Raw genomic sequence first — 60,822 nt, forward strand, 5'->3', positions numbered from 1 at the left:
TGTTTTGGAAAGATGCAGAAGTGCCCATGTCTGGTATAGTGGCAAATGCTGATTCAAGGAGACAGATGACTTCACATTCAGTATGCTTTCTGTCCTTCAGACTTGGCAGGCATCAGGAAGAAGACTGAAATAGAGTAGTCAGAATGAACCAACAATTCAATTTGTTATAGTGTCTAGTATGTGTGGCTTCCTGACATGATTTTGTCACACCTAAACACATTACTTAATTGTGACTGGGTGTTGACATGACCTGGTTCCATCTCTATTAGATGCAGCAGACTCCTTTTTCCCAAAGGGACACCAGAGGGACTAAATGGCTCTCTGGGGCATGAACCCGAAAGTAGGAGAAAAAAGGAAAAGAAAACAGGAAAGGGTTAAAATATATAGCATAGAAGTGGAAAAGAGGATGTGTTGAAAGAAAAAGCAGGAAGAAAAAAGTAGCATGTTGAGTGCGTAGAGGTTGCATCCTGGATTTTAGATCCCACTACTCTCAAATGCTGACAATTCTTAAGCAACACATACCTCCTGGTACCCTCCACTTCAGACAGTTGTATCCTTCAAGGCACAGGCCAGTTCACACAAAAATGTCATTAAGCCATGGATTCTTTCCAGTAAATCTCCAAAAAGCTCTGACACATCAGGATGTTAGTGCACACAAAATTCACATTACAGTCAGGCTGCAGCATCAAGGGCTTTGAAAGAGGCTGTCTGTTGGCACTGCAGGCAGCTGTCATGCTAGTTCCCCAGTCTGACCAGTGCCACATTTACGGTTTCACTTGGTCCTGGGTTCTTCCCATTCCTAGACCTTGGGTCTTAGCTCATCTCTAAGAGATGGCAAGTGAGCTGCCTCTTAGTATAAATTCGCAGCGGATATTTTATATTTGCATTTGGAGCCTTTCACTCCACTTTCCCTTCCTCTCCAGCCTAATTTCATTTTCAGACCTTCTCTGATCCCTCAGATTGGTTAGTGGCCCCCTCTGTGCTTCCACAGCATGCTGTGTATACCCATAGCCTGGAACCCATCACACTCTTTCCAGGCAGGCTCCCCCTATTCACATGGTACCTCCTTGAGGGCAGGCTACATAATGTGGAAAAAACAAATGAATGAATGCAACTCACCTTTAGAAACCACAGAATCCTATTACAGGTACCAGAGTAGCTAATGAGGCTCTCCATGTAACAAACTTTTGTATTAATGGAGGATGGAGAAATTCCCTCATGGCTTACCAAAATGAACTTTTCCTTAAACCAAGGCTTGGCTGTTTGGATGCACAAATATTATTTAATATAAAATATTAAATCATATTATTATTTTAAAAATTAAAATTATTATTTAATATAAAAATATTAAATCATATTTTATACAAATCTACCTCAGACTTACTGATCATTTTAAAACCATAGGTGTATTTTGCTCAACAATTGAGGCCCCGCCATCATATCTGCTGTTTAAAATTTACCACTTCGTCTTTGTAACATCTGGTTTTCCCCCGCTCCTTTCTTTTCATCAGGGTCAAGGAACATTTTATGCAAAAATGGCAAGTGTCTTAAGTTATGCCTCACTGCTCCTTCCCAACACTTGTCTTTTTTCTATCTCTTTCATGTGCGTAGCCAACTTGGGTTGGACCTTTTCTCCCATGTAAATTTCCATGAGGACAAGCTTCCAGCCCACCTTCTTTTGCAGTGATAAGTTCTAAAATTTTCAGATGGTTTTTTATGTCCATGAGGCACTGTTACTCTCTAGGACATAATGAACTTGTGCAGAGTATCATATTTTTCTCATGATATAAGCCTTCACTTTCCTTTCCTGAAAGAAGGAGCCTCTATTTTCTATCTAGCTACATTCTTGCAACAAATTCAAGGTTCATTAATTGAATTGAATCTGTTCCTAATTTTTAATTAAACCTGCATTTCTCCCAGAAACCCTTGGAAAGACATGGAAGCTGCATTACCATACAGGAGAGAACAGGAAACACAGAGCAAGGCAAACAAAAAAAGAGAAGCACAAAACCACAAGGCAGGTTTTCTTATAAATTTATTTTTGTAACAAAAATGAACATTCAAAGGCAATGTTTTGATTGTACAGTATAAAATAATTTCCATTAAATTGAAAACGGGATTCTTTCTTTTGTTTACTGAAAAGCCGCTGGGTAACTTTTCCACTTAAAAAAATTTACAATTGCAGCACATATAGAAAAAAACACACCTGTTCAATAATTATATAAACACTCTTAACAGATTTCAGTAGCCTATCATGTAACCTTTTTGGCAATGTCAGCTTTCTAAAGTCAATTCTCTTCTAAATTTAAAAGGCACCTGCCTGGTGGCCAATATCCTGCTTATTATTCAAGGCTTCCATTTTAATTTTTCTGCACAGACTTGACAAGTCTGAAAAATCTATTAAGTTAAAAAAGGATGAAGAAATATAATACATTTGATATCAGCAAACAACATTTTTTTCTCTTAGCTGCAAGTCTTCCACAGGGGATTTACAAAGTGCACCAGTTAAATATGTCTGTACATTTAAAACCTTAAATACGTCAACAGCGAGACATTTTAAATATTTGAATCAAATACTATAGCACAAATATAATTTACAATACTTTGCAAAGAAAACATTACATCTGAAATATAACTTTAGACATTATATAAAAATACATATATTTTCTCTCCTCATCAGAAAAGGTATTGGCAGGTTCCAGCGTGATGTAACAATTCAAAAGAATAAGCCCTTCAGATGATCAATCACCTGTAATTAGATGCCACTCTCTCTACTTCAGCTGTACAATGACCCATAACTAAGGGTTCGAGCTTGAGAATTAACCACTCTGGTAGCCCAAATGCAGATTTTCGTATCACTAACCATAATCATTCCAATCTGGCTTAATTCTGGAAGTTCATGACAAAATTTAAAAACCATTGTTTAAGAAAGCCTCTAGACTGTAACATACCTTGAGTCCAACATCTCCCGCTGGCTGTAACTACAGGGGTTCTCTCTAGGATCAAGAGCACGGACAGACGGTCTTCAGGCACCTTTGAGGGCAGTGCCTCCCACACCTATCCTTCATCTTTCTTGGCCTGTTTTTTAAAAAGTCTACATACACCCTAGGAAATACATGGTAACACGCCACAACGTGGGGCTCAATCTATATCACAAACTTTAAAAGCCCCGAAGTAAGTTGCATCTTGATCTGGGTCCAGCAGGGAAGGGTTGGATACCTCAATGCTTATTTCTTCACCCGATCGTAGTTTAAAAAATCCTCCAACATTTATGGAATAAAAATGGAATTCAGCATTTCCCAACCAGTATTTGGTGCTTCCTCCTTTCATCAGGGTTTGAGAACTCGGGATTGTGATGCTGGTTTTGATGACATACACCATTAGCTGAAGGTACTCGGTTGCGAGGTCTCCTGAAGTTTCATGATGTCGAAAGCAAATGTTGGCATACAGGTAATAAAAGCCATCTTGGTTAACCATTAGTTTTCCGTTACTGAAAGTCATGTTGGAGATCTTTGCCCAACCCCGGTCGTGGTACCAGGAGGAAAGGCTCACTTTGTGGGAACCTGAGGAGAGGAGAGTCACACCAGTTAGAGTCAGTCCCTTGTAGGAGAAGGAGATCCTCACGATTTTATGAGGTTGGAAAACCACAGATTACCAGTCAGTATTCCCATGGGAGAAAAGTTTCTCAGAATTTATCTTCTAAAAGAGGGAAAAGTCATGCAAATCTATTTAGTGCTTTCTCCAAGGTACTTTAGAGGGTAAAAAGATAAAAACTCATCCTTCCCTCAAGGAGCCTACACAATACTAGGAATAAGTGCGGGATGCATGCAGTCAAAAAGAAAGGCACATGCACTGGTTGATCCCTCTTGCTGGGAACAGCCTCTCACTTCTTTGAATTCCCAAAGAAATGATCTTATATCCTACTTATCCCTACCTATAATTATGTCTAAGAGTCACCCCCAGAGAATCTCTCACGTTGTTCAGATGTGGACTCTCTCTCTAAGCCAATCTGGCAGGTGAACTCACTGCTCTTCCTCCTACATGGGATATGACTTCCAGGGTATAAACTTCCTTGGCAACATGGGACAGGACTCCTGGCATGCGCCGGGATCCAGCATCATGAGATTGAGAAAGCCTTCTTGACCAAAAAGGAGAAGAGAGAAATGAGACACAATAAAGCTCCAGTGGCTGAGTGATTTCAAACAGAGTTGAAAGGTTCTCCTGGAGGTTATTCTTATGCATTATATAGAAATCCCTTTTTAGTTTATGGTGTATTGGAGTGGCTGGAGGGAAGTACCTGAAACTGTAGAGCTGTGTTCCAGTAGCCTTGATTCTTGAAGATGACTGTTTAATGATATAACTTTTATAATGTGACCGTGTGATTGTGAAAACCTTTTGTCTAATGTTCCTGTTATCCAGGGTATGGACAGATGAGTAAAAAAAATATGGATAAAAAATAAATAAATAATAAGGGGCATAAGGGATAAAATAAATTGGGTAGATGGAAATACTTGTGGTCACTGAGAAGGAGCGGTAAGGCATATGGGGATGTATACGCTTTTTCTCTTTTCTTTTACTTCTTTTTCTGAAGTGATGCAAATGTTCTAAAAATGATCATGATGATGAATACACCACTACGTAGTGATGCGATGAGCCACTGATGATTGTATACCATGTATGGACTGTATGTGTGTGAAGATTTTTCAAAAAAAATAAGAAAAAAAAGACATACATACTGATAGGAAAGGTACAGATCACTGCTTTGGGAATTCAAAGAACTGAGCAATTTTTTCCAGCAAGAAGAATCAATAATGTATTTAAGAGTAGCCACTGAGTCTGAAACCTTAAAGGAGGAATAGGCTTCAGCCCCACAGGTAGGAACGGAAGGGTCACTCCAGGTGAATGAACCAAAGGAAAGTAAGACACTAGTATAGGAAGAATTTCCACACTTCATGCATCTTTTTTTTTTTTTACATGGGCATGCACTGGGAATCGAACCTGGGTCTCCAGCATGGCAGGCGAGAACTCTGCCTGCTGAGCCACCATGGCCCACCCACTTCATGCATCTTGATCTCCACTTTTGATTCATAGAAAGGAGTAGACAGAAGGAGATGAAAATCTGGATCACAGAAACTTTAACCAAAAGATCAAAACTCCTAAACTATAGTCTCATCACTGTCTGTTTTTCTCACCTTCCAATAGCCCAAATACCTCTCCAACTCATAAAACTGAAGAACTATCCCCATCGAAGTTCAAAAAGAATATATTATTGGCATTGCACTTCCAAGCTTAACAATGCCACACAATCTTTTGTGACCAAAGTACAGTAAAATGTCTTTTGAATGGCCAGAATTATTCTTTAGCCTCTTCTCACACTTGAAGTGTGCTGACAACTGGCATTTAGGCTACAGTTCCTGCAGTAGTGAGAGTTTCTATAGAGCCTTCTAAATCTTCTAAATGGTTCTAATATTCAGGGTACTTTATCAGATCTTTAAACATGGGGAATATCCCTGCGATAAATCCAGTTCCTCCAAATTTGATTTATGTGGACACCCTATTATCCAACTGGAAATGCTGTTAACTAATGGTGGGGGTTGCTGTTACACTGAGGAAGTCCAAAACCACATTTTTCCTTCAGAAGATTTCATAAAACTTGCTAAATTAAGGTTGTCATCTGTTAAGATTTAACAAGGCAAACAGGACTGAGGGTCTCAGTCTGGGAATGGGATTCGTTTCTGTGGCCATAATTTAAGTCAGGTCCTGAGTTGCTGGGAGAGAGAAATTAGCCAACCAGACTTGAGTCAGATTTGATGTACATTCCACAGATCCATCAGAACAGACACTCTCCAATTAGAGTGGGCCCTTGTGAGATCCTTGGAGAACATGAAATCCACACTGATTCCTTCCCAGACTGACCTGAATTCCAGGTAACCTTGAATACCTGCTTCTTTCACTGGAGAACCAGACAGAAGCTGTTCTCACTGACTTTGCACAGGGGCACAAGGCAGCCTGGGGGATGATGTGGGGATCCCAATCCCAAGCTGTTCCAAGAATCAATCAGGCAGTAAGGCAAGTGGAAGAAAAATGGCATCGGGGGGAGCCATAGCAAGATGACCATCTCCAATCAGGCCTGTGAAGGTCAAGAATTCACCAGTCCCAAATCCTCTGTCCAGGGAGAAGGTATTTCTTGAACTGCACAACCTATCCACAAGAGGGCGCTCGAGTGAGCCTGAGACACCGTCACCGGCATGGCTGTCCCTAGGGCCCAACCACAGCCCACTTCCTTCTTTTTCAGTGGAGGTCCTACTTGAGGTCATCTCAGATTAAAGCATCCCAAATGTAAACATCATCCCACAGCCCCAAATGAGTCAAGATGAGACTACAAGACTCTATGCATCAGCTCCTCATAAACACCAGTAAAGTAATCCCTCTGTGCTGGTAAATAGCCACTTAATGCGTGATAACAAAATTCAAGATATCTCCCATCTCAAACTTTTCCACGTTGTCCTCCTCCTTATCCCATTCAGCCCTGTTATCTGCCTTATTTATCCCCATGATGGTTCTTTTAACAGAGAGGAGCAGAATGACTAAGCTCAAATTCAGACTCTCATTAGGATGGATCAGCTGACATTAGACCAAGAGTTTGGAGAAATGGCCTGAGCGGGCAAAGAAGGAATAGAAATAGAGGAGTGGCGGAGGGACACAGAGAACAGAACCCTAGACTGTGGGCCACTGCTTAAGTCAAACGGAAAGATTTATTTCCTGGTGAAGATACCTCTACTTTTATTCACTCATTTACCCATCTATTCACCAATTCATTGAGTTGGTCTGTCATTCAATAAATATCTGTGTGGTGCTTTCTATGCACATTAACTTGGCACATAATTAAGAACGGTATCAGTCTACTCTGAAGGAACTCACCACCAATCTTAGAGAAAAGAAGAAACGGGCATGTAAAATATAATATTTAGATTTTTTGCATATTTCATAACACATAACAGATGTTAAATTACAAGCAATTGCTGAATGAAAACGGCTCAGACATTCATGACAATGAAAAGAGTTCAGTGCAGTGAAGGGGGAAAGGAGCCACAGAACTGGGAGAATTTGGGTCAAATAAGGATAGTAATAAAAGGAGAGTATTGTTGGTGAGGAAAGCTATTTGAGAAGAGACTGGAGTAGACACGGCATGCTCAGCAGAGAGGAAAGATGTCAGTGTGAACCAATGGACTCATAAAATAAGGAGCAGGAAAACCAGTAAGAGAAGTATACTGCAGCATAAAGGGTCTCAGATGGGCAGCCCGGGATTCCATCACTGAAAAGGCACACTGTCGACCTCATACATGACCCCCTGAGCTCCCACTGCTTCTGCTGTTAGATATTGGAGAAGAGGCCTCTGCAAATGATCAGCCTGAGCACCCTCTAAAGGAACCCAAATACTTACATCGTGAAATACTGCCTAATGCATTTTACTCAAGAAGTGCAGAAAATGCACAAACTAACAGTCAATAGAAGGCAGATTCTAATTTCTTATGTGTAAATAAGTGTAAACAGAGCCTCAGAATGAATATGCAAACTTAAAGCCATCTTCCCCTGAAGTTTCCAGTACTGGCCAAACAGGGAGATAAATGGAATCAAGCAATTGTTGGCCCAGCCCATAGCAGCAAATTCTATTTTCTTAAATAGAAGTACACACTAACTCATTTCATCCGGTCACAAATTCAATAACCCTCAGAAAATAACCAGGAGTTTTTGCCTTGTTTTTTTGGCAATGATTTGATGCTAGGTTGCTTGCAGAGAAAGCTTTATAACTAAAACGTGCTCGCTGTTGCCAAACAGACTTTGGCACATGGTCTAATGCAATATTTATCATATGCCATTTAAAAGGAGCTAAAAAGATAAATGTAGAGTCCATTTACAGCACACACAACGGATGCATCAGTATTAATTTGATCGCTTTTGCTAACATGCAAAACAGTCTTCCACTCAGAGAAAATTACATAGTGCCATCAAAAGGCATGCACACACACACATACACACACACACTACAGAGAGAGAGAAAGGGAGAAAATTTGTTTATGAAGCAAGTATCTTGGGCAGGATAGGTAGTTTAGGAAAATCATCTAGAAGTCAAAGAGTTGGTTTCCCACGTTTTATGTCCCCAGTAAAGAAAATCCCCTCCATGACCCAGGCTAACATCTGGCTTCAAAATCGGTTATTAAAATTTAGATTTTTTTTTTTAAACTCCATGAAAGGTTTGCCTTAAGTCATTTTTGGAACAAAGTAGATTATGCATAAATTCCTTATTTAATTAAACTCAACTGGTAATAACCAGTCTTATTCGCTGAGTGCTTACTCTAGGTCAGTTTTCATCTGAGCAGTCAATCACATTGCCTCATTTAATCTGCCTCATTACCCCAGAGGCACCTGTGATCACATTTCCTATTTTACACATGATGAAGCTGAGACACAAAAGACTCCCATAATTTACACAAGCCCACAATGCTGGAAAGTAGTGCAGTGGGGCCTCAAACCTAGACACTGGGGTTTTGGAGCCCCTGCTGTTAAACATTACTCCTATCTACTTCTTCCAGGGAAAGAGGCACATAGTGCTTTGAATTTATTTCTTATTGATAAAGCCAACTGATCACAACGTACATTGTGGCTGTCTTATATTTTCACATGCCGTATAAAAAGCATGGACTTTGGAATCAACTGGAGTAGAATTCAACTAGTAACTCTGCCACCCCTGTAACCTAGAGGCAAACAACTTAATTTATATGAAACTCATCTTCCCTTGTCTGCAAAATCTGCGGAATAATCTCTAATTTGCAGGGCTGGAGTAAGGACCAGCGATAATGAACAGAGCAAAATGCCGGATATAACAGGTGTTTCATAAATTGCAAAACAAAAATAATATGCAATTATTATTCTATCATAATGTTCTTGTAATCTTTTTGAGACTTCCCTATCCCAAGGTGAAGTAACCACTGGGGGCATGTGATGAGATAACTAGTGCAGCAAGGAAAGAAATGTAGGCACGGAGCTCTGAGTTTCCTCATTTGCAAGATCATCAGACCTCCAGACCATGGAATTAAACCCTAACCAGAGAAAATGAGAAGCCCTGGATGTCACATTTTCAAGGGCTGCCACCTCTTCCGGATCATGCTGTTGAGCCCTCACCTGGAACTGGGCAGGACACGGCTGAGAATCTGACCACCTGGATAAATTCGCTCACCCCAGAGGTCAGCAGTAGGGATGTGTCAACTTCGAGTTGGATAAATCCAGATGAGCCTAACAAGGAACCGCCCTTTCTACCATGCACCCTCCGCAGCAGTCATTTAAAATAAACACAGGCACTGACTGTCTAAGAAGGGAAACACTAATGATGCCCATTCTGACACGAATGAGAATCCAGGATGTCCACTTAATTGTGAATCATCAACCCATGACTAAACAATCTTTCATTCCATCTAGAACTTAAGGGCTCTCAAATACTTTGTAACAGGCTTATAGGGTTGAAGATTCAAAGAAGCCGATAAATGTCACTTGAACTATTTGACAGGTTGGATGCAAATGGAACTTACCTGATGGGATGTTGGTGGCATTAATAGTGAGATGAGCAAAAGGCTGAGTTTCAGGCTTGCTCCTCCTGGTCAGACCTAACCATGCGCCTTCCACCATCGCTGTGAGGAGAGAAACTCAGTTAGTCCAGACAGCAGTGACCTTAGGGGATTTCAAATATTCACAAAGATCTGTACTTACCTTTCTCTGCTTTGAGGTGCTGCGACCCAACAATATGTTGCAATTCCTGAAAAAGAAAAGGAAAGCATCATTTTTATACACCGACTTTTTCTATAGAGTGGTAAGTGTTCAGAACTGTTGGGCATGAGATACATTAGCCTTCTTGTCCTTCAAAAGACGCCAGAAGCGGAAAGGCAGTGAAATTTGTTGCTGTTCCAGATGGGTGTTGAGGTAAGTTTACCCCAAAGACTTAGGCTGATTTTCTTAAAAACTAGATCACATATGCCATCTAACAAAATATTCTGGACTATAAGAGGAAATAAGAGAGTAAATGTAATTTCTAAAACATGGAATAATTGAACATAATTAAAAATATGTAGCAGGTACACCCATGAAGATGAAGCTAAGTAGGTAAATAACAATTACACAGAATATATGACCCTCTTAAATCTTCAGGGAGGCTCTTTTTACGTCTATTTCATTAGTGAATTCCTGTTCTAACTCTGAAGTTCAACCCACAGGAAAGGTAATGATGCCCAGATCCCAGCGGCCAATTTTTTATTGTGAAAACATTATACCATATTTAAAGTACTATACGGAAGTCTAAGAGTTTTTAAAGTACCGATAATTAACTGAAAATATTGCCATAAATAGAGGTTTAGAGTAAGAGCCGGAAAAAGAAAGAACACAAGCGCATAAAGAGTGTGGGTCACTGCATATCTCAATGTGAGCCCAGAAAATGAAAGCTCCAGAAGGAACCCCATGCCCATCTGAATGAAGACCTCAGCTAAGGGTAAATGTCACATCTTGGGACCCTGATAACAAGTCAGGCTTGACCTCAGTTCAAATCCCTACCCAGTCACCCACCTTCTCCTTCCACTGCAGATTCTAATAGCACCTCCATCAGACAGCGATTGTGACGATGGAATGAGATCAGGCCTGACGGCATTTAGCACGGCACTCGGGAAATTCAGATGTCTACATACTAGAAACACTTTGGAGACATCCCTTAACTCTATGCTTGGAAGGACCACTCATGCCCACCATCCTACCACCCATGAGAGTCAAAAGAAAGGTCATAAAGCTCAAGTTCTTAGCATGTCAGAAGAGGAGGGTTTGGGAAGTAACTGATTCATCAGTTTAATTAGTTAACAAAATACAAGCAGTTACAACATGGACTACTGCCAGGCTGAAAGGGTTCTAAGATAAGGTAACATTTATTGTACCCTCCCCATTCAGCATAGCCTTGTGCCGGTTTGAAAGGATTATGTGCCCTAGAAAAGCCGTGTTCTAATCCTGATCCATCTCGTAGAAGCAGCCATTTCTTTTAATCCCTATTCAAAACTGTAGATTGGCAACTTGATTAGATTAACCCGCAGAGATGTGACACCTCCAGTAGTGGGTATTAACATTTGATCAGAGGGAGATATGACTCCACCCATTCTAGATGAGCCTTGATTAGTTTACTGGAATTCTTTAAAAGAGGAAGATTTTGGAAAACAAGACAGCCAGACCACAAGAGCCATGAGAGCCCACACAGCCAGAGACCTCTGGAGATGAAGAAAGAAAGTGCCCCTGAGAGAGCTTCATGAAACAAGAAGCCCGGAGAGAAAGCTAGCAGATGTCACCATGTTCACCATGAGCCTTTTCAGTTGAGAGAGAAACCCTGAACATCATCGGCCTTCTTAAACCAAGGTATGTTTCCCTGGATGCCTTAGATTGGACATTTCTATAGGCTTGCTTTAATTTGGACATTTTCACATATAAATTGGCAACTTAATAAATTCCCCCTTTTAAAAGCCGTTCCATTTCTGGTATATTGCATTCCTGCAGCTAGCAAACTAGAACAACCTCCAAGAGAGATGAGAATCTATCCTATTTTTAAAGACTCTTCAAGGAGATAGCCACGGCTGTCTTCATTCCCTACTCCAAAATCATGAAGAAGTCTTGGTGTGGTTGACCTTCAGAAAGAAACCTCAGGGGTTCATCCAGGACCACCTTCTGCTCTTGCCTAGACGTGGAACCTCTGCACCAGCCTGGGAAGCACCAGTGGCAGTGAGTTGGGCAATGCAGTGGCCCTTTCTCAACCTCATTTTCCACCTGGCTCCATCCAAGATTTCCTTCTTCACCCTCCTGACCTCCAATCTCCCAACCTTCTTTTCATAACCATGGGATTCCCAAAGGTATCTTATTTCTGTAACTTCCTGGCTTTGCATCCACTGCATTTGCAGCAGAGAATTCTAGGCACACTATATATCTTAATAGTTTGTGTATACTTTAGCCGTCTATGGATACACAATGTATCTTTACTTAATTACTATCACTTAAAGACTGGAATAAGAACCTCTTTGACAGAGTAATTCAGAAATTTAAAGCTAGTCCTCATTTTCCCTCTAGTCCTGACCTGCCTCACCATCAGAGGTGAGAGGCAGGAGGGAAGAAGAAAGGAAAGCAAAGTGTGGCATATACCTACAGTACACTGTTTTATGATTTTCTATCCAAACACACTTATTACTAAAAGAAACCAAAAAATGAAGAGCTTTTGTGCTAATTTGGTAAGTATGTCACCAATGTCTGAAAGTCATGCCCTGGGAACCATCCTCTTCAAATTTTCTGATACAGTAGGTCTGAGGTAGAGCCAGAGAATTTCCATTTCTAACAGGTGGGTTGGTGCTACTGGCCAGTTTGAGAATGGCAATCCCATCCACTCCCAAAAGATGCACAGAAGGGCAAGTGTGAGGTTTTCTAGATGCTTGAGACACGAATTCAAAGAGCAGCAGACTCAAGCCACTCATTGAGTGGTCAGGGAAAATTTGTTCTCTCCCACCTGGGAATGAACTATTTCTGCCAGTTTAATCAGTGGCTTCTAAGTCAAAGTTGCCAAGTATCCATTTCGTGACAACACAACAACTCAATAAACAGCACCTCTCGAAAGCACTGCACTAAAAAAAATTAAGACCTAGGATGAATTAAAACTCTAGGTGAGACCCATGAGGTACTTTTGCTCTCATTGTTGGGGACCCAAGAATTGCAATTCCTCTCAAAATTCCAGTAGGGAAGTTTTAATGGGGAAAAATATATGTCTACACTCCCAGGCTAAAAAATACAACAACTGTATTCTCAACATTTATTCTTGTATCTCCCCACCTCCCAACTGTTTGACCTCTGAGATCACTGTTATTTATTTGCAGAGAAATCAACGAGAAACACAACATTCTTCTAAGACTACTTCTTTTGACTTTGGAATTGTAACTAAGCTTTGGTGGGTAGTGCCTCAAGTAACCCCATGGAAAACTTGGCTCTACTTTAGAGCCACCTGTAGAGCTTTTAAAAGAAACCCAGAGGTGGGCCATGGTGGCTCAGCAGGCAGAGTTCTTGCCTGCCATGCCAGAGACCTGGGTTCATTTCCCGGTGCCTACCCACATTAAAACAAAACATGAAAAAAAAAAAGAAACCTACACTTGGGTTCTAACTCAATTGCTTTGACACTGACTTGGCATTTTATAAAGAGTTTTCCAGGTGAATCTAGTACGCGGCAAAAGTTGAGAAACATTATTACCAATTGCGTATCCCCACGTATGGTTGTTTGGCAACACCCTTATTTAGTCACAGATTTAGTATATTCTCATACTTTACACGTTAGAAGTTCAAAAAGAATCTTTTCTATTTGTAGCTGCCAAGTGAATACTATTGTGTTTAATTCGTATTAGAGTCGGAAACCAAGATGACAATTACTATCCTCCTTTTTCAGGAGGCAGAAGCAGAAGGAGGACTCACCTACAGCTGAGACGTGAACCTACATCTCTGGACTCTTCCTCTCGAGCTATATACCCACATCCCTTGTCTTAGTTTGTCAGAGCTGCTATAACAAATACCATAAATGGGTTTTGGCTTAATATCAGGAATTTACTGGCTCAAGATTTTGAGGCTAGAAGAAGTCCAAAATGAAGATATCAGTAAGACTTGCTTTCTCCTGGAGTCTGCAGCATTCTGGCCTGGCTGCCAGCAATCCTGGAGGTTTCATTGGTTTGCATCTCGGCCTCCCTTCACGCGGCAATGTCCTCTCCTTTCTTGTGTCTGTGCTTCTGGTTTTCACCAACTTCCAGCTTCTCCCTGTGGGGCCTTCTCCAACTTCTGCCTTCTGGTTTCTTTCCTTTATAAGGCTTCCACTAAGATGGATTAAGACCCACCCTCATTCAGCTCAGTGTCACCTTAACTAAAAATAACATCTTCAAGAGGTCCTATTTATAATCGGCTCACATCCACAGGAACGCAGACTAATATTAAGAACATGTTTAAACTGGGGCACATAATTCAGTCGGCCACACCCCTTGGGAAAGACACAGACATCAAAAAAAGCTGCGGAAAAGTCAAGTGATTCTTAGAGGGTGATTTCCTTCTGGAAAGGAGGCTCCCCCTGACCAGGAGTCTGGGTGCTTGATGGAACGGGCAGAGGAAGGGATTGAATAGACAGGAGCCTAGACATCAGGAAATAGAGTCTCAGAATTCCAAGCAGCTGCAGAAAAACTGGCTGAGAGACCTCATTCAGGGCTCGGCTGACGAACTTCCCAAACGTATCCCTGCAAATATTTTGGATGAGGGGGGTGTCATGTCTCCAAATAAAATCCGGTCAAATCCATTCCATGGAGCAGGGGCCATTGATGTGCTTTGTTATTTTCCTTAGAGAGCAAATCTTTTGCTGTATAAAGCCCAAGCACAGATCTTTCTTAAATGTCCCTTAATGTTTTCCATTTTCAGGATTCTAGGGGACTTCTCTAAAGGAGTGCTCAAATTTCACCCTGACAATTTTATCTATTTTTTTAAGCATTGCATTTTCATTTCTTTTCATCCACATTAGTCCTCTCCATCTGTCAGATTACTTAGAGTGCTTTAAAATTTGCAGCAGAGTCTTTATTCCCAAATCTTGTAATTCGGGCATTGTTTCTGCTCTCTTTGAATTCAGACAGTTCTGAAAATCTGATTTTGGTAAACACTACAAAGCACATCATAATGCCTTCCCTCTGAACAAATTATTCAGATGAAAGAGAACTTTATAAAATTGTCTATGCATTTTATCTTATTTTAAACTGAGCTGTAAATGAACAAAAACCAGTTAGTTAGCGTTCTGGACAAACATCTAATGCAATCATTTATTGCCTGCACTATCAGAATGTCCAGAGATTTGCATGAAGAAGCGTAGGCAATTTTGACACACCTCCCACCCAGCAAACAATCTCAAGCAGAAGCCAAAAACAGTTTACAGCCAGGCAAACAGCCCTCCCTGCCATTATCCCCTCTTGGCTAAGCGCCACCGTGGAACCACCCTAAACAGAACCCAATGTCCTGCTCCCCAGGAAGTTCACCATCTGTCTTCTCAGAATACAGCGTTGTCTGTCATCTGTTGCATGCAAAGGACAAAAAAAATTGCCCGCTGCTTGCTATAAACTGCACATGACAACCTAAATCATTGCTTACAGTAAGTCACTAAGAAAATTCACATGAATAAGTGAACTTATTTATGGGCACACTGTAACAGTTAGGCTGTGCGCAGAATTTATGTATTTCAGATAAGCATAATTCGGGCCTAAATTATGATAGCTTCATTTAACCCTTCAAAACAGGGCGATAAAGGAAAATCGAACTACTGGTAGGCAGCCAAAGAAACAGCAGCCAAGTCAAGGATAAGAGAAGCCTTCTGCTTTGCTGCCACCTTGTGGAAGCTAGCTGATATTTAAAAGCCGGGGACACTGCAGGCAAGTTTCAAGGATTGCAAACTGCAGTCCCCACCCCCTCCCACACCCTCCCACCCCCACCCCAAACTCTAAAAACAAGAGAAAGGAGGAAATTTCACAACAATTTTTTAATCCTCTCATTGTGGTATTTTCCTTTTTGGACTGCGTTGACTTTTCATCTTGGAAAACTTCTGCTGTCATTTGAACAGACAGGAAAGCAACCGATAGGATTTTTTATCTCAACTTTCATGTAACTCGTATAAAAATGTTGAGATTTCACAATTTCTCCTCCAGGAAACAAAGTACACAAAAGATCAATGTGATTGTGTAACTGTGGTCTCCAGAAGGGCCTCTCTTCAACTTCTTCTAAACTCAACATCCAAGAAGCCCAGTTCCCAGGAGTGTGACAGGGAAAACTTAAAGAGAGCAAACTATGAATCCAGTTCCTTGGGACCAGGCTCCATTCAGATGCTTGAAAATATTTTTAAATGTTCTAGGATCTTTTGCCAAGCATGGGGAGGAAGGAGATAGCCCAGTGATGGCTCGTTTTGGAAATTCAGGGCCACTTAGAAGTTGTACTGTATGAGAATAAACAGAAACACCTGTGGATGTTTTCAACACCTCTGAGTAGTTACTGCAACTTTGCTGCAGGTAATTTAAACATTTACAGCAAACGTTAGGCCCACTGTTGCAAACTCAGCTAAAATATTGCCCCGAACACAACCTGATAGTCTTCCCGTTCAGGAGTGACTGTTACTAAACTTGCAAAGTGAGTCTGACTGCAGTGTTTGTACTCTCCTAAAACAATTTAAATAGATTTGAGCTACAATTGAGGACATTGCCAGCTGCAAAGATTCCCTGAAAAGGTCAAGTTGCTGGAGTCTGAAATTGGACTTATTGGACTGAAAATCCCACATGTGCATTAAGATGGGAATCTGCAATCCATGTGGAACCTGTCAATCAGAGCATAGGAAAAGTAATTTGTAGAGCCAGATGCTTTGGAAACCGCTGGCACCGGCTCGTAGCTGGGGTCTCAGGTGCTGCCTCCCTCGGCAGTACCAGCAGCAGCTGCAAGGACATCTGGCTGGTTGAACAAGGATGTAACATCCTGTTTGCCAGATATAATACAGGGTTCATACACTTGTTAACATATGCAATGCATTCATTTTAACATCTTAATGATACCCTTCATGCAATTCTTCTCCAACCTAGTTGCAAGAATAGTGCATTATCAGCGGAGTCATCACATGAGTGCCACACATGGGTTGTATTCTGAAAATGAACAGCCATGCCTGCAGAGAAGTCTTTCGGACTCCACCTTATAAAGAGCCCTGAAATCCATTCCCTCCCCTCCAACCGCAGGACCTCTGCCTTCCTCCAACCTTTCACCATGTCTCCTGATAGCTTCCTATGTCTAGTCTCAGTCTCCCCTCTCCTCTCCATTCAGCTAGAGAACTCCTCCCAGAGCACAGAGGAAATCAGGTCCCTGTCGGGAACAAGTGCACTTTCTTTGCCAGGGTTTATAAGGCTCTGCCTGACCGGGCTTGGCTACTGCTTCAGGCTCTTCTGGCTATTCGTCCCCTGCACATCCAAACCCCACCATCCCTAAGGGTCCCAGGCACACACAGAACTACTTGAGATTAGATGCCCCTGCTCTCTGGTCCATGCAGACGTGTGCCCACGCTGCTCCCTCACCAGAGGTACCTTCACATGGCATCAAGTAGTTCATCTGTAATTACAAAGTTCTGTTTCCATGCCCTTCTTGTTTGACAAAGCATAGAAAGAGCACCTACCAGGTGTCACGCGCCAACTACTAGGATGGGATTTGGGGTAGATGTCTCAGCTTTCTTCCCTTCCCTACGGCCCACACTGACCTTCTAACACACAGGATCTAGGGGGTGAGCGTTACAGGCACCGGGACCCCCAGATCCTTAACAAGAGTCAGTGATGGCAGTTCAAAACCATCCTAATGTCAGGAATTTTAAGAGCAGGATCTGTTGGCTGGTCCATCGACTAACTACCTTGTTACAAAAGGTCAGCAACGAAGTCAAATGCTGTTCAGCGGAAACCTAGAGCCAAGGGCCAAGAAGGGAGAGGTGGGAAGCCGCAGGAAAGGAGGAGGCAGCTCCCTACCAACCCAGTGGGAGCGGGAGGATGAGATGGGCAAGAGGTCCGGCGGCCCCCAGCAAGCAGAAGGAAGAGGAGACAGTATATGGGTTATGGGCTCGACCAACTCTGAATGTAAAAGCCATCTTGGACTTAACATTTTTAACTTTATAGTTGGATCCCTAAATTTCTTTATTTTTTTCAACATAAATTACTGATTTAAAAATTCCCACCCAAAGCCGAAACTTCTCAACAGGGATTCTTCTTCGTCCCCAGCTCCCACCACCACCCACTCGTAACTGAATGGCCACCACCACCCCACAACCATCTGTGAAAACTCTCAGTGAAGAACTTGACCAAGATGCGGGTCAGCCTCTCAGCCTCCCAGCCCCAAACACAGTCACCGGGGCACCATTTCTTCCCAAAGAAGTCAGCCGATTGGAAAAGACACACCTTTACAAAAAGACAATGTACTACACCCACAAAAGGGCTGAGCAAAGGTTGTCCTTGTTTTAGAGAGCAGAGAGATGTTTCTCCTGGCAGGACGATGAGTGTGCTGGGAGTAGAAAATTAGTTTTTATTGTTTAACCTTCATGGTTTAAATGAGGAAGCTTCTGCTACAGTTAAAGGTCCCCTCGGGTTTTCATGAAGTAGCCTGATGACAGCAATATTAGTCTCCATAAAGAGGCCAATTTTAAAACGTCTTACACTAGAGTACTCGTAAAAAAAAGTTTAATCTCAGAGTTTGGCAAGATAACTGCAGTGTGGCATCTTAGGCCAACTGTGCTATTTACCATATCTCTGCTTTATTCTCCCACCTGAAAAATAATAATGCCACCTTATGTTCACAGAGCATTCTACATTTCCAAAGAATCATCTCTTCTGAAGGACACTTACTCTCACAGACCATCCCAGAAGAATTTCTGGCTGCTGGTTTTCAGACCCCAAGGAAACTGAAGGCTTACCCCCAGGCAAGCCACGGTAGACAGAGGGGGCTGGGAAGGGATGCAGTGGGCTGCAAAGCACAGTCTCTGGCCAGTGACAAAGTGCTTCCAGCCTAGAGGTTCCTAACTTGTTCATGCCCCAAAAAGGGAAGGAGCTCCCCTCTCAAGGCAGCAGGAAAAACTCCACGTTCAGGAGTAACTTCTGACCTTTTATGACTCTTTCTGGACATTGCTAAGGTGGTCAGCTTCCATGAATATTAAACAGCTAGCCACAGGGTGACACAAAGCACAGGGATGGGTAGAGATCATTCATTCATTCATTAAACTTCCACTGAGCACCTACTATGCACCGACCTCTGGGGATAGAAACTAAATGTCACACTGTCTTTGGAAAGGACCAGCAGTCCTTGACCAGTCAGACAAATCCCAAGCCCATATGGTCAGTGCTATGTGAGAGGTGATTACAGGATGCCTGTGGGTGCACACAGGAGGGACTCCTAATCCAGGACGGGGACAGGCAGGCATAGGGACTGGCCTCCTTCAGGAGGTGATGTCTGAGCAGAATCCTGAAAGACAATGTGGAAATTGACTACACAGAGAAAGGCCTGGAACGGCATATATAGGCTCATGCACAAAGACTCATGATTCATTTGTTCATCCATTTAACAAAGTTTATTGATAGGGGTCAGGTATCATCCTACATGTGCTAAGGATACAGGACAGATACCCTTTTTGCCATCATTGAGTTTATGATCAGAGTGAAAGGGCACAGCCAGATTAGGGAATTTCAAGCACTTATTTGGACAAGACTGTTGAGTACAAGTTGTGGTGGGAGATTGAGGTGGCACCTACAAAATAATGAATCTAGACAGGCAGAGATTAGGTGAAGGCTTCCAGGACACAAGTCATTACATGTTGAACATCTTGGAGTTTATCCCAAGGGTCACAGAAATCCACTAAAGGATTTTTAAGCAGGAAAGCAAGCAGCAGGTTCAGATTTACATATTGCTTGCATCAGCGTGGCTGAGACCTTGGGGTAAGCTGTTGCAAGAAATGATAGTGACCTATATTCAGATGACAAGAACAGTGACAGAATGTACAGAGAAGCATTTGAAAGTTCTGTATGGGGGGTGAGGTTGCAGTGAGCAGTCAATGCGTAAACTATAAGAACATCCACTGGCTTCTGTTTGGGGTAATGGGGATTATGTTATTTTTATTCACCACGAAAGGGTACAGCAAGTGAGACGCAGGTATGATCACTGAGGAGAAGGGATGCTGAGTTCACTAAATCTCACTGATAAATATGAGACTTAGGTGGTAATTATTATTTTTTACTACTACTGCTACGATGTAGCAGTCTTCTAAGAGCAAAGGCCAAGATTAGGGTCACACTGTAGCGATGAGGAAGCTGAGTAAAAAAAAGAAATTCTCCCAACACCTGAACCTCAAAAAGTTCAAGCAAACATTTGTTGTTCAATCATCCCAGTTGCAAATTTCTCTCTGCCGCTTCCAGGATTCACCTTGTCCACACTGCACACACCTGTTGGCAGTTATTTCACAAAGGCTTCCCTGTACACAGGAGGTTCTCATCTCTTCTTAGGATGTTTAGTACACTTCCATGGTCTCAGACACTCTATCTAGACCTACTCTGAAGCCTTGAAGCCTTCCTTTAAAGATAGACCAGCCCTTTTCTAGAAGAATTCCAGCATCACAAGATCCATCCAAGAACTACAGAAACTGAATTTCCAGTGGGACTTTTTTTTTTTACAACAAGTACCTAAAGTGATTCTTAAGATCAAGCCACTGTGGGAAATGCTGTCTTGCGACACGTCTTTTTTCTCCAACTACACAGACAGTACCTCTCCTGGGATAAGCCAATCCTGGTGGAAGAATCCAGTTCATCCCTTACCACCATGCTCTCCAAGGAAGGTACCTCAGTTTCATTCATTTCTGGATCCAAGATCCTAAGCCAATCAATGAAGACGCTCCTCTGTCAGGGACATCCTGCCCCTTCACTGTTTCTTCAAATATGTCAACGCAGAGAATATTTTACTCCATCCTGAGGTACTTGTGGCACAAAAAGTAAGCCCACATCTGGCAGTAACACTTATTCATTTTCTTCTTGCATACCCTTCTATCTTCTGCCCTGGGTCTCCCATGACACTGAGCACTTTAAAACCAATAGTCCATGTTGTGCAAAAAGCAGTAAGGTGGCCTGGCTTTGTAGGGAAACTCTGTGAGTCCCACTTCAGCTTTCCCATACAGAGCTTTCATAAACGCTAAATATGATAGGGGTTGAATTGCAGTTCCCAAAACTGTTATGGCAACAGAGATGAAATCCCATTGGAAAACCACTACATGACTAATGTCTTGATTTGGGAACAGCAGTGCTCCCAAAACCCAAGTTTCTGTGTGGGTTTAGAAGGAACTTTCTTGGGACACATGTTCTTGTATACAGATCTAAAGAGACAATGAGTGGGGTTTAATTTGTTCCCTTGTTTTTTGTTGTTGTGCTGTGGCTTTTTTTTTAACTAAAAAGCAAATGAAAACTGATAGCTATATAGCAATTTCAATGATTAAAATGTCCAAGCATTTAAGATATACTCATATTTAAATTGATTTCTTATTTACTTTAGTTTTAAAATGGAATGGACCTCTGATAATAATTGAGATTGGAATTTTAAGAAATCAACATTACATAAAGAGAAAACAAAACTAACAACTTGATCTGATTAACTTTCTGGTTTTACATTAATGTCCTTGAAACCACAAAACTTAGCAAAAAACCTCTGCAGTTGACTATGAAGGTTTATTCAAAGATAACAGATGCATAAACCTCAACGGGTCTTTTGAAATATCTTCAAAAGGGCAAATGCCATTATCTAGTTTAAAGTTTTTGTCCTGCAATCTAAGTAATCCCACAGCGTTTTAACCTTTACAAAATAAGATCTTGACCATTAATTTTTTTTCAGACACCCATGTATTCTTTAAAACTCGGGGTCAGCTCTTGCTCCTAGGGTCAGTGAGTTTATTTTTCTGCCTAAATAGGATTTGTGAATGTCAGAGACTGCTCATTGTCCTCTAGTATCCACTCTCTCTTTTTTTTCTATTATTACAGGCAACCCCTTCCTTCTGCTAGATATTACACTGTCCAGTCTCCCTTGCAGCAAAACACAGTCTGATGAGTGAGTTCTAGCTACACTGGGAATGGTGCCTCCACTACCAGGCACTGCCTTCATTTTTTTTCCTCTCGCTTTCCTCTGCCTGGAAATAACAACAAATGGAGCAGCCAACTTGGTCCCATTCTGAGAATGGAGAAGCCTCCCTAGTAGTCCTAATTTGCACCTCTCTGGATTATTGCATCAAAAAGTAAAAACTTCATTCTTATTTAATTCACTGAATCTAAGGGTCTTTTTGTAATTGCAGCTTGGACTATACCAAATAGTGAATTCCTTGAGGATCAAAGCATTACAACGCTTTGGGTAGGGCATCTTAAACATCAGAGGACACTGTGCACTTACAGTGTGAATCCCGCAAGAGATGAGGCCAGCTATGTGCTTATCCCCAGGGAGTAAAAAATTAATTTGAGGTAAGAATGAATTGTTCAATAAATCTGGTGGTCTGGTCTTACTCCCCATTTTCCCAATTTGGAGGCTCACTGGTTCCAAGAAATGGCTAGTCTAAAATATGCCAACAAGACAACTTACTGGTAGTCATTATGCTCATTCTGGGGTAAAATTAGAGAGTTTTATAAAATTGTACTTATGCAGTTAGGGCTGTGATTTTAGCTCATATTATAGGGCTGCCTCTAAAGTGAACAGTTTATGGAGGGGCAAAAAGGTCTAAAGAAAAAGTGAGTGGTCTGGCTGAAGATAGCTTTTTTTTTTTGCATCAAGTTAAAAATCTCCATAATTATCAAATGCAATATGGGTAAGAAACCAGATAAATGAAAATCAGGCTTGCATGACTCTGAATGGGTTGATGAGCTGCTTTATATACCATTTTTCATTTAAAAATATCAGGTCACAGAGGTTAACAAGTCATTAGTCATTCACTCGTTCATTTATTCATTCCTGAAATGGAATTAGGATTGATATATTCAAACATGAGTAAAATATTCTTAGTCCTGACCCTGAAGAAGGATTGCTTCATGCCATGGTCTCTAAACATTTCTGATTAGGGAGCTCTACCAGAGAAAAGAAATTGAATGTTCCCAAACTGTGCATACGAATTTATTTAAATATTAAATAGAAGTCTTCCCGTATAAACATATTATATACATTCCAAAGTAATCAAAGACATAAAAGCATTTAAAAGCTGATATTTAAAAATAAATATATGTCCCAATGCTTCCTTCCCACATCTCAGGAATCATTTTGAATGGTCTCAACATCCCATTTTGGGGAGCAATGGGCTTTCATTCCAGTTAGCTTCCAAAACAAGCCTCTTGCTAATGAGGAGTATAGAAGATGATCCTACACAGAGCACTATAAAGTATATCAATCTTTCTCCTGCACATCATTCTTTCAAATATCTTTGAAAGTAAGGAGCAGGAAGTTTTTCACAAGCAGGTATTCAATGTGGAATCAACAACCTGGCCTATTAAAATCAAGTGCTATCATCCCCAAGTTAGAGTCACAATTCCAAGTGCCCGGGTGTATATTTAGGGTATAAAGAGATGGCTTTCCAGAGATACTGGACCAGAGGTCTAACAGCTAAGTGTCCTCACTGCCATGCAGGGCAGGCCTCCGCTCAGGCCTGAGCTCACTCTGTTCCCCAGGCTTGGCAGAGGCTCGGGAGGCTGCCCAAGCAGGAAACAAGAATCACTTTATAAATTGTACACCATATTTGTACTAGTGTTTTCTTTATTGTCATAGACTGTTATGATAGACTTTAGAAAATGTGGTTGGTAGGGCTGGATCACTAAGAAGCTTTTAGAGTTCTGTGTTAAAGGGGAAAAAAAGCCAAGAAAACCCAGCCACAAACAAAAAAAGGGGGAAAAACAGCATTACTTGTCTGACCAAAGATGTGCTGGGTAAACACCACTTTCTGCACACATAGAATGCCACATTGTGCTTATGTCTAGCATTTGTTTCCACCAGAAGGGTTGATCTCTCGATAATGAGTCCAGCAACACATGTAATTTTGTCTCACGGGTTGCCTCAATAACTCTGTTAGAACCAAAGCTACTTTAGAACTAAAACTACTTGCAAATGCCTAATACAGCCATCCTATTTTCAGCGTTTGCAACAGAAATGAGATACCTGATTATTTTGGCAAGATGCGTGGAATGTGAACATTAACCAATAATCCTCATTGAAGGATAACGCGCTTGGCAAATCCTTAGTTGGCGAGGACAAGAGAAAAGGAAGTCTCTGGGTATAGGTTAAGGCATGGCAAAGCGTGGCACCCTCCACAGAGTCTGCACCTAATAGACTTTGGTGGGTTTTAATGACAAGATATGGATAATATCCATCTCCTTCCTAAAGTTCCTCTTGTCTAGGGGAAAGAAATGGCATTTTCTACCTCCAAACACAAACTGGCATATCATGACAGCTCCTTAATCTATATGAAGAATGACCTGTGTGTAATATTATTACCCCTATGTAATAGCTAAAACCCTATAGCCCAACAAAAACAAATAGGAAATAAATGAAATAAAGTTCTACTCATCCTCTGAGTTACAATAATCTTTAGCATAAACAAGACTGTGTGCCTTTAGGAAAAGCAGTTGATCATTCTTGCCTGCCCACAACTCTCTCCTTTGGCCTGCTATCATCATTAGCTTGCTATCATAATTAGTGTTACTTGATTAGAACAAGGCATCATGTCTCCAAAAGGTTCCTAAAATACTGAAAATTCTGTTATTATCATCAATGCCTTAAGTAAAGAATGGTTAATCACTGTCTAGGCAATCACTTAGAAACCTCAAAGGATATAGGACAATGAACAGTAAGTTTGATGTGGCACATAGGGGCAAACAGGTTCACAGAAAAAACACAGGGAGTTGCAGAAGTGTCAAACAGTAGCAATGAAATAAATCTGGGATTTGTTTCCACTTATGGCATGAGGTACGGCTATATATTTATTAAAATAGTAAACAAATTGCCCCAGTGCTATGACCCAAACTCTATCCACTTATTTTAAAACAGTGTTATATTATATTAAATTTTATACACGCATGCATTTGCACACAAAGATGCATACAGTAAGTTGTCTTTAAACTATTCTTTGGCCAAATTATAGTGCAATAATTATGACAGTATCACGTGATTATGTCTTCACATTATCCAATCCTATTTTAAGTGCCTCTGAAGAGTTTTCTAATTTTAGTCTTACAGCCTTGTACATTTCTTCTTAGCATTTCTGTTTTTGTCAAGAATAAAATACATTTTATCATGTCATCTAATAATTGTTGAAATGGAAATAGCTAGTGATTATTATAAATTCTGCTAACTGATTTTTTATGTTGCCTGCACACTTTGTTTCTCTTGAATTTTCCCAAGTACACACTCATATCACATGCAAATCTCACGTACTCCTTTTCACTACATATTTTTCCTTATTTCATTCTCTTATTTAATAGCATTGGCTAGTGCTTGGAGAGCATCATTAACCAACATGGTAACACCTGACATCTTTGTTATGTTCCTCACTTTAAGGAGAATGAATGCTCATATTTTCCAATATTAAAAACTTCCGTTTCAGGTCTTTGCAATAGCATCAAGAACCAATCTAGTTATATTTTCTAATGGATTTTAAGCATCAGAAATAGATGCAAATTTTGTCAATCAATTCTCAGGATGTGAGATGGTAGTATGTTTTTTTCCCTTGACCTGCTAAGAAGGAACCATTCTTGCATTCTGTGTGAAAAAACAAAAATTTTGGGTCATTTCTGTTCTTAATATTTTTTATTTTCAAAATTTCTTGCCTAACATAGCACAATTATTTTTCCATAAAAAACTCAAAGGATAAATTTTATGAACCACAATACCAGTGAAATTTAAAATCTGTCTCTCCATTTGAAGGAGCTATAATATGTATCAATCAAAATGGAAAATTAGATCACTCATCTAACCAGGATTACCTTATTAAAGGATTCAATTCTGAATTAATAGATTACCCCTAGTTCATGTAAGTAGTTGTCTATAGACCGATTACTAGAGAGATGATCTTGATAATAGAGTAAAAAGCAGAATAATGAAAATGCAATATCAAAAAGAAAAACAAAAATGAATAAGCTAGTATAATTTTTTTCTGTAACTCAAAAATTACAAAGATAAAAGAACACTGAATTTCAGCTCACAATAAAAAAACATACAGCTACGGCACAAAGCTAAGCCACCTACTTGCTAATTATGTTGAAAAATTTAATTTTCATAAGTAATGCACTCTTATCAATATTAGAATAATATGTACTTCTTCAATTCTAACCTGCACATTTTTTTACATTTTCATATCTCTGAAATTGGCATGCAACAAGAATGATAACATTACTTTTATAGTCAACATTTTTTTTATTTCTTAGTGGTGCATGAAATAATGAAGTCAGTTGAAATAAAACGGTGGTATTTTAGACTTGATAAAACATAGCAAATCTCAACCTTATGGGTTTTGCACACATTTACCTTGCTTAGTTACCTTTACAGCTTTATCTCCTCACCTCTATCTCCAACATGCATTGTCCTTAAAAAAAGGCAGTTACTGTAGGTAGATTTTTAAAAATAAACAAAATTAAAACTCAATTAAGATTTAAGGGCTTGGAGAAGTTCAAGATTCACTCTGCGAAGATAAGAGATATTTCCAGGGAGCTGCTGGGATGGAGAGCCGGATGCATAAATGCCTGCAGGTGTGCAAGCACTGGGGTCACAGTTGGGGTCCTATAGTTTTTGTGGCGTCAATAAGTAAAATAATTCCAAGGCTGCAGGACTCTCAAACAGGGCTTGAATGAAACATGCCGTCCTTCCTATCCCCATCTCCTCCTTTCTCACCCAGCTCTCATGAAAAATGAGAAAACGAACAACGAATTTCCATCTCTGCCTGCTACCTCCTCTCACCACAGATGACAACAGAGAACAAGATATAATTTCTTCTCATCAGAGCCCTGGATCAACAGACATGAAATAGAGGATCCTACCATTAAAAAACCAAATGGAAAGGAAATTGCTACCAGAAAGTCCTGTGAACTCAGGGAATGGTTTCTAGGTCAGTAAATTCAAACTAGCAAACTGACCCATCGTCTAACCACAAACCACCTTTTCCTCCTTCCAAGTGTGAATTTAAAATCTTTTTAAAAAGAAATAAGAGACAAGTATATGTGCATGACTGTCTCTGGTCACCATCATCAATCACTACCAACTTCAGAAGAATTCTGTTAGTCTCTTTAAAAAATGTCTCCTTAGCTCTTTTACAAATTATTAAGATGGTAAGAAGGACAACGTCAACAGCACTTTAAATTTTCAGTACTGGTAAAGTCAGCAAAGGCCCTTGACTCATCAACCCCAAGGAGGACTTACCTTTTGCACAGCTCCTTGAAAGGCCTGCTTAATTCCACTGCATGAATCAGGTATTAATTTTGTGTCTTGACTCTCCAGACTGGTGTCTTGCAAATCTGTGTTTTTATGGAGTTTGAAAAATCTCTTAAAACAGTCAGTGTCATCTTCTGATATTCTATTAGGATCCATCTGGAAAAAAAGTGTTATGTACATTAACCTTAGAGTGGTTATCACCAGTAATTCTGTTATTTAACAAAGTGTGACCTAAGAGCAAAAATTCATCTTTACAATGGGCTTTATTTCCCCAGTAATTAATAGCTAGCACAATTCAAGTTCGTGAAACTACTGATTTCATGGTGATGGGTAGCTGAGTATCTTCCACAACACAAAACAAAATTTTTGGAGCATTTTCAATAACAGAAGTGCACATGTGTGACTCACAGTGAAATTACCAAAGTCATCTGACAATCGGAAAGTCCTCATAAAGGGCAGGGGCATCAAGAAAATCACATATGTCGGTGCAGATGAGGAAAGCTTTTTGTCTTTTAAATTACACACAACATACGAGACAGATCTGTGAACCCCATTTGCCTGTGCAAAGATGAAGCCTTCAAAAATCAGATGAAAGTTACATTGCCTTCAGCCACTGGATTTGCTTGGCTCGAATCTTAATCACTGTCTATTTTAATCAGCCAAAAAAAGGGAGAGCTTAATCCCTTTCTTAGCTCTAACCAGAATCTGAAGCCAGAAGCCTGATTTCCCTTTTTGTTGAATTGCTCCTCAGTGTTTCCCAACCTGCAGTGGTACCACTGCCGGGAGGTATCTGGAAACGTGTGTAGGTGTTATCTAGTGGCCACAGTGGGATGCAGACAACAGCAGCAGAGAGCAGGCTACAGGAGCTGGTGGATGCTAAAGTTCTCGTAATGTAAGGGATCGTCCCAGCCTAAATACCCCCACTGAGTTGCCAGCCAAGGGCCTGACTGGAGCAGAGGTCTGGGGATGCCATTTCTTTAAGCGCCACTCTTCTCTTTAAATTGTCTGCTAGCAACCCCTACGGACGCTGACAAAACTCCTGTAGTGGTTTCCACTGCCATGTAAAAAAGGTAGAGATAATTAGTTCTCAATTGTTTTGATAATATTGGCTTAATAATATTGGCTCCTCTTCTTCAAAAAGAACTTCAAAATACTTCAGGTGTACTTGCTTATTTGGTAGGTACGAACTAGATAGAAAAATGACAAACGTAAAAAATAAAACAAGTTTACAATAACCAAAGCTCAGTTGGAATTATACCAAATCTCTCACTCCCTGGTTTTAATTAACTTTTTAAAAGTAACCAGAAAGATGTGCAGGTTTATTATCCAGTCATCATATATAAACTAGGAAGTATCCTGTTAGTATCTGAAAACCTCAAAGTGAAATTACAGCCTCTGAACAGACATGCACCCACTACACAAATGTTATTATTCCAGTCTTGAAAATGTACCGATGACCTATGATCATGGGAGAAAAAACTACCAGCAATCCATATTTATTTTTAATATTTTCTTTAAAATGATTAGTGCAATCAGAATATGTGAGTTTTTATACAAGGAAAGCTTTCAACCACATACTTATAAAAAAAAAAAGAAAGAAAGCTCCCTTTTAGTGGACGCCAGTAAGTATCCCACAAAACCAGCAAAGCCTGGACAACTGATCCGAAGGGTCACTGGGTTGAGACCTCAGGAAAGAAGAACCATGGAAAGGCCTTGTTTGCTCACCACCAGAAAATTCTGGGCCAAAGGAACAATGTGGGGCTGGGGAGGAAATGCCAATGGACCCTAAAATTGGGTAAACTCAGGTCCTGCTGACAGAGTATGAGCCTCTTAAAAGAAGCAGCTGCCCCTCTACCCTCCCTACTCCAAGTCCTGTCAGAGCACCAACAGCACCCCTGTCTTACAAGTAGCTTTTCAGAAATGTAGAATCTCAGGCCCCATCCACACACCCAAAGCATTCAAGGGAATTTGCATTTTAACTAGATCCCAGATGATTCAAATGCACAGTAACGTTATAATGCCCTAAAATGCCAAATACACAAACATAGGTTTGTACAGACAAATACAGATTTTTCTGCTATTTAAAATGACTCCAAATTCATTAGACATGAATTTTTTTTATCACAAGTAACACCAATTAGGAGAAAAATACTGCAACAGTGCATAATGGTTAACTCAATATAAATAAATACAATGCAAAGATTTTGCCCCCTTGCTCTTTTAAAAAATGCCCATGCCCAGACCACACCTCAGGCTAATTAAATCGGCATCTCTGGGGTATGGGCCAATTGTATTGCTCCCCAGTGCTTCTTCTGTGCAGGGAGAACTGTTTTGGAAGAGAACATTAGAGCTAAACATATATAAAATTTCATCAGCTATTTTCCCAATGTCATGAAAATATGGCATTATTAATTTTTAAGTAGTAGGACTTTATGCAAACTACCACAGAAGGGAAGGAGAGAAGCCATAAGCCATCAATAGATGGCCTCAACTCTGATTAGCACAGAGGTAGCAGGATCTTTTTTAAAGGAAGAAGAAAGGGATTTGGGGATCTGGAAAATTCCTGTGAAGGGTCTGGGAATAGTCTGACAGGACTTAGCAAAAGGCTTATAGAAGAGGGTCAAAAAGTTATGCAGTCCTTCTGAGAATAGTACGGTTGTGTGGTCCTTGTGAGTACAATACATTCTGTGATTGAGTGGAAGGCACTATGTTAAGGAAGAACTCAAGATGGGGACAGGACCTGGCCAGGGACATAGCCTAGCATTAGGGAAGGCCACACTAAAGTTTGAACAAGCAAAAAGGGCCAAGCAGAGTCTCCTGCAAGGATTCATAGTCCCTTCTCTTGTCCAAGAGAAGATTACTTCTCATAGAGCAGAAGTGTTCAAGGTCTTCTCGAGAGGTCCTCTAAAAGGGTCCAATTGTAGCTTCCAAGTACTGTGCAATTCCAAGGGAAAAGAGGTAGTAGAAATGATGATCAAGGATGTTTTATAATATCAGCAGTGTGATTCAGTTGTCCCATGAAGATGCACTTTACCAGATATCTTTATTTCTTTATGCCATTTCAATCTACTGTCTAGTGTTCTTTCCTCTTGATCAGAAGAACTCTTTTTAGCATTGCTTATAGGGCAGGTCTTGTGGTGATGAACTCCCTCAGCTCTTCTTTATCTAGAAATGTCCTAATCTCTCCCTCATTTCTTTGGGGTGGGGGGTAGGAGGAGTGTGATGAAGTTATTTTTTTAAAAAACATTTTTTATTGCAAAATATAACATTTATATAGAAAAGTGATAAATTTTAAAAGTATGATTTAACAAGTATTTATAGAGCAAATTTCAAAGTATAGTACGGGTCACAGTTCAACAAGTTCAGGCATTTCATTCTGGCTGTTCTAATTACACCAAAAACTAAAAAGAAATACCTATATAATGATTCAGTAGTCATTATCATTTGTTAAATCCTAACTTCTCTGTTAAAATTCCTCCCTCTCATTTGATCACTCTATCAGTTTTCAGGGATATTTAGGCAATGACCATTCTAACTTCTTCATGTTGAAAAAGGGTGTCAACATTATGGGGTAGAGGAATGCAATTGGTTGATGTTCTGGGACAGACTGGTACCTCTAAGTTTTATGGCTTACTGACAATCTGGAGGAAAAATTTGGAGCTTTTAAGTTTCTGAAAAATAAACTTAATAAGTAAAACTTGTATAGAATCTCAGATAGAGCCCTGAGTTTTCTTTAGGGCTTTTAGTAACACAACTGGTTGAATTCCTTGGCTTGGCATGCCATGGTGATTTGTAGTATCTGGCTGAAACTTGCATAAGAGTGACCTCCAGAATGACCTTTCAACTCTATTTGAAATCTCTTAGGCATTGAAACCTTATTTTATTACATTTCTTTTCCTTCTCTTGGTCATCAGGCAATCTCACTCTCTCAATGCCAACGCCCAGCTCATCCTTGGGAGTCATGTCCCATGTTGCCAGAGAGACTTACATCCCTAAAATCAAGTCCCATGTGAGAGGAAGGGTAATGAGCTTATTTGCAGAGTTTGGCTTAGAGATAGACTATATCTGAGCAACAAAAGAGGTTCTCTGGGGGTGACTCTTACGTGTGTTTATAAGTAGGCTTAGCTTCACCATTACAGAAATAAGTTTCATAAGGGCCAGGCTCAAGATTGAAGGCTTAGCTTATTAAACTGTCTCCCTCATTTTTTTTTTGTTTGTTTGTTTGCTTTTTGCAGGGGGGTGGTGTGCATGGTCCAGGAATCGAACCCAGGCCTTCCACATAAAAGGTGAGCATTCTACCACTGAACTCCCGCACGCACTTTATGTCTCCGTCATTTCTGAAAGACAGTCTCACCAGACATAAAATTCTCAGTTGACAATGGTTTTCTTTCAGCATTTTAAATATTTTGTTTCATTGCCATTTTGCCTCCATGGTTTCTGATGAGAAATCAGCATTTGATCTTATTGGGGCTCCTTTGTATATGACATGTTGCTTTTCTATTGCAGCTTTCAGGATTCTCTCTTTGTCTGTGGCATTTGACAATTTGATGACAACGTGTATGGGTGTGGATCTCTTTGAGTTTATACTGCTTGGGATTCACTGGGACCCTTGAATATGTGTATTCATATCTTTTGCTAAATCTGGGGAGTTTTCTACCATTATTTCTTCAAATATTCTTGCTGCCAGGTTATCTCTCTCTCCTCCTTACCGTACCTCACATATTATATATATTGGTGCACTTGATGGTGTCCCACAGGTTTCTTGGGCTCTGTTCACTTTTCTTCATTCTTTTTCCTTTCTGCTTCTCAGCCTGAATTATTTCAATTGTCTTATCTTCAAGTTCACTCATTCTTTCTTCTGCCAGTTCCAAACTGCTGTAGAACATCTAAATGGAATTTTTTAATTTCAGTTATTGTGGTCTTCAATTCCAGTATTTCTATTTGGTTACTTTTCAAAATTTCCATCTCTTTATTGAGGTTCTCATTTTGTTCATATCTTATTTTCATTATATCCTCTAGTTCTTTCCCCATGTTTTCCTTTAGTTCTTTGAGAATATTGAATATCATTTTTTAAAAAGTTTGTTTCTGGTATGTCCTAGATCTGGTCTTCTTTGCTGATGGTCTCTGATGTTTATACTTATTGTTTTGGATGGACCATCATTTCCTGTTTCTTTATCTTGTAACCTTTTGTGCACATTGTACATTTTAATATGTTAACTCTGGAATTTAGTCCCTGATCTGTCCGTTCCTTAAGTTTTTATCCAACTAGTGATAAGACAGAGGTTCCCTCGAGTGTCAGCAGCTAACAAAAACAAACAAGCCAATGCAAAGAATGCCTTTCCTAGTCTTTGCAAACTGGATTATGTTCTCCTTCAGAGTTCAGCCTTCCTACCAAGATCAACCTGAAGCAAAAGTGTTTTTTATCCAAGCATGTGTCTCATCCTGGGCATGCACTTATGACTCTGGGAGTTCCCTGATTTTCAGTGATCCAAATGCCCCTCTTCTTCCTACGTATTAGACTCCCTACCCTCTCCCTGGGTGCTCTATTGTATATCTTAAGGTCAATAATCCTTTGACTTGAGCTGCTTTCATTTGGTTGTTTCTTACACTAATTTAGCTGTCTACAAGCTGCTTCTGTGTGTAGGGTAAGTTCTGGAAGGGTGAGCCACAGATGAATTTCCTATTTCAGTCTTTCAGGCTGCCATCAGATAGACAGGAACCAACATACATGCACCCCAGTATGCACATAGAGTTATTCTGTTCCTTCTGGAATGAGTGCTGGCTGGCTCCACATCAAGGCGGGGGGGGGGGGGGTGATGGAAGGATCAGCATGTGTACCACAAAGCTCCTCCTACTGTTTTTGAATTGCCCTTTTCTTGATTCAGTGTTTGCACAGTTACTGCAATCCTTTGTTTTCAGGGGTGCTAAGGAAGATGGTTTTGCCAGTTTTTGCTATCTGTTCAAAGATTCTGTGGGGGAATGGGATCCTGGAACAACTCGTGCCACCATGTTGGTTAATCACTAGAAATTTATTTTACTTTACAATCAAATGTCTTTTCTATTCCAGTTCCTTTCCTTAAAATCGAGACTAAGAGATAAGGGAGGAGCAGAGGTTCAGAAGCGCAGGGCCAACCATGAACACAGGTAAATGAGGGCCGCTAGTGAGAGGAACTGCAGGTCAGGGAATGTGAATGGCATTGTCCTCTCAACAAAGGCTTGTGGAGGACTAAACGAATACAGCGCTTAACCAACAGCGAATCCTCTGGAACATGAGTCTCTGGATAGAGGGTTTGCATACTGGAAAATTAGGGTTTGCATACTGGAAAATTATATTTTTTTAGTCTATTTTGGAAACTACGTAGACAATTTTTATATTTCAAATTAGAACTTGACATCTTTGTAGTGCTGCAAACGAAGTGAACAAATTTTCATTAAATTTAACACACCAGGCACGAGGCTTCATGCTGCCAATAAGATAGTGAGTAAAACAAGTAAAACAAGCAGTCCCTGACCTACCTGGAATCCACAATAGGAAGACAGAAATTCATTTTTAAAACAATCACAGTTGAATGAATACATTATACCCAGAAATGTTTGAAAACATTACATAAATCTGGAATATCTGATGTAAAACGGACTTACAAAATGCACTTAGAGACAGAGCTCACAAGAAATGAACTCGACTTTTTTAACTTCTTTGAAACGTAATCATTTTTAGGGTAAAATGAGACAGGATGCTTGACATCCTGCTACTTCGTTATCTGTTCTTCAAAGAGGCAGCCTGCTACATCAGATTTTCAGTCCTCACTGCTCTCCGGGGTAGCAGCCTGGGAGGCTGGTGGGTGCACATGGGGAGAGCAGGCGAAGGAGTTAAAAGAGTAAAAAAGCTTTAGTTTTCTGAAAAGCTTATCTTGAAGCTAAACTCTAAACTCTGAATATGGTTTTACCCATGTCAAAAAAAAACACAAATTTTCAAGAATTTACGCTTTTTGGAAAGCATTTTTTTTTCTTTTGTAAGCCAAACTATGAATACTATGTAGTAAATATATAGCACAAGCCACATGCTATTTTCTCTTTGGCACGGTTGGTGGGGGAAAAGCCATTCTACACTAGATCTAGGTCATTTCTTTCTCATCTAGACACAGGCAGGCTGCAAACATTCAGGAGGGTGATTCATTTTTAACTATTCAAGCATGAGTTGAGAAGAGGAAAAGGAAAGAGACATCACTAAACTTTACGCGATGCTGGGCATTCTTCTGAAAAATTAAACTGCTTTTTCTTGAGGATTTGCTTAGCTTCTTTTTCCCATTCTTTAAATAAAAACCAATGAAACTGGCTCCTTCTCCTTATTTTTCTTTAATGTAAATTGCAAACCTGTGACCTGATGTTAAATTATTTCATTTTCATTCAAATGCATTCAGAAACCACAGGCCACAGATCCACACTTTGGTGGAAATCAAAAAACTACTATGTCTTATTTGATGCTAGGTTCTAATCCAAAGATGCCAATGTAAGCGAAAATGAGAAATCAGTGACAGGTAAAATTGAGTCTATTCTCTTAGTTAGAACTTTAAAAGAAAGCTCATGTGAATATAAAAGCAGAAAGAGTAATCATGCGAACCCCCATGTACTCACTACCCAGTTTCAAGAATTATCAAAAATTATCAGCTTGTGGCCTGTCTCATTTCATCAATACCCAACTACTTCCCTAACCTCTTCACTGATTATCTTGAAAAAAATTCCAGACATTGTATCATTTTGTCTTAAATATTTCAGTATGTTTCTCTAAAAGATTATGAATCCTTCAGTTATTGAACAATAGATACCAAGCCCAGTAAAATGCAGCCAGCTCTAATGGCATAGTCATATAAACACACTGCTCCTAATATTACTTCACTGAAGATCACCTTTTAAAAATGAAGTACAAAATCGAGTTTAGAGTAATGACCAAAATATTCCACAGAAGTCTGAGGGAAACCCAAAACTTCATGGCATTTGGAGAAACTGTACCCAGAACTCTGATAAATTCTCCAGATGAAAATTCTCTAGCAAGGCTTACTAACTTACACGGTTACTTTCGGAAAAGGCTTTGAGAGTTTTACTATCAACCATGTTTCAGGGTTGACTTTAACGCAGCAGTTGTTAGAATCGTTGATCATCAGAAGATGGGACCTCTCTGTGCTCCGAAACACTGCTATCGAAAATTCCTGCAGAAGAGCTGAACACCTTAATAAGAGCCCGGCAGGTCACTCTTTCCTACCTGGCCACACCAACCCACTGGTTCTCACCCAGCTCCACTGCTTGTGGTTCCTAGAATGCACTCATTCCCTACTGCTCTTTCAACACTGAACCCTGCCTTTACTATTTCTGCTATGAATGTCTTATTCCTAAGGTGCTGGAGGTGAAAAAAGGAGAACCACTACATTTTCTGTCCCTTTTCTGAATGTTGCTTCCTCAGTTGATGAAAAGTTTTTAAGTCTTTGTTGTAGACTCTCTAAGGACAGACCCTGTCAAGCATCTTTACATGCCCTTTATTACCTGGCACCATGCCATACACATAGTAGGTGCACAATGTATCCTGAATAAACGATTTACTTACATTCCATAGCACTTCATAGTGTCATGCAGAAGGTGGGCACTCAGAACATAAACCTTAAATTGTAATGAGGAGACAATATGCAGGATGGGAAAACAGATAAAACCACTCATTCTTGCCAGCAGTCTACCCCAATGAAAGAAACACCTTTCATCCCTTTCATATAGATTTGTATAATCTATGTTGTAAGTAAACTACTCAAAAGCTGTCTTTCTAGAAAAAAAATTCCTTCACCAGGTAAGGACTATTTTTATTATATACAAATGCAAATTTTCCGAAGTTCATTCATAGCATTTCTACTATTGTTTCAGTAGGTAAAATAGTTCTACAAAAAACAAACTAGCGGATGATGAATATTTAACAAAATTCTTATGATTAAAAAAACTGACAATGAAGATGTTGGCACATGCCAAATCCTATACAACCCAAGTAATGTCATATTTTGATCCATCTAGTTTGGTTTAGTAATCACCTTTGAGTCTGAAAACCAATGAAGTCCAAAACAGACTCGCTTTCTCTTTCCCATAAAAAAAAATGCACAGTCAGCCCCCCACTTCCTCTGAGAAAGAGCTCACAGCACCAGACAAGAATATTTGAATGAATCCAACCAACTGCACTGCAATTTCCAAGAAAACACAAGAGCATAAACCACCAGAAAGCATAATATTACAAATCATCCCTTCCTTTCTACTATCTCCCTGCAGTTCTGAGCCGTTGTGCAGGCTTACCTCACTTTTTTACAAGGTTTGTTACTTGCTAGAGTGTAGCAAGGTTGTGCCAGGGGAGAAAACTTCACTATTACCTCCCAAATACCCCACCACCACCACCACCCATCATGCTGCTTCCTCCGCCCACCTCACTGAGAAGGCATAGGGCCTTCGCTGTTCCTCCACCACCGCCGGCAGCCAAACCCCACAGGACTGCGCAGCCACAACCCCACAGCCCCCTGCCCGGCCACCGGGCTTCTCTAGTCGCGCTGTGCCATTCGTCCCATTTAGCGACATGGGCACCACCATCCAGTGCTCCGGCTCGCACCGCGACCTTCCGCTCTGCGCGCCCCTGAATTTGAAAGCCAGTGAATTTCAAGCAAGGTCGCCCCGACACTACCTGAAAAGCCGCCGGCTCCAGGCACCGAAATCCCCCAGACGGTGGGCGGAAAGGGAAAAAGGCGTGAAGCCTTAGCAGGGTGCTCCATTTGAATCCTAAGTGGACCTAAGTTAGTTCTCATCTCCAAGAGAGAAACGGAAGGGTGAGAAAGTTTGCCATCACTTCCAGAACAGGTGAAGGGCCAACATGGGGGTGAGGGGGTATCCTGTCTCACGGCGGGTACTTCAAACCAGGCGCTGCGCAGGGGATTGCCGAGGAAAGTTCGCCCCGCCGCCCCAAGAGCAGCCTTGCACCATCGGGTGCCGCGCCACCGCTCTCCCCAAGCTGGACCTTCCCTTCCTTCGGGTGTGCTTAACATGGAGGCTAGGGGAGCCGAACCCGGCGGCCTGACTCAGTTTCCCCCATCCGCGAGAGGCACGAGGTCTGTGCGTCCCCGTCGCGCGCTCCCGGGGAGGCGGGTGCGTACCTGCGCTCTGAAGTAGAGGAACAGAGCGACGCTGCAGACGACCTGGCCCAGCCCCAGCCCCAGAAGGGCCACAAACATGGAGCGGGAGGCGGCGGGGGGCGGGTGCGGCGCGGGCGAGGGCGGTGGGGCGTGCAGGGCACCCTCGTGCGGGGCGCCGGAGCCGCCGCTGCCCATCTCCTCGGAGCCGCGCAGGTACTTGGTGTAGTCTCGGCTGGCGCGGCGCATGGCGCTCTGCCCGGCTGGCTCCGGGGCTCGCCTCCCTCGCTCGCGCCCTCCCTTCCCCTCTCTGCGGGCGGCAAACTCAAAGTTAGCCGCGGGGCCGGCGCGGGCCAAGGCGGGGCCTGGAGCGTGGGGCGCTTGGAGCGGGGCAGCGGCTCCCGGGGCGCGCTGGCGAAGCGGCGGAATGTCCCGCCGCCCCAACTCTTATAAACCGCTTCGCCAGGGTTGGGTTCCGGAGCCAATCAGCCCCGGGCCAGGCCGCCTCTTCCACTCCCACCTCCAGCTCCCCTTCCTTCCTCTCTCCCTCCCTCTCTGTCTCTCATCTCTCTTAGTTGCCCGGCCCGCACAGAGGAGGACGGTGTGGGTTCCTTCAGCCGTACCAGGCTGCACTTGTTCATCTCCAGCTGCGCTTTCAGATGAGCTGGGGAGACGCCCATGAATCCCTCGGTAAAGGATAAGTAAGGGTAACATCCTCAAGTCAGTCCGCTATTCTGAGCCTCAGTCTCCTCCATAGGACTTAGAAAGTTGGACTTGGTGATCTCTAAAGCTTCCTCTTATCTGTCCGCTACCCTCATTTCCCACCCCCAGTAGCATCTGCAGGGATCCTGAGAGTTCTGCCTCTATCATGGTTCCAAATTAAGTATTTTGACAGGCGTTGAAAATTCCAGAACCCCTTCCCAAATCTCTGTTTCTGCACCTTCAAAATGCCTTTGAGTAAGGCAGGTTTTGAACGTGTCAGCGGGAAAACATCAACTCTCAAAAATTCAAAGGTGCGGAGAGAAGAGCAGAGGGATACACACAAAGGGATGCACACTTCTGAGGCAGACAGCTGAGGAGGGCTCTCCCCACCGTTAATTGGGGAAGAGGGATGACAAAGCTGAAGGCTCTCCCCTTCATACATTACCCCTAGCCTTAGTGTACTTTCTCTTCACCTCCTGGTACTGGGATAACTCTCATAGTTCCTCTCTCAATTTCAACGTCATTTCTTCGGAAGTCTTTCTCTGGGTCACAGACCCAGGTTGGCTCAGTTTTTGGCTCCTGTCGCACTCTTTACCTCTTCTTCTATAATCGTCCTCATGCTTTCCTTCATTCAGTCTACGGTCATATTAGTGGGACCCAATTATACCCCAGACGAACTGGAGCTTAGGGAGAGAGGTGGTGACCAAAAAAAAGACAGAGCTTGGAGCTTACATTCTAGCGGGAAAAGTAAATATTGAACAAAAAGTCACACACATCATTAACTAAAATCTGGATGACTGCTTTGAAGGCAAAGTACAAGTACAATGAGAACATTATAATAGTGGAGTCTAAACCCTTCTGGAGAGTAAGAGAAGGCTTCTTTGGCAAAGATAATGATGAAACTAATCCCTAAGTAACAACTACCCAGGGAGAAAATGGCCAGGGGCTATCTTAAGCAGAGAATGAATGGTTATTTTAATTAGTTGTTTAATATGTCTTTCCACCTGGATGCATCTAGCTTATTTATCATGAATTCATTCATATGCTTATATTTTATTAATATATCAGTTAATCAGTTAATTCATTGCCAAAATCACTTAAAAAATTAAGTCAAAGCCCTGGTAAACCAGTAGGCCGAGACCCAGAACACAACCAAAGTTGTTCAAAGTTTTTGGCAATTCTCAGGTATGATTATATCAGCAAAGGAAATCCAAGTGTATTTCCTTGTACTCTAGTGTATTAAATCAGGACTGTTTTGGTCTCAGGTGACAAGTTATTGGTTCATGAAGGTGAAAAATCCAGAAATAGATCTGGATTCAAGCATGGCTAGGTACAGGTCTGTGCTTTCCTTTGAGCCAAGGGATTGAATTAACCAAATCTTAACAACATTGTCTGAGAGGAGAAGAGAGTTCCCAAATGAAAATTAAGGTATTTATATCAGAAAGATAAGGAAGGGGTACTGGGATGTTGGGCAGGGGAAAATAACAGATGTTCACTGCTAGCAATTCTGCTGAATTAGTGATTTATCCCAGGACCCCCTTTACACCTGTAAAAATTATTGAGCACCTCAAAGACATGTTTTTATGTGCATTTTGTTTGGAAATATTTACTGTATTAGAAATCCAAACTGAGAAATTTTTAGCTAATTACATATTAGCAAAACATAATATAATATTATAAAAAATAACCAGATTTTCAAAAACAAAAACCAAAAAAGAGTGGTGTTGTTTCAAATCTCTTTAATGTTTGGCTTAATAGAACCTCATGTCCACTTTTATATTTGAACTGTTACAATATCACACAACATGTAGTCTCTACAAAAACTCCACCGTACACTCATGAGGGAGTGAAAAAGGAAAGTGATGTTTTCATATCATTATAGAAATAGTTTTGACATTACAGAACCCTGAAAACAACTCAGATAATCCTGTGGGTCCCCAAGCAACAGTTCAAGAACTGCGATTCTAGAGGTTACTTGATATTCATTTAAGAAAAGGGACAGTCCTATAGTCAAATAAGCTTGGAAAATGCTATGTTAAACAGAATTAGTTTGCTTGTGTTAAGAAGTGCAGATCTTAGTGTCATAAATACATAAATATGTGCTGCAAATCTCTTTAAAGAAAGGTTTCAGTATTTGGAATTTTCCAAAAATTTGTAATCTTTTTTGCTTTGTTTGTGCTTCACATGTCAAGGGTTCAAAGAAAAAGCTTTGGCAAAATCTAGATGTGAGACACTTGTAGGGCATGAATGGACAAAACAAGACAAATGGCTAAAGCACCAGTAAAATAGTAGCCAGGAGGATAAGCGGAGAGTGACTATAGTTTGCAGTCCTTGCCAGGACTTCATGGAGTCCCTCTAAAACTTCTGGCCCATGAGATTAACTCAAGCCACTTAACATGAATCTATCATCTTCTAGTTCCTACTGCTTTACAACATCATTATTTCCGTTTGTCTGACATTTTATGCCCCAGGAACACAGAACTATTTGCACCTTCCCTAACATTTCTTACTTCTATACCATTAGTTATCCAGTCTCTTCTGCTAGAATCACCCTTCTCTAGCTTTTTCTCCTGGTGAATGGTTTCTCATCTGCAAACATTCAGTTAAAGCCCTTCTGCCTTTAAAAATCCTAAAATGGGGCAGGCCACGGTGGCTCAGCAGGCTAGAATGCTCGCCTGCTATGCCAGAGGACCCGGGTTTGATTCCCAGAGCCTGCCTATGTAAAAAAAGAAATCCTAAAGTGTAGAGGGCCCAGCCTCTCCAGAACACAGAACATCAACTAGTTCCATCCCCCTATCCCATATTATCAACAGCCCCTCCAACATGAAAATGGTAGAATGGGCACAGCCCAAAGATCCTTAAAGAAGTGGGAGAAAGATCAAAGGTGTTGGTGGAGTTATATAGAGAAGGAAGGGGTTAACAAATGAGTATGAGTGCTGAATCATTATGCTGATATTTCTTTTAGCCTCCAGTACCTTAAAACAACTAGAAATAAAAACTTAAATTTGTGGAATTGTAACCCATACCAAACTCTGAATTTGTTCTACAACTAATTGTTTCAATGTGCTTCGAAATTTATTGCTTTTATATATATATGTTATTTTTCACAAAAAAGAAAAAAAAAGTCTATTGTGATGATAAATGCACAGCTATATGATGAAAATATTAATATAATCATGCACTGCATTAAAGAATAAAGAATTTAAAATTAAAAAAATCAATGAGCAAGGGAAATTGTCAATTGGAAAAAATAAATAAATAAAAATTAAAAAAAAAACTTTCCTTGATACCCCTCTCTAGCTTGGGCACCACTTTTCTATGATTCTTCATTATTCTATGTGCACGTTTATCTTAGCCTGAAACCTCATTTAATAATCTTTAATTTACTTCTCTGTCTCCTCTTCTAGATTGGGGGCTATTTGAGGTCAGTCTTTATTTTTGTATTGAATTTCTGCTGAAAGTTTTTTGATGAATAAGCAAGTAAAACAATAAAATAAACAAATATTTCTGACATTCTTATAACAGAGGGCTGGATAGGGGAGAAGATTAAATGTTAAAGAGGAGAGTGTCAAGGTCCCCAAATAATGTCACTTTCTCGTATATATGATACCATAATTGAACCAGGAAAACATATAGCAAACTTAAAGGCACAATGTCTAAATAATGAGGAATAAATACGTGTACTTTTAATGCAAATTTTGCAGAATTTTAACTTCAAGATGATAGAACTCAGGAAAACTTGCACTTGAGTGATTTTCAGAATTTATGCAATTATAGCAGTTCTCAAACTTTTTGGTCTCAGGATCCCTTCCGGCTCATAAAAATCAAGAACCCCAAAAAGCTTTTTCAAGGCGGGTTATCAATATTTACCATATTAGAAATTCAAATAGAAATTTTTACTCATTTGATTTAACAAAATGTAGCACATTTTTATGAAAAATAACAATATTTTCAAAACAAAAATATTAGTGAAAAGACTTGTATGGCTTATATCTTACAAATCCCTTTAAAGTCTGCCTTAATAGAAGACAAGCAGATTTTCATATCTGCTCCTACATTCAATCTGTTGTGATATCTTATTTTGCTTGAGGTACAAAATCCAGCCTCACACAAGAATGCAGTTAGAAAAGGGAGGAATATTTTAATTGCCTTTCCAGATAATTGTGGAGCTTGTCCTTGCTATTACACGAAACACAAATGGTTATTTCTTAACCTTTAGTTGCCATGTGGAAACCCTATAAGAGACATTTGTTTCCTCCTCTGTTATGTTAATATCCATTGGTCTATCTTACGCATTGAATAGGGATGATTTTGCCTTGGTCGCAAGGAAAACATTGGTTCACGAAGATAAGCTCTTCCACATGTTGACACATTTCATTATACAATGTCAAAAACCTGCATTCATTAACATCACCACGGATATCTTTGGGAAAGCCTTTCATAGTAGAAAGCTAAGTTCGTAGTGGCGGATGTAAGTTTTCCAAAATTCTGTTTTTCATTCAAAGCTTGAATATATTATTGACAATGCTATCAGTTGTTTCCCTTAAACTGAAAGACTCTCATTGCTCATTTTCCAGACAATGTTTGTCAAACACTCATGTCTTAAAACCTGAGTTTTTCTGTCATTCGCTCAGCTCAGAACTCAGTCAATCACAAAAGTGTTTTTACTCATGGAAATCAACACACTTAGGTATGCAGCAGAGGAGCTTGGAGGCACACTTTCCAACTTGTCCCACAAAATATTTTTTAATGTATATTCAAATGTCAATAGTTAATAAAAATAGTAATTTTTACTGCTTCATCAAGGCTGTTCTTAAATGAAACTGGATTTCTTAAATCTATGAATTGTGTAACAGTGAAGACTATAGTCACTACTTACACAATTTTGGTGTCAGCTGTACTTGACCTGAGCTATGGCTCCAGCATCTTACCCATCATTACTTTTGTACCGTCAGTACAGATGTTTACTCAATAAAAAAGCAAATTAGATCTCAGTATCACTTTTAAAATATCTTTCATCTTGAGGACCCCTGAAAGGGTTTCAGGGACCTCCAGGGGTCTGAGGACCACATTTTGAGAACCACTAATTCATTGGATGGAGGCACCTTGCAGGGAGGCTCTGTATATTGTAAGCTAGTTCTATTAGATTCAGTATTTACTCAATTGGAAGTTCTTGGAACCATTAAAATCTGGAGATCACGAAACAAGGAAGAAAGTCCCATGACTCAAAGAAAGGAAATAAAACCAAGGGGAAAGGAGGAATCTTAGAGTTAAAAACACTGAGCACTGGACAGTAAGGACCACTTTCTATATCTGGCCTCACATTCATTTTATTGCATCGCTTGAGTATGTGTGCGTGTGTGTGTGTGTGTTGTCTCTGCATATGCAAACACACACATATATATATAATTTGCTATCTTTGAAGTAGTCAACAAATATTTGATGGTCTTTTTATGTGTAAAAATCATATGATGTAAAAAATCAATCCTGATATTCTCCTCCCAGGCAATTTCAAGAAAATATCCATGACTATTTGTCATGGACTTCATAAACTCTGCCTTTCTGCACAAACACAGAAACCACTGCCAGAGACATTGAAGAGCCATTGAATAAACATTTTTTCTATTATAGAAGTTGTTGGTTTTCAGAAAATTTATGCAGAAAACATAGAGTTCCCTTATACCCTCCTATTATTATTAACGCCTTGCATTAGTGTGGTACATTTGTTACAATTGATGAAACAGTCTTTTCTTTTTTAAATAGACGATGGTGATAGTAGCACAACACTGGGAACATAATTAACAAACTGAATTATATATTTGAATGTGGATGAAAGGGAAAATTTTAGGTTGCATCAATAAATATTTTTTTGAATCTTCAGATTTTATTGAGATACATCCACATACCATAATCCATTCAAAGTATGCAATCAGTGTCTCACAGTTTCATCACTTAGTTGTGCATTCATCATCACACTCAATTTTAGACAATTTTCATTGCTCTAAGGAGAAAAGTAACAGAGACACATAAAAATGGAAAACCCAAAACACCATATTCCTTATTTTCCCCTAGCACTGACTCTCAATAAACATTTTTTATAGCCTAAGAAAGACATAGTTCCTATACTCTATGACATGGGTTTCTAGCTGGGTGACTGAGCAGTGGCACTACCTTAGAGGGAAAGAACAAAAGAGAAAAAATCAGATTGTAGGGAGATGAGCACAAAGGACAATAAGTTTTATTTTGGACATGTTGAATTTGCATGCCTGCCACTCACAACTGTATTTATTTCATGAACACTCTTTTTCTTTTAGAGAAAAATACTTGGGCTAGATTTCCTGGGTTTTCCTGTCAGTTGCATCTTATTAGAAATTCCAAAAGTAGCTTCCCACTTCTTGCCCACTTTATGTTCCTCTGAACACATATAAGGAAAACTCAAATATTTTTAGTCTTCATTGAAATGATGCTATTCTCTAAACTCCCTGTGCTAGTTTGAAACCCAGAAAAGCCATGTTCTCTCAATCTTGATCCAATCTTGGGGGGCCAGACCTATTGTTTAGACTGAAAACTTTGATTAGATTGTTTCCATGGAGATTGACCCACTCAGTTGTGGGTGTGACCTTTTTATTAGATTACTTCCACGGAGATGTGGCATACCCAATTATTGGTGTATCCTTTTGCTTTGATGGAGATTCAAGGTGGGTCTTGATTAGTTTACTGGGGTGCTTTAAAAGGGAAGACATTTTGGAGAAAACAAAGTTGTTTCAGAGCCAACAGAGACACAGACATTTAGAAATGCAGAAGCTGCAGGAGATGCCAGAAGCTGAGAGCTGATAGAAACTAGACAGGAATCAGAGCCCAGCAGATGGTGCCATGTGCCTTTCCTTGAGATGCTCACCTAAGATGAAATCCAGAATTTTGCCCTAGAGTTGCTAAGTCAGGACCCACAGATGCTTAGTGAGGAAGCCACTGGAGTCAGAAACTGGAGTAACAGAACCAGAAGCAAGGAACAAGGACCAGTAGTCACCAGCCACATGCCTTCCCATGTGACAGCCACTGGCCTTTCTTGAGTCAAGGTATCTTTCTCTGGATGCCTTAGTTTGGACATTTTTATGACCTTAGAACTGTAACCTTGTAACTTAAATCCCGTTTATAAAAGCTAACCCATTTCTGGTATATTGCATTCTGGCGGCATTAACAAATGAAAACACTCCGTTTCCTACAACTTCTGAGCATGAAAATACAATTTAAATGTCAGGATTGCCTTCACACTTTTGCCTTATGGTTCATGTCTATCTGGAGAAGTTTCAATGAGCATCCAGTATCTCCATGTTTAACACCTTCAACATGGAATTTTGATCTCAAAATCTAACACTTTAAGAGCAACATTATTTGAGAGTGTGCTGCCTAGGTCTCAGAATTCTAGGGCAAAAAAAAGTCCGTTGGATGCCCCCAAATACAGAGACTGTGTGCTATATTTGAACTCTACACCACTAAAGCTATAATATAATGAATTTTTATTTATTTATCTGATTATTTATTCTGTTGAGGCTATAATTGCAATTTCTGATTGAAGAGAAAGTGAAAACAAATGATTTTCATAATTCTAATAAATGGGCTAAGATATATTATGATATATATTACCTTTTTCTGTATAAGCTAGTGATTAAATGCAGATTATTGTCATAACTTAGTGTCACAAAACAGTGACATAATTTAAGAATCTTGCTTCCCTGATTATTCTCCATTTGCCCAATTCCCCGTTCCCCAGCAGATTTATTTTCTGACCCTCTCTGCCCAAGAGGCTGAGCCTCATGGTTTGTGTCACTTGGGCTCCCTATGGCTGACTTGGGGTTCAGCTGATGAGAGATATTGGTGGGAACCTACAAGGCGTAAAGAAAGAGAAAGCAGGGTCTTGTTTCTCTCCCCCACCTGGACCCCAGCTTCATTGAGGTTTTAGCCATGTCTGGGTTTTTCTGCAGTCAGAACTCCTGTCTGGTGACCCTTCCTCCAGGGGTCCACTTCTCTCCAGGCCTTGTCACTGCAGGCCTGCAGTGTGTATTAGTTTCTAAGGCCCGCAGTGTGTATTAGTTTCTAATGCTACTATAACAAAGTACCAAAAATTTAGCAGCTAAAAACAATGCAAATCTGTTATCTTCCAGTTCTGGAAGCCAGAAGTCTAAATTGTGTCCACAGGTCTGCATTCTTTCAGAAGCTCTAGGGAAGAATTCATATTCTTGCCCCTTCCATCTTCTAGAGATTGCCTACATTTCTTGGCTTGTGGCCCCTTCCTCCATCCTCAAAACTTATAACTCCAATCTCTGACCTCTCCTTCAGTTCTGACTCTTAATTCTACTGCCTCTCTCTAGAAAGGATCCCTGTGATTACATTGGGCCCATCTGGATAATTCATGATTATCTCCTCCACCTCCAAGGCTTTACTTTAATCACACCCGCAAAGTCCCTTTTTTCCATATGAGATAGCATATTCACAGGGTATGGGGATTAGCACACGGATGTCTTTAGGGAGCCTTTATTCAGCCTATAACAGGGGGAAAGGCTTCCTATTTTTGCTACTCTCTGGGTGCTTCACCATCCCTTAGTAATTTACTTAACCCTGCTCACACCTCTTCAGATGGTCCCTTCATTAAAGTCTCCTCAGTTAAATCCCTTGGATTTGCCACCTGATTCCTACCAGCACCCTGAGTGATATTCTTGCTAAATCTGGAAACCATTAAAACTAATTCGTAAACCTATATATTTTTAAATGCAATTTACATACCTTGAAATTAATAGCATTTTTTTAAATGTGCATTACAGCAACAAGCAAAAAGTACATGAAAATATCTCACCGTCATGTGGGGTCAGCCTGAGCAACCTTCTGAAGTTAGTGTAGTTGGCCTTTTAAGCTCACCAATTCTCCTTTTATCCCTCTTCTTCTTCTGAGCATCCCTGGCTTTTCAGATAATAGGTACAGGCTGTTTCTGCTCCCTGAGGACCCAATGAAATCTCTCACCATGGTCTGGCCTCCTGAAAATTCTAACCCTGCATTCTCATTACATTTTACAAGCAACATGTTCTCATGACATTCCCTTGAGCTAACAAATTAACCAATAAATTACAACAAATTAGCATTGACTTGGTCAACGACAATTTAATGAAAGTTTTGTTTGCAGTCTTCTAGAAATATACTGCTTTAACCCTAAAGGAGATCCTTTCTAATGGGAAATTATCAGACTCCAGGGAAAACTGGATGCAAGATGAGGATAAAAAATATCTTGGTCATGTATGAAGGGAGTGGACCAGTTCACAGCTTTTTATCTCTTCTGTGCACAATGCTGAAAATATTTAGAGTAATTTTACCTATAGCTTTCTCTAAGGTAACTTGGTTTGATGGGTTTTTAACTACTTAGCATTACCCCAGACTTGTTCCTAAAATAAAATTATCTGAAGTATTAGATGTTTTAAATAAATTTTCAGGAAATACAGAAATTAATCAGAGAGATTTGCAGTTGCTTCTGAAAGTATGATTATATGGTATTGAAAGGTTTTATTGCATTCGTCTCCTAAATTTTTCCTGAATGTGTTCCCTTTTCAATTTTGTTCCAGAAGTTTTTTTTTATTATTATTTCTTTTTTTCTGTCTCTTCTTTTCATTACCTCTATAACTCCTAATTTAAGAATATTGGGTCTCCTACATCTGTCTTCCTGATTCTCTTGTTTCACTTCCAATTTCATTTTATTTTATTTTGTTTTTTTTTTACATGGACAGGCACCGGGTATCGAACCCAGGTCTTCAGAATGGCAGGCGAGAATTCTGCCGCTGAGCCACCACTGCCCATCCCCATTTATTTTTATTTTTGCTTTTCCTCATTTATTTAATTTAATTTTTATTTTTATTTTTTTGGCATGGGCAGGTTCTGGGAATCAAACCCAGGTCTCTGGTATGGCTGGCAAGAATTCCGCCACTGAGCCACCATTGTACCACTCCCTTATTTAATTTTATCTTCTACATCTTTATTTTATTTTTAGGAATCTATTCTATTATTCAGCTCATCAGCTGAATTCTTAAAACTCAGAGATAAATTTTATTTCAAGTAATCTGTTTTGCTCTCCAATAGTACTTTTGCAATACCTTCTTATATCGCCTTAAGAATTCTCCTTACAATCATTTAAAAATCCTCCTCTGATTATTTATTAAACTTCTGCTATAAACTAGCTTTTCTATTATTTGACTTGGGTTCTCTTTCAAACTCCTGAGACCCATTAGATGACATTTAGCCTTCTTTCCCTACCAACGTCCATGAAGGTGAATCCCCATAGCACCTGTGCATGCGAGGCTATTAGAGGACTCCTGGCCCAAGGTGGAAACATTTGAAGTAAGAGATAAGGAAGGAATTTCCTCAGCAAGAGGCTGACATAAATGGAATCCTCTCAGGGCTGAGAATTTCAAGTAGATTCCATTTGCCTCTTAGGATGCCTATGGATCACCTGGCCAAAGCCTCTGAGTAAACTGTGGGATTGAGTCTATTGTGAAGTTCTGCAGAAAGTCTATTAGGGCTTATGTCCACTCATTGCTATAAATACTTCTGTCCAGAAATTTCCCTGTGCATTTCTATTCTTATACTATCTACTCCAGATCTGAAGCCTCAGATAGGCTTCTCATCCCCAGATACTATCAGTTTGATTGCTTGAGGTAGAAGTGGGAGGATCTCAAAGGCGTTTGCTTATGTGGCCATCTTCCCAGAATGCTGTTCTCTCATCTCTGCTCTAAATCAGACTCTCAGCATTTCCTGCCTATCATACTAAATTGGCTTCTGTTGTGTCCCCTCAGAACCAGACTTCTCTTACTTAAATCCATCTTCCAGAATGATTTATTTAATGCACACAACTGTCCATATAACTTCTTCAGTTGAAACCCTTCAATGGCCTACCAGTAGTTAAAGCCCAAGATCTCTACAAACACCTCCTTAAATTTTCCACATCTGTATCTTTAGCCTTATTATCCATCTCTCCCTGTCTTGCACTAGTTTTAGTATTAGAACATAAATAATAACTTATAATTTCCTTATGCATTATGCTAATTATTTTTAAAAGTCAGAAAATCCCAAACAGGATAAATACAAAGAAATTCACACCTAGCCACAATATACTTAAACTGCTGAAATCCAAAGATAAAGAGAAAATCTTAAAAGCATTCAGTAATCCAGTTTTCCTTTCCCTTTAAATGGAAGACTCAGGCAGGTCTCATAATTTCTTTGCTCACACTTAAATAATGAAAGGTCTTCTGGCCACTTTTAGCCCTAAGAACACACTCAGTTCAGTAATTAAAATAATTAGTTTAATAATAAACAGTTCTATTTCCTTTATGCTGAAATCTTCTTTCTTCTCACAATGATATATTCAGTCTGGAAAATTCACCATGGAAAGAGCGGTGCTGTGGGTGGGGTGTGATAAGGAGAGAAAAAGAGTGGAAAAGGTTTTATTTGACCTAGCATATTTATAACCTTGGTTGGCACTGTCTGGGTTTAGTGAATATTCAGAGCTAGTTCTTTCTTTCATGGGTGCTTTGAAGATTTTTCCACTAGAAACATCTGATTGAAGTTCTCTCTCCTCTGGCTTACTGCTCCAATCCTCCCCTCAATTTTTGCAATAGTACATCCCATTCTTTTCATTATGGCCACAGCTTGCCTCTGGCTGGAAGCCCTCTTGGATGGGTCCCTTTAAAAATTATCCTCCAAGCTGTCTCTCACCCTGGTCCATGGAGCACACTTCAGCCCTGTTATCCAGGAAAGCATAATTTGCATCCAGTGAAGTTTCACTTAGCTCTGCAGCTAGACAGGCAATCTCAGCCACAGCCATTTAGCTTTCTTGATTTTTTTTTTTTTTTTTTTTTTGGCTTGGACAGGCTCTGGAAATCGAACCCAGGTCTCTGGCTTAGCAGGTAAGAATTCTGCCACTGAGCCACCATTGCACTGCCGAGCCATTTAGTTTTATTCTTCTTAGGCACAGGACAAACACTAGTTCTTTTGTCCACTCAAACTTCAAAACAAATATTAATTTCTCTGCTTGGTCTTCTCAAAGCCCCTTTCATAGATTCTCTGAACAAATGATCTCTTGGACCCTTCAACCTCATCATTTTATACACTTAAGCTGGTTCCAGACTCCTTCTTTGCAAGTATTGCATAGCTAGGCTTGGCACCTTTCTTTGAAATATAGGAATTTTAGGCACTTAGTATTCTGTTCCCATTTTTTAAAATTTTTATTGCAAGAACATATAGACAACTCAAATTTTCCCATTTTAACCACTTTCAATGGCATTAATTACAGTGGCATTACTTATATACATAATATTGTGTTACATCACCATTTTGTTCCCACTTTAACATGCCATTACACAGGCAAATAGCCATTTACCTTACCATGTGATACGTGAATTTATTAATCCAGACTTGGGAAGTTCCTTTTCAGAGGAAGCTATATTTAAACTGAGACTTGTGGAATGTATAATAGTTACGCAAAGTAGGAAGACAGATGCAAAAAAAGGATGTAGCCAGGGAACCAAGAGAACTCCAGTATAGTTCCATTGAAAAGCTTTAGGAAAGAGTGGAGAAAAAAAAGACAGACAAAAAAGCAGGCATTGAGTCATCAAGTCCTTGTCAATCATGATACAGATTTGGATTTCATTTCATTCTAAGAGCAATAAAGAGTTATTGAAAGGGTAATGGAAAGTTCTAGCTTGTAATTTAGAATGAGCTTTGGCTGCAATGTGGATAATGAATTTGGGGGAGGATTGTGGAGAAAGATGGTTAGAGGACGCCTAGAAGCTGATAATCGGTTACAAGACTATTGTTGAATCAAGACAAGGGATGATTATGGTGGGGGAGAGAAGAAGTGGATCTCTGAGTTATTTAGAAGTGGAGTCAGCTGGATTTAGTGAATGACTGGCTATGGGAGAGTAAGGAAGTGAAAGCGTTGAAGATGTCCCACAGAATCCTGTCTTGGGCAATTGAATGGTGCCATTTACTGAAATGAGAACCACGGAGAAGAAGCACTTGGAAGGTGGACATATGCTACTTCCCATGCCTGTACGTCTGAAATGCCTGTGAGGCTCTTTCTGCCACTTCTGTTTATTCGGTGGACTGTTATTCAACTGTCAATTCTCAGCCTAGGTCATATCACCTCCTGACTTTCCCCAAGTCCCAAGGTTTTTCTAAGAGCCCTTTGTCTCTGTTCCTTCACTTACCTTTATTCTACTACTTTCCTCATTATAGTGTCTCTTTGTATTTAAATGAATGGCTTCTCCAATAGAAGAGCCTTGAGGACTTGGAATCTGTTTTTCATTACTGTACCTTCATGACCTAGCAAAACGTCTGGCACATAGTAGGCACTTAATCACACTTGAACCAGGTGGGTTCTCCTATTTTAATATCTGAAGCAACTTAATATATTGAAGCAGTAGTTATGGTGTCATCACAACAAAACAAATATGTATTACATACCCATTTGTACAAAGGACTGTTAGTCTTCTAGGGAAAGACAGAAGAAAAAGACTGAAAACTGAAGATATTCAGATGGGATTTTGTTCAAGTTAATATGTATTAAGTGGCTGTTACATGCTGGACACTAAACAAATGTTCCATCAGTTCTATCTGATTACAGACCTTATATTCCTTCTGTTATAACAAGCTATCTCTCATAAAACAGTGCTTGGAACTTAGCAAAGGTCTCCAAGTAAAATAGAGGCTGTAAATAAGTGATTGCTTTAAATATGCAGCTATCCATTATCAGAGTGAAGACTTCAGAGATCTACCCTGGGGTCAGATGTCCTGCGATTAAATCCAAGCTCTGCTCTGCCACCTAGTGGTTGGGTGCCTTGTGATTCCGTGCCTTGGTTTCCTTATTTGAAGAGAGGAAAATTGTATTATTTGAAAATAGCTTATAAGGTTGATACAAATATAATATAAATCAACATTTTAAACAATTCTTTGAACAGTTCTTAATAAACGCATGCTCTTCTTTTTGTTTCTTCTTTTCTGCTTATTATAATCACTACTACAACTACTACTACTACAACAAAGCATCATTTATCCGGCAGTCAGATTTCTGGCCACTTCAGCCAGTATTGGAAGTAAGAGGAAGGGCACCAAGGGAAAGAGCCATCACAAAGTCTATTACTTCATTTAGCGGCAGTAATTTGAAATCTTTGTGGAATAATCATTTCAGATCTTACCTTGGAAAAAAAAATCCAAATGTGTGTGAAAAGGGGCAGAAGAGTTGAAGTAGTAAGATGAAGTTGGAGTTAAGGATAACCAAAGGGCACGTCAATGGGGGGATGGCCTGGCTCAGTAACATAGTACTGACATGGACAAGTCCTTATGAAAAAGTTAGACTATGTCAGTATACAGTGATGACTCATGCAGAGGCATTCTATGAACCCATTTCCAACATGACTGATTATAATTCTCAAGGGTAAGTTTCATTTTTTTTTTTTTGATCTGGAAAATTCCCTCATTTTTCAATGGCAAAATATTTTGGGGAAAGAAAATCATTGAAAAATATGTAAGATCACTGTTAGGGGCAGGTCATCTGTTTGGTTGGGTTAATATGCCCAAACTAATATTTTTATTATTAGCGTACATAAGGGAACCACAGGAGAAGTAGGCAGACAACTGCATAACCTCATTTAATTTTTGACATTTGGGTTTACATTTGACATTTACTCTTTCTATACATGATTTTAATGGAAATTGTGTGACTCATCTGCAAAGGCATGTGTAAGGATATGGAATTCCTTTATTTTTTTTTAAATAAAAAATTAGCCTTTCCAAGAGCCTCATGCTGAATTATACCAAACATTTTGCATTAGGGGAAATTTACTGATGAAAACCACTGCCTTGGAAGGTAGATCTCTATTGTTGGAATTATCAAGCCCAGCATCGACAGGGGCCTGGCAGAGATGTTGTAGAGTGAAATAATCATTAGCTGAGGTATCCAGATAATAGTGAAAACTCTTTCCAGTCCTTATCTAGTCCTTATAGGGATCACAGGTGGCAGCTTGCAAATATTTTGAAATGAAAAACATTCTATATGAATTCAATATTTTTTCATTCTCTACATCAGTGCTTTCCAATAAAACTTCTTCTAATGATGGAAATGTTCTCCAATATGGGAGCTCCTAGCTACATGTGGTTAAGGAGAACTTGAAATTTGGCCCCTGCAACCAAGAAACTGGATGTACTCCATTCTGCATTAGCCACAGAGACTAGTGGCTACCATATTGGAGAACACAGGGGTATATTCACTTTCTTTTACCCCTGATTTACATATGCTTATTAGTACTTTGCATTTAAAATATCATAAGTCACAGACACTGGGGCTCCATATGGTCCAGTGACTTGGAGGCAGCCTGACAGAGTAGAGATCTTGGCAGAACTAATAGGAAAATTCAACTTTCACTCGGACATGAGAGCCTGGCATGGAGTAGCCCTCAATGACTGTTAACGCAAATTTTCTTTGAGTTTCTTGGATCTTTAAATTCAAACATTTAATTCACTAAATCACATAGGCTTCTTTTCAAGATAGTACCCACTTCTTATTTCATTTTGACTGTTCCAGAAGTCCAAGGAAAATAAAAGTTCAAGAACTTCATGAACCAGCTCAGTACATGAACTCAGATTAGTCAATAGCTTAAACAAACAAGGCTGGCCAGCGGGTCCCTGCTCTATTTTACCACAGTCTGGGGCAGGGACAAAAGACATTCAGGAAAGGGCTGGCAAATGTCTCCCTCTCCTAGTTACCCATCCCCCCCCCCACTTCCCAAACCCATCAGTTTAACCTGCAAAGCTGAGGATGGACAAGATGGAAGCTAGTCCTGGGGATCCCCCCCACCTCCCAAACCCATCAGTTTAACCTGCAAAGCTGAGGATGGACAAGATGGAAGCTAGTCCTGGGGATCCCCCCCACCTCCCAAACCCATCAGTTTAACCTGCAAAGCTGAGGATGGACAAGATGGAAGCTAGTCCTGGGGAAGCACTCCAGTCGGCCCACACAGGACCCTGGTGAACCCCTGTCCTGCACAGCCCCAGGCCCAACGAGGTCAGGGTGTCTGCTGGGCCCAGAGCTTCCGGTTAGTCTGTCTGGGCCTCCTAGCCTTAGACCTGCAAGTCACAGGGAATGGCAAGATGAATAGAGCTGCATGGGCTCTCATTTTTTTGTTATTTAATGCCCAAAGGGGTCAGTTTTGCAACACCAAGAAGAATTTAGACAAATAAACATGATCAGGACACATTGTATTTAATGGGCTACACCACACAACCAAACTGCCCAGCTTCATAGTTTTAGACTGCTTCAGATCCACCATAAAACCCTGCTTCTTCTGCAATGGTTCCATTTAGGACAGCAGGTCCAGACAGGGCTGGAACTGAGTAAGGGGGCCATTCAGTAGCTGCTATAAGAGTGAAGTCTTCCACACAATGTTTGTTGTTTGGATTTTTCTCCATTCTGCTCTCCCTGGGGAAAAGATTTCGAGATCCCAGACATGCAGAAACAAAAGACCTGGGGATGTCACATGTCAGAGTTCAATGGGCTTCCTGCAGGTCTACAGATCCTTAATAGAGATGTGGTCACTTTGCCTGGAATCCTCTTCACTACTTGAACATACAACCGGAAGAAGCACCAAGGCATGCTTTTGCCCCAAGTTGGAGCTAATTTTCCTCCCCTGGATACCTTCACCAGAATTTAGCAAATAAATCACAGTGATTCACTTGATACCTCTCTCCCTTTGCTCCTCTTCCTCCATTGCCCAGAAAGAATTAACCTCCAAAGTCCCTGGAAAGCATCTCTAGGATTAAGCAGGTATCCACAGATGCCAAGGAAATTCTGAGTGGTTCCCAGAGTTAAGACTAGTCCTTCCAAGGTTAGCTCTAGAAAACCCTAGGCTGCGTGGAAAGCAGCTTTTCCCAGATGTTCCTGGTAAAAGTAGATTTTTGTCAGGATTGGGGGGAATAAAATACTTGCTCCACAAAACACTCCAGGTAATGGTCCCCAATAGTCAAAATTATTAATGAAATGAATGATGTTGCTTTTAATTTTACTCAAAAGATGAGATGTCTATTTTATTGATCACTATTACATGATTCCTTTTGATAGTCAGTGTCACCATATTAGTGTCATTTTATTAATTAGAGACTTGGCCATATTTTGAGAACCCAAAGCCCACTACAACCCACAGGAGACTCACCTGCTCTCTCCTGAAGCCTATCCTACATAGAGTCTGGCTCTATGACCCTGAGAGAGGTGGAACACAGATTAAGAGGAGAGGCTCAGTCAAGCACAAGGCAAGAAAACATTTGGCTTAGGATCCTTCTGGCTTTTTATCTAAAATTGCCATTTAATCCATCAGCATCACTTAGGTGTGCCTAGCACTGTACTATATGTAAGAGGCCCTGTGAGAAGTACAAGATTAACTTCAGCCCTTGGTGACTCCACCTTCTCTAATGGGAGATTATATGGAAAGGAGCATTGAAGGGGGTGGTGCTGAAAAAACAGGGATTTATTAAGAGTTGGGTCCCTCATGAGATTTTGCTGGTTTGTCCAGAGTGATGCCCTGATGAATCCCAGAGTGATTCGATCAGTGAGTGGAAAAGTATCTGCAAAGCCCCCTTCGGAAAGTGGTGAGAACGGGGAGAAATTCAGCTTCCCCAAGTTGAATTATTGATATTCTCACAAGCAGTGTGGACAACCAAAGCTATAGGCAGAGCCCCCAGTCTTAGGGTTTGTTCATATGAAACTTAACCTCACAAAGGATAGGTCAAGTCTACTTAAAATTTAGGCCTAAGAGTCACCCCCAAGAGAGCCTCTTTCATTACTCAGATGTGGCCCTTCTCTCCAACCAACACAACGAGCAGTATCACCACCTTACCCCTCTCTACGTGGGACATGACTCCCAGGGGTGTGGACCTTCCTGGCAACGTGGGACAGAGATCTTGGAATGAACGGAGACTCAGCATCAAGGGATTGAGAAAAACCCTAGAATGAGCTGAGACTTAGCATGAAGGGATTGAGAAAACCTTCTCGACCCAAAGGGGGAAGAGGGAAATGAGACAAAGTGTCAATGGCTGAGAGATTCCAAACAGAGTCGAAAGGTTATCCTGGAGGTTATTCTTATGCATCAAGTAGATATCATCTTGTTATTCAAGATGTAGTGGAGAGGCTGGAGGGAACTGCCTGAAAATGTAGAGCTGTGTTCCAGTAGCCATGTTTCTTGAGGATGATTGAATAATGATATAGCTGTCACAATGTGACTGTGTGATTGTGAAAACCTTGTGTCTGATGTTCCTTTTATCTTCCTTGTCAACAAAGGAGTAGAACATATGGAATAAAAATAAATAATAGGGGAACAAATGCTAAAATAAATTTAGTTTAAATGCTAGTGATCAATGAAAGCAAGGGGTAAAGGGTATGGTAGGTATAATCTTTTTTTTTTCTTTCCTGTGTTCATTTCATTTCTTTTTCTATTGTCTTTTTATTTCTTTTTCTGAATTAATGCAAATGTTCTAAGAAATGATGAATATGCAACCAAGTGATGGTACTGTAAATTACTGATTATGTGTATTATTTTATTTTTTTTCTTTATTTTTTAATTAATAAATAAATTTTAAAAAATTGAAAAAAAAAAAAAAGAGTTGGGTCCCTGGGCATATATTTGGGTCACTTCACTGGCCAAGCTCTTGCCTAAAAACTCATGAGCCAGTAGTAAAGTGGCCCATTTCTTGCTGCAGCATTAAAGTGTCCTTGCCCTGTTCCCCTAATTTCACACATATTTAGAATCCAAGAGATGTTCAGTGGTCCAAAGTTGCCCATCCCTCAGATGCACGAATCTTTAAGGAGAAAAGTGGGCATTCTTTTCCCATAACCCTGAGAATTTCGCTACAAGCATTTTATCTGAGAATTTCGCTACAAGCATTGAAAAACATTTTCCATCAATAAATTCTTCTTCATAGGTAAACCAACTCCATCATACTGTCATTTTAATTACTTTTTAATGTTTTAATAAAACATTTTAACTTTTATTATTAAAACAATATATACCCATATGAAAAAAATGTACAAAATTATAGAAGAGGAAAGTAGGAATCCCTCATAATCTCAATGATAACCTCTCAATGGAAATCAATATAAGTAATTTGGAATATTAATAACAGTACACATATTAATTAGATCATATTATACATAAATATTCCATGTTCTGCTTTTTCACTCTAAGTGTCTGTTCTTATCAATAAATACTCTATGAATACTGCCCCGGTAACTAAAAATTTGACGCTATTTTTGGTTGTCATGTACATTTTACAATCTGCAGCTATTTGGTGACACTAAAAGTCAATCACTTAACTTCTGAGGTTAGTTATAACTTATTTGTACATAAGATTGCCTTACTCCATCTCTGATACCCTCCCACTTTTTAATGCTCTTGAAGTGAGGGTCAAAGGTAGGAGGGATTAGAGTTCCAGAGATTGGGTAAGTGTTAAATACCAGACTTTTTTTTTTTTACTTAGAAATTCAGTGGTTCATTCTTTAGGGACAGAAAATATCCATGGCATCAAAATAGCCACAACAAAATGTCCTACTTTCCACTTGAATAGCTATACCCCATAATTTACTTAACCATTCCCCATTGTTGAACATTAAAATTGTTTCCAACTTTTGGCTCTCAAATATAATGATGTGATGAACTTTACTGGCTATGGATCTTTCTCTGGTTTTCGTAGTACAGACGGCTATATTCCTAGAAGAAGAATTACTAGATGGAAAGGTAAAATTTCAAAGCTCTTGGTACATGTTTTAAGGTTTAATTCATACTCTTGCAGCCAACATCATCTTCAAAAGAGCTTAACCTTTCATAATCTTTAAGAGTGCCATTCAACTGCCTCCTCATCAGGGCCAATACCTTCAGATTCTTTAAAACTTACATTCCCCCCTAAGGAAAGATAAGATCCCTGACTCCCAAGGACATCATAATCTATCTCGGGTGGAGATACCTGCATGCTACAAAAGCCTTTGGAGTCCATTATCCCAGGAAATCACAGAGTTTCCAACGCTGCTCTCAAATATATTCTCTCCCCAGATCTTGGAGTGATGCTATCCTTGTTTCAGCAATACAGAAAAAGAGAAAACAGGTAGAGTGATCATCTCAATGAAACCAAAAACTAGCATTACTGTCCTGGAAAACGCAAAGACAGTAGGACTGAATACTTTAAATCAAGCCTATCCCAAATGATAGGTGCTTATATCTATTTATAGAATATTTATTTATTCAACTAATATGTCTAAGTGTCTGAAATGAGCCAGACACGGCAGGGGCGGTTGGGTATACAGCGGCAGACAGGGTAGATGTGGCCCCTTCCCACGTCGAGTTTAGTTTACATGGGTGAGTGGGTGTGTGTAAGAGGTACCAGGACAAAGTTAGACTGCGAAGCCTTCCTGCCCAAGAGGGAAAGACCGAGAATGACACAATGCCACCTGACCTTTCTATCAGCAGCCCAGACCAGCTCTGCTCAGAGCCCTCCCACCTCCTCAGAGAAGTCTTGGTGAATTTGTCTTACTCCTCTACACTTTATGTGGTACCCAGGAGACGCAATATGGAGAGCGATTGGTTCAGCAGAGTCATGGATTTAATGGCAACACTGAATCCAGAGACAGGAGAAGAGATGCAAACACCCCTTTCAGCCCCTACATTCAAGACTTCCAAGGGGGTAGACGGTAAACAGGAAAACCCGCCCCCACCCTGACTGTACGCTGACTCTCTACGAGGCTGGACTGGCAGGTTTCCTATGCCAATAAAGCCAACTTGCCAGAAGTCTAAGGCAGGTTTTATTTGCAGAGGCCAGTTCCAGGGGCTATGGTAAGAGCCCGGACGTTCCCCGAGCTCCCCAACACCCAGGTTTGCCCTGAGAATGCCCGCTCACAGTGCTGGTCAGTCCAGGGGTGCTTTCCATCTGTTTGTTTGCTTGTCTGTTTGCCTGTTTGGTTTTCTCTCAAAATCTTTAGCAATTCAACAAAAGCAATAAACACCAGAAACCTAACTCCCCCGAAAACATTCACAAACGCGCTGCAACCACACGTCATGACACTGAGGCGAAGGAAGTGGGGCTGGGGGAGACAGGGTGTTGGTGGGTGTTCCCAGTTCCTATGGTCACAGCCTTCACCACAGCCCTAAAACACACGGTATCAGGTTCTCAGCAAGTCCTCTCGGCGGGAAGGGCTGGAAGCTTCTGGCCTCCTTTGGGGTTGGGGCTGTCGGTCTGAGTCTGTGCGTAAGCGAGTGGGCACAGTCCCTGACTGCAAAGGGGAAGTGGTCAGAAAACACACTCTGTCTTGGCGAGATTGATAACTTGTGAGATACCTTGGAAGGACACCAAGAAATAACAGTGAGGTTATATGTGAAACTAAATATGCATACATCAGTGGCATGACTGCTTATAATTTTCAACACATGCCCGGAACAAAAAAAATGCAGAGGGAAAAAAGTGTGAGATGGAGTCTGCAACAGAAGTCAGTTGTATTCTCTGCCATGTCCTTTTTTTTTTCCGGCAAAGAGAACACTTTGAAATAGTAACCACTAACATTAAATCCAACACTTAACTCTGTTTTGGATACTCTTCAATGTAATTTTTATATGTACTAAATCAGTTCAATTATCTAGCAGTTCTACGAAACAGTCCTATCTCTCCCTTTTACAGATAATGAAACTGAGGCCCAGAAAGTTAAATAGCATCCAGGACCCCTAAGATCTAGTAAATAGGATAGCCAGGGTTATCCCCAGGCAGATGGCTCCAGGTTCCACACACTTAACAATTATATCCTGCAACCATTTAGAGCTGAATGATTTTCATCCACTTCAAAATGAATTTCTCCCATGGAAAAGGGGCATGTTTTTGATGGTGCAGCTAATGAAGGTGTCATCAAGATCAAGACACATGGATTAGGAGTCATTTTAAATCACAGAATCACTCTCAGCAAGGCCCATGAGCTGGGAAGCATATTTCACTTGTACTGCCTTTACATGTCTTAAGAACAAGGCAATCTAGAGAAATGCAAGACTTTAACCATATGCGGCTTCCGATTCCATATTGAAAGCTGTTTTATGTTTGGGGCCACCTGTTACTGCAGCTGTTACTTCATTACCTGACCCAAGGTGAAGGATCTGTTGGCAGATGACACTGCAATATCAAACACCAAAGTTCAAAGCCGTTAAATTTAGAAACAAAAGAAAACCTTACAAGCCGGTAGATAATGAAATTGAAACCATAAAGCACACTTGGTGATCATATGCCCAAGTTTGTCTTCCAGGAAGACAAGAGAAAGAGCTTTCCTGCCTTTATTCATTGTCTCTGCTTAAAATGAAAAGTAAAGACAAGGCCCCCAGTCTTTACTTTATGTCTCTGCAGCCTGGCACATTTGCTGGAACCCGTTTCTGAAGCCAACAGTGCAGTGACCTGGAGACTGCATGGAATCCAACCAAAACTGAAGATGATGCAAAACGTCACGAGGGGAAAAAAAATTTTAAATGTCATGGAGAACGCAAAAACAGAAAAGACCAATGATCAGCCTCCCAAGAGCTCCTGGGGATAACAGCACCATCTTAGCTCCATTATGAGGCAGATTGTGAAATACACCTTGTGACGTCGAGTTAGAGGGGAAATAACTGTTATCGAAGGTGTGGGAGAAATGTCTTTGGGAAAATGTGAGGTTTGATCTGGCCTTTGTAAGTGAGTAGAATGTCAACAGGTAAATAAGGGGAGAGAGTGAAGTTGAAGGTCAAGGATCGTGACATGAGAGCACGCAGGTGAGGACTGGAGGGGGTGGGTTGTTGTGATCGTGAACCCAGGAATGTGGGTGTGGGCACACGCCTGCATGTGG

The 60,822-nt window shown here is 40.4% G+C and overlaps 1 protein-coding gene across 1 annotated transcript; it reads right to left on the reverse strand.

Moving 5' to 3' along the window:
* Nucleotides 1-2,063: 2,063 nt before the first annotated feature.
* TNFSF11 (TNF superfamily member 11) lies at nucleotides 2,064-37,448 on the reverse strand. Its single transcript, XM_077155833.1, has 5 exons — nucleotides 37,224-37,448; nucleotides 27,043-27,210; nucleotides 9,766-9,811; nucleotides 9,588-9,686; nucleotides 2,064-3,563 (listed from the first exon to the last, which is right to left on the reverse strand). The coding sequence occupies exons 1-5, from the start codon at nucleotides 37,446-37,448 to the stop codon at nucleotides 3,142-3,144; spliced, it is 960 nt and encodes a 319-aa protein (XP_077011948.1). The 3' UTR covers nucleotides 2,064-3,141.
* Nucleotides 37,449-60,822: the final 23,374 nt, after the last annotated feature.

This window comes from Tamandua tetradactyla, chromosome 4 (assembly GCF_023851605.1).
Source record: "Tamandua tetradactyla isolate mTamTet1 chromosome 4, mTamTet1.pri, whole genome shotgun sequence".
Classification (NCBI taxonomy): domain Eukaryota; kingdom Metazoa; phylum Chordata; class Mammalia; order Pilosa; family Myrmecophagidae; genus Tamandua; species Tamandua tetradactyla.

Excerpts from the sequence above, each read along its gene's own strand:
- TNFSF11 (XM_077155833.1), bottom strand. The coding sequence starts at position 37,448 with ATGCGCCGCGCCAGCCGAGACTACACCAAGTACCTGCGCGGCTCCGAG. Across the intron at positions 9,812-27,042 it reads TTCAAGGAGCTGTGCAAAAG|GAATTGCAACATATTGTTGG; the intron begins GTAAGTCCTCCT and ends TTTCTTTTTCAG. Across the intron at positions 3,564-9,587 it reads TGCCACCAACATCCCATCAG|GTTCCCACAAAGTGAGCCTT; the intron begins GTAAGTTCCATT and ends TCCTCTCCTCAG.